Here is a 60,663-nt window from a genome sequence, read left to right on the forward strand (position 1 = left end):
GGGAAGCACTTCTGGCGCCCCATGTCCCTCCCTCCCCGGGCTGCGCGTTGGGGGGCGGACGGAGGTCAGATGGGTGCAGTGTTGGCGGCGCCAGAGCCGGGCCGCCCCGGCCTCCGGCTTGTAGAAGGACCCAGAGGGGCCTGGGGTGCAGTCGGGGCGGTAGGAGGCCTGGCCTGGCCAACCCCACTGCAGAGGGGAACCCAGGCGCGCACCGGGCGGGGCAGAGCCGGGGGACACCAAGTGTCCACCGCGTGCAGGCCGCCCCACCCCCACGGGCAACCCGGCACACGGCACACTCAGCACACTCGCAGCAGCAAGCGCCAGAGCGCGGGGGACGCACCCTCTGTGCAGTGCACCCCCTCCCCAACATAAGGAAGGAAGGGGAGACAGGCGGGGGGGGGGGGGGGCTGTTCCAGGGAGTGAGCGCAGGCACGGGATCCTCACGCACCGCAGGGCACACGGCCCCATCCCGGGCACACGACAGCATCCAGTTGGCCCACGCTGAGCTCCCTGCAGTTTGGTCTCTGCAACAGTGGCGTTGCGCCCCGGGAGAGCCTCTCAGCTGTTACTCGGCCATGTTGGCGGGAAAAGTGGAGGAAACGCTGTGTTTGCTTCTGAGTGAGGCTTGCTAAGCCCTACCACGGAAGGCTGACTCCCAGGGTGGCCTAGGGGTCTAGGGGTGAGGGGGGCCTCTGCGCCGAGGACGGGGTGCTGGATTACGCGGGTGTCTGGCTGTGTGGGGGGTTTGGAGTCCCTGGCTGGTCCCTCCTCAAAGCCCAACAGGAGGCAGCTCCACGTGGCTGAAGATCAAGAGGTCGGGGTGGGAGGAGGATGAAGGGTAAGGAACCTCCAGATCCAGGGAGGCCCAGAGCGCGCTCTCTGGGGGGGAGGGGGAGTGCGGGCTCCTTCCCTCCTTCCCTGGTGCCTTATCTTGTTTTCTAAGCAGTCATGGCTGGAAGCGGGATGGAATCCAGTTCCCCCAACGGTGGTATTCTGGCTTCTCCTTTCTTCTCACCACACCCTGCAAAGGGGTGCGAGTCCCGTTCAAGGTCTTAGGCAACAGGAGTGGTTCAAACGGCAAACCACAGTCCTTACCAGTCCTACCTGGCAGGGGTTGGCAGTGGGGCCGGCAGCCTGGAAGGAGAATCTGCCGGCACCAGCGCTCTGACCAGCTCTCTGCTGTGCCCTTGTCCTCCGTTGTCTTGTCCACCATTTGTGCTTCATTTTCCCTGCTCTTGACCAGGCTGAGAATCTTAATCCCAGGCCTTCACCGCTAGCCCTCAGTTCTCTCATCTATAAAATGGGGATACTAATGGTGTCTGTAGGTTAGATGAATTTATATGGGTTTAATATAAGAGCCTGGCCCATAGCAAATACTAAAACATTTGCTATCGTTATTGAAAGTTAGGGGCACCTGGTGGCTCAGTCTATTAAGCTGCCTTTGGCTCAGATCATGATCCCAGGGTCCTGGGACTGAGCCCCACGTCGGGCTCCCTGCTCAGCCTGGAGTTTGCTTCTCCCTGTCCCTCTGCCTCTCTCTCAAGTAAATAAAATCTTTAAAAAAAAAAAAAAAAAAGGCGACTTGTCTAAGGTCACGCAGTAAGTCACACCAGTAAGTGCTTAAGTTTAATTCCAGCACAGGTCACCTGGTCTCAGAGCCCGGGCTCTTAGGCTGTGCTGGTCAAATTTTGCACTAACAGAAATGGGAAACAGTGCCCATGTACATAGCTCATCAGCAAAGTAGGGGAAAATCATAGGTGTTGTGGGGTAGGAGACATTTTTCTAGGGAAGGGCCCACATTCATAATAGTGGTGTCTGACCTAGTTCCCACTTTGTGGCTCTTACAATTGGTATATGGCTTTTTAAAATTACATATGTTAATCGAGAAATTTATGACAAGCCGATAATTACCTTGATGGTAGAAAACTCCAGGTCCTTCCAGCAGTAATGCGAATCCTAGGATATTTCATTTCATATTGATTGACTTGTTTTTTGCCCAGCCTTGCGGCGGATGCTGTGCGGGCAGAGAGAGCATTCTTAGGAGGCAGAGAACTCACTTCACTGCCTTCTTGTGTGTAATGGTGATATCTTTAAGTGCCAACAGGACTAGTTTAATTAACTAGCTGTTAATATCTGATGAGGACCTGTGGCCGGCGGACCCAGGCGGTCCCATGATCCTTCCTCCCGGTCTTCCTGCCTCTCTAAAACCGCGGGCTGCCTGGGGGTGGGGCTTGTTCTAACCAATAGCATAAGGCAGAGATGAGGGGTGGGCTGTGCTCGTGTGCGTCTGATTACATTATAGGAGATTGCAATGGCTTTGAAGAAGCACGCTGCCGTGCTGTGCACTGCCTATAGAGACGATGGGATACTGAGATACCAGCTGACGCAGGTGAGAAACTGAGGCCTCTGCCGGACAGCCTGCAAGGAAGAAGACCCCCTTAAGCCTTGCCCACGCTTCAGGGAGAAACTGCAAGTTAATACATGTGGCTTGTGTTGAAATGCTACATTTGTCATTGCATTGTTACGCAACAGCAGAGCACTAATGCAGGATCTTTTAGGGGAAAGGTCTTGCATGGGACCGTGAAGGAATGTGGAAAGCGTAAGGGATCCTGCACTTCAGGAGCTCCCAGGCAGCCAAGGTGAAAAGGGAAACGTGACATGGTTCCACTCTTTGACAAAGAGGCCACTTGGCTCCTGAGTCTAAGAATTTGTCACATGGACTCTAGAGTCTATGAACAGCGTGCAGAGTCAGGAGGGCCTGGACCTACCTGCAGTTCAAGATCCCTCCTCATCCTGCCTCCCTTCCTGCCTGGCCTCTTGCCACATCACTGCCCTCTTTCTGGACTGCTCGTCTCCCTTCTCTGCTCACTGACTCCTCCATTTTTCAAGGACCAGCTTGACCTGCGGCCTCTGCTACGAAACTTGAACTCGCTGTTAGAATTAACCACTTCCTTTTGATTTCCCAAATTTTTGTTATCAAAAGGATCATATTATAGTATTCATTTCCGATTTTTTACTAAGCACCTACTAAGGCCTCCCGTTAGGTGCAAGAGATACTGTCCCAAATATAGCACAGAGCTGTCCTTGGGGCCTAAGGCCTGGTGGTGGCGGCACCAGTCACAGGCCCATCCTCTCCTGCACGTAGGCCAGGCGCCCTCTGCGTCCTTGGCGCTCAGCAAACACTGCTGCGGGTCTCCGTGTCGGTTAAGGGAACGACTGAGACTCTGCAGGCTTTCCTCTGGTATCTCATGAGGGGTTCCTGGCCTCGTGACAGGCTCTTTTGAGGGGTGAGTCAACTGTCAGATATGCTCCCAAGTAACTGAATCAGTGGCTATTATGATTTAGTGACGTCCTTGGGAACTCCACACTCAACGGGTCGAAAGCAACTGTCGGCAGAGAGGGACTTAGTTTACCTGTCATTGATATAGGACTTTGGGGGCTGACTGTCGTTAATAGGTTCAGTGGCATTTTAAGGTTGTTCGAGGCCCCAGGGTATGGGGAGATAGGGATCTCGTGTGCCAGTGATAGGAGATGTATGCATCTGATTTATCTAAAAATTGAAGAACGTTAGCAGCACGTTAAAAAGAAAGGGGGCCAAGACATGGCCTTATTAGTCCTTGTTGCATGGTACCCAGCTAGGTGTTTATAAAATGGGATTTTCAATTCCCTTGTAACTAGCGGCAGCCCTGACACGACTTCAAAGGCTGCTGGCCATGCTGTCAGGTGGAGTTTGGAAATGTCTCAGGGCCCTGGAGGCCAGAGACTGTGGCATTTGGCTGTTGCCAGGGGAGCGGCCCACTCCATCCTTTCACTGTGCTCCCTCCCCCAACCTCCTGGCCATCCCAGGCAAATGTTTGGCCCCTTGTTTTCCGTTTCCTGGAGAGTCTCCTTCCCCAAGCATCTTGGCCCTCTGGGAGGGATGGGACCGTACCCCCAGGTTCCCTCATCAGTGGGGTCCTAGCAGCGCATCCTGGGACTGCCCTCCAGATCCCGCATCTTGCTGTGTATCTGATGGATTTCTCCCGCTGTGGTGCAGCTTGCACCTGAGGCCTCCATTACCTCTGCCTAGGATTTCCAAGCCACTCCCCCAATCCTCCAGTGGGAACTCCCAGCCCACTCCCAGACACAGACCAGGGCTTCTAGGGGTCCTTTTTTGGAGTATGATGAGTTTCCTGGAATCTGACCAGAGTTCTGGTTCATTCCCTGGAACTTGTTTACTGTGGACGGCCTCTCCCGGGAAGTGGTGGTGAGCCTTCTCCCCAGTGATGAGGAATCAGCCTCTTGTTTGTTTCCTCACTGCCCCAGTTTGCCCTCCTTCCCTCCTGGGCAGAGCATATGTCCCCTTTGAATTTAAACTGCACGGGTAATGGCCTCAGGAATGGCCTAAGAAGCTGCCCCTCAGGCCCGTAATCTAAAAGACCCTCGGGTGAAAGGTGCCCCTGCTAGCCTGTCTCCTCCCCCAGCCTCCCTAGAGCTGGACCATTTCTAGGGTCCTATCTTCATACCCATTTTTCTGTTTCATTCTTGGAGTTTGGTGACCCGAGTTTTGTCCTGACATCTTGGCTGGGGGCCTGGCATGCTTTGACTCCCCTCTCAGACTGGGCATGAGGTTCTAGAAGGACTGCCTGCTGCTGTACTCTGTGTGTGCCCAGCCCCAAACCCCACTCCCAGGACATCACTCCACTGAGGCCACATAAAGACATCTCTCCAGGCTCTGATCTCTTCCTCAATCGGACAGTTCTGCCCCAGGCAGTTTCCAGCTGATGGTTTGGGATTAATAAACACAGCAGGAAGTCTTTGTTCTTAAAAAAGAAAGTTCTCTTTAAAAAAAAAAATAGTTATGCACATAAAAAATTCAAAAAGCCAAAAAAAAAAAAAAAACTCTCCAATACCCATGTTCTTTAGTTCCCTTCTGTACAGGTAACTGTGTTTCTTGTTTCTTCCAGAGATTTCTAAGCCCTCACTCCCGCCTCACCCCCCCCCCCCCCATGGAACAAAAAGCCCTGGTTTATAGTGTTTGCCAGTTTTCATGGTGTAAATACTCCCACCATGGCTGATTTCAAGCTACCAACGTGATGTCCGTGAACGCGGAGTTAAGAAAGAGGCAGGATCAGCTAGAGATGAGAGCCTGCTCCGGCTCTCCATGGTGAAATTTCACGTACATCATTCACACAGCCAGACACACACAGATGCAATCATAGGACACCTACACTTTCCTTCTTACATTGTAGTGAACCAAGTTTAGCGCACACTGCCGTGGAATGGATGTATCAACCCATCTGTTCCTCCGAGAAGACCCTAGACGGGGAGAGTCTGGCATTGGGAAGCGGGAGGCGGAAAACTATGAAGGGCCATCAGGTAAACCACAGGGTAAGAGATTTTAAGAACCTAATTAGTGAGATGTCATCGTCAAAGAATAAAAACTTCAGTTTGACTAGATCTTGAAGAAACAATATCTGAATTTCTTTCTTTCTTTCTTTCTTTTTTTTAAGATTTTATTTATTTATTTGACAGAGAGACAGCCAGCAAGAGAGGGAACACAAGCAGGGGGAGTGGGAGAGGAAGAAGCAGGCTCACAGCAGAGGAGCCTGATGTGGGGCTCGATCCCAGAACGCCGGGATCACGCCCTGAGCCGAAGGCAGCCGCTTAATGACTGCACTACCCAGGCGCCCCAATATCTGAATTTCTAATCGAGTACTTAGGAGTTAAATGAACCCCTCATTGAGGACAGGATTTAAACTGCTCTGCCAGAAACAAAAATTTCACCTAGCTCCTTTAAAAACTTCAGACGGTTGATCCAATTGCCCAGCGAGAAAGAACTGAGGAATCTAAAAGCCTGGAGAGAGGAGTGGGGTGAGCGGAGTCCCATGCAGGCATGTGACCTTGGGCTTCCTCGGTGCTCTTCAGAAGCCCAGGACAACCCAGCCCTGACATCTGCCAAATGACTCACTTTGGTGGCTGCCCAGGACTCCCTCTGAGCGCCATTAGGAAACATTTGTTTTTTGCAAACAAGCACTTGAGAAGGGATTTCAACTCCCAGGGTTTCTGGGTGACTTCCTCTGTGGCCGGCTTGTCCCTCTGCCTCCTGGCACCTCTGTCAGGCTTTTGAGCTTCCAGCAGTCTTCGCCAGAAAGACGATAATCAGGGCTGGTGTCCACCTGGGCTCCGTGGGTCTGGGTTATTCTCTGGAAAGCTGCTTCTCATAGACAACTGACGTGGAGTTTCGTATACCCGTCAGGTGACTGAGGGTAACCTTTGGGACCCAAAGGGGCCTCATGCCATGCTGGCCTCTGTGAACCCCTCCGCTCCCTAAATCCCAGGAATAAGAAGGGGACGCATGTTGAGCATCAGAACTGCAAACTGTTAATTTATGGGAAGGGAATGGCTTCTAAAGTAGCCACATTTTTTTTTAAGATTTTATTTATTTATTTGACAGAGAGAGAGACAGCCAGCGAGAGAGAGAACACAAGCAGGGGGAGTGGGAGAGGAAGAAGCAGGCTCCTAGTGGAGGAGCCTGATGTGGGGCTCGATCCCATAACGCCGGGATCACACCCTGAGCCGAAGGCAGACGCTTAACGACTGCGCCACCCAGGCGCCCCTAAAGTATCCACATTATTATGCCTAAAACTGAGCAAGGGATTCATTCCAAATGCTAAGACGTACAAGTGTATAAGGATCCCTAGACGCAGCCCCCGGCCATTGTGCAGCAGGAGGTTACGGATGACCCCGCCCCCCCCAGCAGCGCTTGGGGTTCCCTTTGAAGCATGTGGCTGATCCCTTTGGGAAGCAACCCTTCAGGCACCATCTTGTCCAGGGACATATCGCAGGCAAAGCCATTGCTATCAGGAATACGGGGATCTGTAAATGGGTATGTAGAGCTAAGAGGAATAGACCAAGTTCAGGAGACTGTGAGGTTGGAAGCAGATGGCCGAGAACTGACTTCGGCTCACCATCCATCCGTGAGGACAAGGCCATCTCAGTTTGTTTAGGGAGCAGCAGGAGGAGATCTGGATCGTTATGAGGGCCAGACAACTCGGAGATGACTTCCCCATGTTGAGAGAGCTGAAGATGGCTAGCCCACCACTTTCCTTGGATGGGGGGGGTGTAAAAACTTAGAACCCAAGATTTGGTGTCTAAAAGCCACAGGCTGCTAAAGAAAAGAGGCTTTTCCTGGGAAGAAAGGTCACAGCCTTTGGATTTATTCCTCCGTGCTGGCATGCAGGATATAGTTTATTTAGTTAATTGGCATGTTTAGTTCATGAACACCCTTGAGGACAGGAAAAATATATGGCTATTTATTTCTGGAGAGTTCGGGACTGAGGAATTCTCGAGTGGATTTACTCACATTGCCAGGACTAGATTTGCCTCATTCACTTAGGCTGAGGGGCAGTAATGCAGAAGGCTTCGTTCCTCCCAGTAGACAATCCCTGCGCATTCCACGGCCTTCCATGGGGAGAACAGAGAGCTTCAGGACCGCACTGGGGAGAGCTCCTCTAGGGCTGGCCCAAATGAAACTCAGCAAAGAGAGAATCGGGGGACAGCTTGAAGGACCACGCAGAGCACAAGGGCTCCTGCGTGGGTTTGTCATTTGGGGTCAAGATGGAGGAAAGGTCGCTGCTGCCTCACATTCATGAAGATTGGGAACAGAACAGATTGACTGGAAAATAGGTAAGGAAAATAAATCTTAAAAAATAGTAAATCTGAAAATACCAGATGCTGGGGCTATGTGGAAATGGGTATCTTTAAACACTGTCATTGGCAGTATTACCGCATGGCAACCCTGGGGAAGCTGAAGGCATACGTATCCCAGACCCAGCCACGCCGCTGCTCGCTGTATCCCCACCCGAGGTCACTAGCACAGGTGTTCCAGACGACACGCACAGAGATATTTTCTTTTTACAAAGATATTTCTTGAAGCACTGTTTGTAATAGCACAAAAAGTGAAAACAATCTGTCTCTCCACAAAAGCAAGGACAAAATGAACTCTAACTTGCCCATGGGAGGTGCTCCACACTGCAGTGAAAATGCAGGAACTAAGTCTTCATGTATCAACATGCAGAATGTCCAAAACATTGCGTTAGAAAAGCAGGTTGCAAATATGGTACACACAGTGATTCCTTTTACTTAAAGTCTCAAAACACATTTAAAAATGGTACTGTTCTGTTTAAAAATGCATTTGGAGGGCCCCTGGGAGGCGCCGTCAGCTGAGCATCCAACTCTTGGTTTCAGCGCAGGTCAGGATCTCAGAGTGTTGAGATCAAGCCCCGTGTAGGGCTCCGAGCTCAGCGAGGAGTCTGCTAAAGTTTCTCTCTCCCTCTGCCCCCCCATGCTCCCTCGCTCTCTCTCGCTCTCTCAAATGAATAAATCTTTATTAAAATTTTGATTTATTTATTTGTTTATTTATCTGACACAGAGAGAGAGAGTGAGCGCATAAGCAGGGGAAGGGGCATAGGGAGAGGGAGAAGCAGGCTCCCCGCTGAGCAGGGAGCCCGATGCGGGACTCGATCCCAGCACCCTGAGATCATGACCTGAGCCAAAGACAGATGCTTAACCGACTGAGCCACCCAGGCGCCCCTCAAATGAATAAATAAATCTCTAAAAAATTTAAAAATGATAATTCATTTAGGGGTGCTAGACTGGCTCAGTTGGTAGAGCATGGGCCTCTTGATCTCAGAGTTGTAAATTCGAGCCCCACACTGGGTGTGTGTAGGGATTACTTGAAAATAAAATCTTTAACAACAACAACAAAATTCATTTATAATATGTAGCAAATAACAGAAACATACACGGGGCTGATTTTCACCCACCTCAGGGAAGTGGTTACCTCTGAGGAGAGAAGGAAGGAAAAGCCACACGGGGCTTTGGCTATTTTTGTAGAGCTTTATCTCAAAAAACAACAAACAAACAAACAAACAAAACTGAAGAAAATAAGGCAAAATATTAGCATCTGTCTAATCTCAGTGTCCGTCTTCAGATGTCTCTCCATATTACATTTTATACTCGTGGTAGGCTGAATAATGGCCCCCAAGATGTCCCTCTATGTCCTAATCCGCGGAATCCTTGCATACTCTACCTCATGTGGTAAAAGAGACTTTGCAAGTAGGAGTAAGGATCTTGAAATAGGGAGATTATCCTGAATTATCCTGGGCCCAGTGTGATCACCAGGCCCTTGAAAGAGGGAGGCAGGAGGTCCAGTCAGAAAGAAGAGGTGGGACCGTGGAGGTAGAGGTCGGAGGGTTGTGTTTTGAAGATGGAAGAAGGGGCCGCTAGCGGAGAAATGCAAACGGCCCCTAAAGGCCAGAAAAGGCTAGAAAATAGATTCTTCCCTGAACCTCCAGGGGGAAATGAAGCCCTGTCAGCATCGTGGTGTTGGACTCTGACCCCCAGAAGTGTAAGAGAATAAATCTGTGTTGATTTAAGCCACTAAGTTCGTGATAACTTGGCATAGCAGCAATGGAAACGAATACAGGAATTTGGGGGGAATGTTTGTAATTCAAAAGTTTGTTTGCTTTTCTTTTATGATGGCATGTTCGAAGAAGGGTAGTAAAGCGTAAGTCCCTTCTTCCTGTTCCTCCTCCTTCAGGAAAGTTCCCCATCCCAGCCTCTGTATTTAAGAGACTGAGCTGTGTGCCCATCTCAGGCTCTGGAGTTTCTGGAAGCCTTGGCTGTCAGAACATGTCCAGAGCACTGGGGTGAGCCACACCCCAGGAGAACTTCGGGAGCTGGTTCCTCCCTCCCTGGAAGGTAAAGCTTCCAGAAGCCCAAAGACCTTGAGGTGACTACAGAGATGGGCATGAGCACTGCATGAGGAGCCCTTTCACTACCTCCTGAAGCGGCTGTGTGGACTGCTGGGGGGCCAGCCAGTGTCAAGGGGCTTTGCCTGGGAGTGGAGCCTCCAGATGGATGGCCAGGCCTCCCCCCAAAGCCAGAGCACTTCTGCAAGGGGGCGGGCAGCAGCACTGGGCTGACAGGACCCTCCACCCCTGGACTTGGGCCAGTGTCCTCCCTGGGGTGGGGGCTTCGGCTGGGGGATACAGCTGAGATCTGACGGGTGCAGGTATGAAGTCTGGCCAAGGAGACATTTGTCGAAGAAGTTGGCTGGAAGAGAGACTGATAGAAGAGCGGGTTAAAGGCATGTAAGGATTCAGGAAGACTTGTTTTCAGGAAAAGAAACACCTGGGTATATCTGTGTGCGTGTGTGCATGAGGGTAGGGGGGCAGTGGGGGGAGAGAAGCGGGAGTGTGGGGGGTAGGGGGTAGCGGAGGCCAAAGGCTGGGGGGGAGGCTGCCGGGTCACGGGTAGAGGAGCGGTCTTGGGTGGGAGGGAAGATGGTTCTTCGCCGCCCAGATCTGGAAACTAGGTGGGAAATACATGGACAGGAGCCTGGAAGGACATGACACCCCCACCCCCCGACTCAGCCTGGTGTGGGAGTGGGGGACAAGGGAGGATCAAGAGGCTTCGCTCCATCTGGGTCTCTTGAACTGTTTTATATTAAAGGTATATTCCTGCACTACTTGTGAAATTAAAAATAAACTTAAACATATTAGACCCTATGAACATCACAGGCAGTTGTTCAGGGGAGGGGAAGACAGGTGTAGGACTCACTGAAGGGGTGGGCTGGGGTTTCCGGATTTGACCAAGTGTAGGGGGCACCTCAGGGGGAAACGTTGAGGGAGTAAAGGCACGTGAGACAAGCCTTGAAGGCAGCAGGACCCCTGGCCAGAGCAAGCCCCTGCTGGAGAGGAACGGGCAGCTGAGATGCCCGGCTGTTGGTTCAGGGTCTCTGGGAGGCTTTTTAAAAGCACGGACTCCCCACCCAGCCCCACCCCGATGCTGCGTCAGGAAGCCTGCCAGGGGCTCTAGAGTTCCCATTTGGTTCAAGTTCCCCAGAAGAATCTGATGAGTAAGCAGGTGAAAGTCCACCTCTGTAAGGGTTCTGCTGGGGACACAGGGTGGGGGGCTGCCATGTGAGGAGTGCTCCAGGCTTCACACAAAGCAGAGGAAAGGTGTTGGCAGGAGCTCTTATAAACAAAAAGTCCACTAGAATAAACTGGAGGTTCTTTTTTTTTTTCTTTAATATTTTATTTATTTATTTGACACAGAGAGAGCACAAGGAGGGGGAGCAGGGGAAGGCTCGGCTGAGCAGGGAGCCCAACGTGGGGTTCCATCCCAGGACCCCAGGATCAGGATGGAAGGTGAAGGCAGACACTCAACCGACTGAGCCACCCAGGCACCCCTAAAGTGGAGGCTCTAAGTGCAGCGGCTTTTCATTGGCTGCGTTGTGGCAGCCTCTCATTGGCTGGGCTGTTGCTGGGCAAGGAGATAATCCTTCCTCCGGGGGTGGGGGGGGGTGGGGGGGTGTGTGGAGTAAAGCATAGGCTTCTTCCCGTTGGGAATGCAAGGTACTGTCTCTTCCTGTTGGGGTCTGCCATTGAGGACTTGGGGTGTGGTGGGAGAGCTCCTGGTTCTGCCCCATGGACTCCATTGTATTTCTTTATTTTAATTAATTACTTATTTACTTACTTCCTCATTTATTTTAAGTAATTCCTGCATCCAAAGTGGGGCTCCAACTCCCGACCCCCAAGATCAAGACTTGCACGCTCCACTGACTGAGCCAGCCAGGCGTCCCCAACCGATTCTATTTTAGGTGAGGTTTCCTTTATTCAGTTTCTCAGGGAAAATCTGCTCTCATGGCCACAGTGAGCACGCAGCTATCCTGCAGCTATGAGGCTCACTGGAGAATCCTGAGCCACGTTAAGGAGCTCTGTCAACTCACAGAGGATAGTTCAGGTGATTTGACAACTTTTCCATAAAAGGGTATTCTCCAGGTCGATTTTCCTTTCCAAGAGACCTTCACCCTCAAGGCCTGGGACAGCCCGTCACCATGGCAACAGCAGGTGGGTGATGGGGGAGACACGTGGACCCCGATCTGTTGACACCATCTCCTCCTATCAGGGACTTCTCACCTCAGACATATGGCTCAGTATCATGGCTCTGGTTACCTGTAGTCTCACCTAACCTGCAAGCTTCTTCCCAAAAGCTTCCCTCCTGCTTTCCCATCAACTTCTCTCCACACAGCGTCTTTACCCATCTCCACAGCCTCACTCAACCCAAGGTGCCACACACTCAGAATGAAAAACGGAAGGGGAGGACCCTTCCATGGGTCACAGGGCTAGGGAGGGGATGAGTTAACCCTCAGACTCACCCTAGCTCAGAATATTTATTTTCTTTTCTTTCCTTAGATTTTATTTTTAAGTAATCTCTACACCCAGGGTGGGAACTGAACTCACAACCCCCGAGATCAAGAGTTACATGCTCCACCGAGTGAGCCAGCCCGGCACCCCAGAATATTTATTAACTGCATTTTTTATTAAGGTAACAAAATACAAAATAACATTCTGGCATAGCTGCTCAGAACTTAAATAAATATAATATAAACAGGACAGTTGGGGCACCTGGGTGGCTCAGTCGATTAAGCATCCAACCTTTTTTTTTTTAAGATTTTATTTATTTGATAGATGGAGTGCAAGACCGCGAGCATAAGCGGGGGAGCGGCAGGCAGAGGGGGAAGCAGGCCCCCTGATAAGCAAGGAGCCTGACGCGGGGCTCCATCCCAGGACCCTGACGCGGGGCTCCATCCCAGGACCCTGGGATCATGACGTGAACCAAAGGCAGACCCTCAACCGACTGAGCCACCCAGGCGCCCCAAGCATCTAACTCTTGGTTTTGGCTCAGGTCTGATTTCAAAGTCGTGGGTCCAGCCTCGAGTAGCGCTCTGCACTCGGCATGGAATCTGCTTAGGATTCTCTCTCCCTCTGCCTTTTCCCCTCCCTGCGGATAAGGGGGGACTACTGTATAAAAAGTAAGAATAGAAAGGAATTTTGAGGGAGGGAGAGGACTTAAACTCTGGGAGGACAGGCTGAGCGTGGCAAGATCCCTATTCCCTGAAGGTAGCGGTTCCAAATTCACACGGGAATTCCTATCAGAAGTTGGGAGAGAGGGAGGGAAGGAAGGGCAAAGGGGAAAAGAGACGTGGAAGGAAGGCTCTGGATGGCAGGGGAGGGCCAGGCCAGCGCCAGTGTAGAGATCTGAAGATGTCTCTAGGTTGGTCTTGTCTGGTGATGGAACAGGAGGGAAGAAGCCTGCTGTGGCCAGGAAGACCAGATTCTCTCATCCTAAAACCACCACAGTGTCTGAAACATCCAAAGAAGGGGACAGAACCTACACAGGGAGCTGTCCTTGGACCCAAGTGAGGCCACCTCTGCCGTGAGTCAGGCAGTCCAAACACCACACTGCCGAATCAAGGGCAGAGGGTGGAAACCGGGTCAAGGGTGAGTCCTCGGTTTCTCCATCCCTAAGAAGTGAGGGGTGCTGCCCAGACGAGCCTCTTCCTGTTGCTCACTCTACAAAGACTCCAAAGTTGTTTTCCTGTTTACCAAGTTGGAATTTTAAAAATCACCACGAAGTCAGTAAGCCTGCCTTTCTCCTACATCCGAAAGTTGAAAAAGTCCTCAAGCATGGTTTGGCTGTGAATTTTTAAAAATTGTCTTCTGAGTTTTCACATTGTGTTTAGCGTTTTGCATAGCTGAATTTGAAAACAAAGGTCAGAGGCATTCTTTGTAACTTACTATAGGCATTTCAAAAGAACAATCTTTGGTGAATACTAAGAAGTTACAGAAATAGACCGTTTGGTCACTGGCTGCTTAAAATGGAAAAGCCGAAGGTTTTCCGGGAGGAAACAAAAGGACGTGAGGAGTCTAGACTCTGACCACTCAGGCGAGTGTGTGTGTGTGTCCCTGAGTATGACTGGGAGTTTTAAGGGGCTTGCTCGGCACTGTCTACACCCGGGGAGCATTTTGGGGTGTGGGTGAGCAGCTCTTGAGTTGCAGGGCTGTTTCTGAATGAAGGCATTTCCCAGTGGGCGTGCTTGCATGGGAAGAGCGTGTGCATGGGGCAGCCTGCTTCGTGCAGTCTTGCCTGTGTGGAAACAGTGTGAGTGTGTCATCCCCCCAGTGAGGGTGTGTGTCCCTGGGGCCGGCATTCCGTGTTACCGGGCAACCCAGCGTGTCCGGGTGTGTCCCCTTGGCGCTCTCTCTCCTGCTACAGTCTCTGGGCGCACGCAGCCTGCTTGCAGGGTGTCTGGGCTGGGACCATGCCCATGTGATCAGGTCTGTGACAGCCCCTGTGTCTGGCCTCAGTGAATACACGCACAAAAGCACAAGCAGTGCACAGCTGGGGTTCTCCTGAACTGCTGCCTCTGGAGATGGTGGCCAAAACTAGAAGTTTCCATTTGGCCGTGTGTGTGCAGACCTGTGTCTGAGTGTTGGACTATGGGACGCTCAAGTAGGACCCTGCTTACAGCTGAGGGTTTAAAGGAACTGGCCCCTCCAGGAGCGGTTGTCCCTCTCTGCCCCCCCCACCCCGCCCTCGACCTTGGGCATTGGGGGAATTTTGCAACAGTGATGGCACCTGACAGACCCTTTTTCACTGTCCTTGCAGGAATCTTTTTAACTCAATGTTTGGAACCAGCCCAAAGTCTCTCGGTACCATGGGCAGTGATCCCTCTAGACAAAAATGAAATGTCTGCAAAAGTAACAAGGCAGACCTATGAGTGCCTAAAACTGGTTCTGAAAGGAATTTTTCAGAAAGGGAAAAAAAAAAAGGAATTTAAAAATATTTTTGAACAAAGAAAGCGACATCTTTGAAATAATCAAAGAACTTTCTAGGTTGATTTCTTTAGAGTTCTGTTCTATTTTGATTCTCAAGAGATCTATTTTAATATTAAGGAGGTGAAAAAACAGGTTCAGAAAAGGAGATGATTTGCTCGAGGCTCACAGGGAGGTGGAGACGAGAGTTGGGACTAGAACCTGATCCTGAGGGTAGCCCCCCCCCTTGGGTTTTCCCAGCCAGTTTCTGTTTCTGTTTCTGTTTACATCTGTGTGTCTCTGGGCGTGTCCCCCTCTGGCTGGTGCCCAAGCAGGCTCTAGGTGTGTCCCATCTCCGAACAGCTTGAACAGCTCGGCTGGCCAGCGGGGTGTTTCTCCACTGCAGGGAAATTCCGGGGGGCAGAGTCTGCCTCAGCTGCGGTGAGACATTATTTCCTTGGGAGGAAACCAGCTCTAGGCAGCCAGGAAAGAAACAGTTTCCATTCTGAGAGGGAGGAGATGAGGGAGGCAGGAGGTGGGAGGGAGAGGGAAGGGAGAGGGGAGGGAGGAGGGAAAAGGGAGGGAGGGAGGGAGGAGGGAGGGAGGAGGGACAAGGGAGGGAGGGAGGAGGGAGAAGGGGGGGTAGGAGGGACAGAGCCACCCCAGGGCCCACAGGCCCCGGGCTCCCTGAAGCCTCCAGACACGGGTTTAAATTTAGACCTTCTATTCTGGTTCTCGAAGCCCTGCCTCGCCCTGAAGCCCTACAGCTGGCCAGTTTCCCCAGCACAACTGCTCCTGCAGACAAGTAAGCTCTTCTCCTGGAGGGGGGCAGGCCCTGGCCTCACAAGTGTCTTCTGGCTGCAGAAGAGAGATCAAAGCCAGAAACCCACCACCCTGACTCACTTGCGGGACCTGGGGCCCCCTGTTGGCTCACCCCACTAACTCCACGGCCAGACACTATCAGGGAGGGTCAGCCACGTGTGCACCTGCAATGGGAACTGACTCAGTCCCCATTCGCTGGCTAGTGGAAACTCGGGCAAGAGAAGGACTGATTTCGGGACCTGGGAACATGCAGGTGAAACAGCAACAAAACATAATCCTAATTCCTCAGAAACCACGTCATTCTGGTCTGTGCTCAGCTGTCCCTTCTCTGACCATCTACGCCAGCCCCTACCTCTTCGTCTCTGCCTCTCACCTGCTTCGTTTTCTTCTGGTACACACTGTCATCTCATGATGCCACGTACTGCTCTGTCTCCCAGGTTCCTCTCCAGAATGGCAGATCCGGGAGAGCGGGGGCTGGGTTTGCTCACTGCCCTATCCCCGGTGCCTAGAGAAGTTGGCTGTATTGACTGCACACTTTCTATGTGCCAGGCTCCGTAGTAAGCTTTTTAAATGCATTCACTAATCTCATCCTCACTATAATCCTGTGAGGGGTTTTACCCAGGAGGAGAATGAAGCGCAGAGAAGTTGAGAATATTGCCCAAGGACATAGGATTTGACCCTGGCAGTCCGTGCTCCTGTGCACACCGTGGCCCTAGATCACAGGAGCGCCGTGACCCTTTCCCCCAGCCTTGTGCAGCCTCTGCTGGGGAGCCCCCGCTCTCATTCTGCTCTTGCCAAGCTCCCTGTGCCAGCCTCAGGAATGCTGAGCCAAAGCCCTAGCCCCTGCAGCCCACCCAAACAGCCTGGGGGAAAAGAGGGGCATTCATACTGAGGGGATCCAGAAACTCTCTCGCTGTGAGGAGCTGTTTTTCCTGAACGCCCAGATCTAAAAGCAAAACCTCCCAAAAGAATGCCAGCTGTCAAAAGTCCCCTCCCCAGGAGTTGTGCAACCAAGGAAGATGGACTCTTTTCACTGGAGAGAAGCCTGCATTGGTATCAAAAAGTCACATAAAACAAAAACAAAACAAAAACAAACAAAAAAAGAAATCAGATAAACAGATATGGTCACAAGACTACCATACCTGCTATTTTCCTAAGGGCCCATTTATCTTCCCTAAAAGCCACTTGTTTTTCTGTAAATGCCCTTCTCCCCTCCCCCTATTAGGATGGTATAAAAGCCCCCAATTCTAACCACCTCATTGAATCACACTTTTCTGTGAACTCACATGCATGTATGTGAATTTAAAAATCTGTCTTTTCTTTCGCAAATCCATACTTTGCCAGTGTAATTTGCATGTTCCCAAGAACTGGTTTCTTTCAGACAATGCCGAGTTTGATCTGGAAGGAGACACACTGGTGGTGCCATTTTTCAGCTAGAAGGGGATTCGCTTGCCCTGACCGTTTGTTGGCAGTCAGGATGGTTTTATGCTAATTTTTCTTCCACCTGGTCACTGTACATCCGAGGACTCTGTAACCTCTGCAACTGAGTTTCTTTCACACAAAGCTAACAGATACTGGAGCCTGCTCCCTCAGTCTCATCAACACGCTTCCCGCTGAAAGGCCTGCCGGGAAGAGCCACTGCCCCCCAGCTGAGGGTCGGCTGGCCTTAGAGGCAAAGTGGGCACTTACTTGGGGGAATTCTCCATGGTCTGAAAGGCAACCCTTAGTTCTCTGGGCCAGAGAGGATCCCTTGTGGCAAGACTGACTCACAGTAATCAAACTCATCAAGCGCTGATGTAAAAACCAGAATGCTATCTTCCTATTTTGCAGAGACGCCTTCCAGGCCCACAGGATGCTTGCACTGGCAGGTCTGGACAGTCTCTCTCCCGCTGTGTGAGTCTGGCAGGAAACCATACTACACTGAGAAGACTTCTGGGTGGGCCTGGGATCTATGGATGTATCTCAGTGGCCCAAAGCGATGAAAGGGTCAGATGTACATGAGAAGAAGCCCCCTGCCGGACATGTGGTTTGTTAGGAAAAAGCACCTGTTTCTCAGCTTTTTAAAGCTGATTTGGAAAGTGACATGTAAACACCCATAAACTTGGAGCTGCTCTCAGTGCGGGGAGAGGACAGCCCATCTACCCAGCTCACCCCCAGGGAGCTCTGGGGAGCACTGAGGCCTCTGAGCATTTTTCTGAGGTGTCCCTAGCCAGTGGCTGATGGCCTGCCTGACATATCTGGTGAGAGATGCTGGAGAGGAGAGCTGGTTGGTTGCCAGAGATTTCCATATTAGGAGAGAGACATTTATTATAAAGAGCTCCACGGTCGGCTTGGGAAGACAAGGTTAACCTCTGGATAGAGATCTTGGCATCCTAACACCTAGATTTGGGGACACCCCAAAGCGTTCTACCCAAAGAGCACCCCACCTCTGACCCCCGCCCCAAATTTACCATGTAGTCATTTTTGGAGTTAAGGTACAATAGTCCTGTGAGGCCCCTTTTGAAATGCAGATCCCCCTAAAAAGGAATACTGAACTATTTAACCCAGGATCCTTGGACTTTTGTAGGTGGGTAAATGAGTTCTAGAACTACCTTGAAATTTCTGGCTGTGTCTGGGTACTCCTGTTTCTATGGAAAGACATTCTTTTTCAACAAACTGCTGGGAAACGACCTGAGAAATAAAAAGGAAAGAACCAGGAGGAAACTATTTATATGTAGATAGAAGTAATTTCCAAGACAATATTGTTCAATAAAAAAGCCAGGTGCAGACTAGGGGCCTAACATCTTACAATTTAAATAAGAAAAGGCAGGGTTCCAGCGCACGTTCATTTCGGCCTTAGATGTGGTGAGCAGCTCTGGAAGGGAAGAGAGGCCAGGGGACAGGGATGGAGAGAAGCTTCTCACCACCTTCTCAAACTTTTAACTATTGGCCCAGGTGCCCAAAGAGCAATTGATGTTTAAAAATTCATTCGGCCTGATAATAAGCTGCAGATGCTCCTGCCTCTAGCTCCCAGACTCGGTTCTGGGCTGTACTGCTCACCCGCTCCCGGGGCCTCATCGTGGGCCAGGTAGCACCGCACATGCGCAGTGCAGGGACCCAGGGCCTCAAGGACCCCGGCAAAGGAGAAAGTGCCGAGTGGGAGCGGCACAGAGGGTCCTCCGGGAATACTTGGGGCACAGTCTGCATCTTCGCTTATAATGCCCAGAAGGACTAGAAGGACCACAAGCATCTAACCAAAGCCACCGAGACAGGGAAATGAAGGACCCCATAAAAAATGTGCTTTGTGGGGCGCCTGGGTGGCTCAATTGATTAAGCTCAGGTCATGATCCCAGGGTCCTGGGATGAGTCCCGCATCAGGCTCCTTGCTCATTGGGGAGCCTGCTTCTCCCTCTCCCTCTGCCTGCCACTCCCCCTGCTTGGGTGCTCGTGAGCTCGCTCGCGCTCTGTCAAATAAATAAAATCTTTTTCTAAAAATCTGCTTTGTGCTCTTTTAACTGCCTCCATTCTTGATAGGACTTGCATACCCCCCCCCACACACACATGCCCCCTGATGCAAACAGTTTGTGTCCTCCTTACAAAGGGCAAGGAGTTAATGATTTCTCTAGAATAGTAACATCTAAGACAGGACCAGGTGAGAATGACCGGAGGAAGCCATCCTAGGAGGATTCCAGACCATCAGTAAGACATCTTAACGCCAAGACCCCCTGGCTCCAAGGAAGAACACCTAGGCCCTTTGAACACCTGAGAAGACCCATACATGAGAGCACCTCCATGATAAAAATCCCAGACCGTGACCGTAGACGGGACTCTCTCCTTCCCTGAGTCTCCCAGACGCTCTGCACCTGCACCCTCTCTCTCTCCCTGAAGTAACCTTGCCCCATGGCTTCTCGGCTGGTCCTGCCGGACCCCCTCTGGGACCCCAGACTTGGCCTGCCGGCATCACCATTAGGGTGCCACGTGGGCCAACCCCAGCAGGTGGCAGCGTGTAGCCGGCCTGCTGAGGGACGGTGCCAGCCACGCTCCACACACAGGAGTGGGGACCGGATGCCCAGAGAGAGGACTGGCAGGGTGACTCCGAGGGCAGGAGGCACGGTGGGCAAGACGAAGCAGTTCCTTCATCTTTTCTGTTCCATAGACCACTCTGGAGTCTGGTGAGGCCTTTGGACCCTTCTCAGGGTGAGATTTTTGTTTGTTTGTTTTTAAGTAATCTCTATATCCAACATGGGGCTCGAACTCACAACCCTGAGATCACGAGTCACATGCTCCACCCACTGAGCCAGCCAGGTGCCCCCAGAGTAAGATTTTTAAATGCACAAAGTAAAATACCCAGGATCACAAAGGAAGCCAATTATACTGGAATACAATATGGTGGTGGGCCTGACGAGGACTATGAGTTTGAAGTCATCATGAGCATAGATGACACTCAATGTCGGCCACAACCGCGGTGTGATATAAAAAGAGCGGTGACTCCCACTCGGGACAAAGTCCCAGGAACCACCCGTACTACTGCACGGTGATGTCTACACACACAATTGAAGGAAATGCTAGATTTCAGTGAAAGATTAGCGAAAATAGACATGTACGTTTTTCCCGTCCAAGGGCATGGACTCCCAGAACCTTAAACGCAGGCTAAGAAATGGAGCAGTGAAGGTTTGAAGGAGCACCGAGTGGGGAAGAAAAGATGGATTTCTAGCCCATCTCTCCAAACCAGTGTGTACTTCTGCCATTCAAAGTGAGTGTCGGAAACAAACACAAAACCAAAAGTGAGTATCAGAGACCCAAAAGGCATAGCAGGGGCAGGGGAAAGCCAAGGGAGGCTTGGTCTGGCTTCTGCCAGGACACTCTGCCCCAGCTGGAAGCAGGTATGAGTTGACAGGAGTGGAACTCCACCCAACACCTCCAGGCCCTCTGGTGACAAATGAAAATCGGGCCTGGCTGGGAAGACCGGCCAGGGCTCCTCTCCCTCTCATTTCTCCATCAGCCCTGAAATGCCTCCCCAGTTCTCTCCCAGGGAGACCATGCTGAGTACCTGGAAGTCAAGAACCCCCCCCCCCAGGAGCCTCCTCCCTTCAGAAAGTAGTTCACTTTACCTCGATAATGGCCAACAGGGAGGAAATCAGGGGAAGCCCTTCCCTCTGCTAATGCTTCAAGATACTCTGAGTCTTATTTAAAAAAAGAACACAGAGGACCCTGGGTGGCTCAGTCGGTTGGGTGTCCGACTCTGACTCTTGATTTCAGCTCAGGTCATGATCTCAGGGTCATGAAATCAAGCCCCATATCAGGCTCCACACTGAGCATGGAGCCTGCTTAGGATTCTGCCTCTCCCTCTACCCCTCCCCACTGCTTGGGCTCACTCTCTCTCACGTTCTCTTTCTCTCAAATAAAATCTTAAAAAAAAAAAAAAAAAAAAGAGCACCTGTCTTCTGACTGAGCCAGCCAGGCCCCCCCACGACCACTGGGAATTTTCTTTACACACCGATGAGGTAATCTGTCACATGGGCCCTCTGCATCCTCCCCAAAGGAACAGCAGGCAATCCACCTAATAAGACCCCCTGCCCCTCCCCAGAAGGGAAGGTGACCTTGCCTGAAGCAATCCTTTCTTCTCTTTTGCTAATAACTTCCTTGCCCCACCCTCCTTCCTATAAAAACCTTGCATTTTGTACAGCTCTTGGAAGTACCCCTCGACTTGCTGGACAGGATACTGCCCAGTTCATAAGTTGCTGAATAAAGCCAATTAGATCTTCCAGTTTATTCAGTCGGGTTTTTATTCTATAACAGTCTGAACCTTGAAAAACAGGGCAGCCAGATGCTCTGAAGTGCTAGAGGCCAGGACACAAGCACTAGGGTCTAGGTGCTGACCTGCAGCAATCTCCTACCTGGGGTGTCCCTACACGTCGTCGACAGGACACTGCTGAGCACTGGAATGAAAAAGAACAAGAACCGACCATCCTCAGCCCTCCCCCATCACTTTGGCTTTTCATAAAGGGGTCTAGGGTCTACAAGTATTCTGAAGTCCAAGAAAAGATCTGGAAGATTTCCACCCCATCACTCCTTTTCCCCTTTTTTAAGATTTCATTTATTTACTCATTTGTCAGAGAGAGAGCACAAGCAAGGGGAGTGGCAGGCAGAGGGAGAAGCAGGTCCCTGCTGAGCAAGGAGCACAATGTGGGACTGGATCCCAGGAGACAGGGATCATGACCTGAGCTGAAGGCAGACACTTAACCCACTGAGTCACCCAGGAATCCCCACTCCTTTTTTCTTATCCCACTCTGGGTAGGGATTTAACATACTGGGGCACCTGGGTGGCTCAGTCAGTTGGGCATCTGCCTTCAACTCAGGTTGTGATCCTGGGGTCCTAGGATCGAGCCCTGCATCAGGCTCCCTGCTCAGGGGGAGTCTGGTTCTCCCTCTCCCTCTGCTGCTCTCCCTGCTTGTGCTCTCTCTCTCTGTCAGATAACTAAATAAAGTGTTGTTGTTTTTTTTAAGGAATTTAACATAGCTAGGCTTCTCTCCCGGATGTCTCTACTCAACTGGTGAGTCCCCTCCTCTGCATCTTCCTCCACCCGTGAACTCGTATGTATAATAATGAAATCAATGGCCAGCACTCACCGATACATTATGTGCATTCCATCATTCAATCCTCCTAGGAACCCAAGGAGGTATGTGCTATTACCCCATTCTACACAATCTAGAAAACATCAACTAAGTCCACCAAGCTCCACAGTGGAACAGGCAGGACAGGAGGGGTAGGGCAGGAGGAGCTGCACATGGAAGTTGTCCCCACCCCAAGGAGGAAAGGACACATGAGTGGGGTGCGGGGTGTCCTGAGTGCAGACTTGGGAACCAGGCTGCTTGGGTTCACACCCCAGCTTAGCTGATCACTAACTGGGTGACCTCAGACAAGCATCTCCACCTCTCTGTATCTGTTTCCTCTGTAGAATGGGGATAGTAACAGTACTTCACGGGTTGGCTCTGAGGATTAATGAGTTACACATAGAGATTTTTAAAAATTTACTTACTTATTTGAGAGAGAGAGAGAGAGAGAGAGAGCACATGTGCCAAGCACAGGGAGGGGTAGAGGGAGAGAGAAACCCAAGCAGACTATGTGCTGAGCACAGAACCTAACATGGGGCTCGATCCCATGACCTGACTTCATCACCTGAGCTGAAACCAAGAGTTAGATGCTTAACTGACTGTGCCACCCAAACCCACTCACCTTCCAAAGAGCTAGCCAACTTCCACCCAGTATCACTGTCCTAGCCTGTCTGCATTCGTTAGTGGTCATATTCTGTACATGTAATAAATTTTTATACCCTATAAAAAAAAAAGGAAGTGCAAAAGGCTGAGAAAGAGATTAAGGTGGAAAGATTACAGGAAGGGTGTGTGTGTTTGTGTGTGTGCATGTGTGTGTTTGTGGGTGTAGTGTTTTTAAATGCAAAGAAAGAGATCTGCAAGGATACAAAGCGAACTGCTAAGGGTACCTTGGGAGTAGCAGGAGCAGGGGGAGATGAGACACAGCCTTCTGCGTTTTATTTGTAGAGGCAACAGCATTTTTCAAAATAATTTAATGACAAGCACGTACTACCATTGGACTTTTAAAAAAAAATTATCAAGGAAGTCTTTTTCAAATAATTTCTTTTTTTTTTTCAAATGCTAGTTGGCCCATTGAACGTGGGCTGAAAATGGGTTTATAATTAACACAGGAAAAGTTTTCCTTAAACTTTAGCTGCAGGGCTTGAAATTTCCAACAGAGCAACAGAAAGGTGATGTTCTCAGCGGATCTCCAGTTAAGATTCCCCTTGTCATGCCCACAGCCCGCCCCTCCACCAGTGTTTTACCGACAACTGAAATCGGTGTTGCCCTGCTGAGGAACTGCCTGTGAATGGAGGTGATGCTGGAATTCCTGGAGACTCCTTCCCCAGGGTCTTGCCAAAGGAATTTATGCATTTTCTGGTAAGGGCTGGACCAGCGGCTTGCCAACCCAGAATTGCTGAGATTCCAAATTTGGGGTAATCTTCCCTCTAACAGGCTGCACTTTGAGCGCTTCAGAGCAGTAGTTCTGGGGTGGGGCCCAAGACTCTGCATTTCGAACCAGCTCCCTGGGCCACAGCCTCACTTGAATAGGGAGGGTCTAGAGTACTTGACCTAGAGCCCCTTTAGCCTCCTGAACTTACTCCTTTGGATCCACAGCCTGTCGATGTCCATTAAAATTTGGTTGCCGGGGCGCCTGGGCAGCTCAGTCAGTTAAAGTCTGCCTTCGCTCAGGTTATGATCCCGGAGTCCTGGGATCTAGTCCCACATAGGGCTCCCAGCTTAGTGGGGACCCTGCTTCTCCCTCTGCCCACCACTCCTCTGCTTGTGCTCTGACAAATAAATAAATAGAATCTTAAAAAAAATGTGGTTGCCGCACAATGCCTGGTGCCACACGTCTGAGCTTGACCTCCGCATGCCCTACTCTCGATGAACACCGGTGTCACTGTGTTGGGAGACAACTTCATCATGACACTAGTATCAGCTTCCCGGAGTGAGCCTTCGCATCCCACACCAAGCCCCACAGAGTGGCCAGGTGGGGAACGGGGGTGGAGCACAGCCCTCCCTCCCCACGCTTCCCTTCCCTGAAGTGTCCTAGCTGCCTAGGCAAGCACACATTTCTCAACCTGCCCATGAAACCAGTTTCCCCAGATCCTTGCAAAATGGTTCCTACCTATTAGGTGTGCCTCCCCCATCTACTTGTAGAACAAAAACCGTCTGTCAAGAATAGAAAAGTGGGAATAAATGCTGTTGAATGTACATGAGGAATCCTATTCTACTTTTTTGTATGTTGAAAACTCATTATCATTTCTTTAAAATTTAGCATCTGGGTGGCTCAGTGGTTAAGCGTCCAACTCTCGGTTTTGGCTTGGGTCGTGATCTCAGGGTCGTGTGATCAAGCCCTCCATCAGGCTCCAAGAACAGCTGAGTCTGCTTAGGACTCTCTCTCCCTCTCCCTCTGCCCGCACACTCGCACCTCTGCACTCACACACTCTTTCTCTAATTAATTAAATAGAAACAAGGCAGCTTCTTCCCTGGGGTGCCTGGCTGGCTCAGTCAGTAGAGCATGAAACTTCATCTCAGGATCGTAAGATCAAGCCCCATGCCGGGTGTAGCGATTACTTGAAAAAATAAAATACAATCTTAAAAAATAAATAAATAAAGCAGTTTGTTCTCAAAGTAGATGACCTTAGAAGTACACATAGGAAAAAGTCCCTTGGCTCGTTATCACTAAAAACAAATTCGAAAGTCTGCACAACTACAAAATCCTAAATGCCTGTGTGAGGGCAGAATAATTTTCCATCTTCCCTTCTAAGTTCTTTGGCTAGTCTAATAATTAAATTAACATAAGGCAGATAAACAGGAAATAAAAACCAAATTTAATTTCGTACGTATAGGAGCCCCACAAAAATATGAGACCCGAAGGCAGTCAGGCCATTGAGGCTCACATGCCATCCTGAGCTGAGCAAAGAGATGGGGCTGGGGCTTCAAAGGGGAGGAGGGTGATTTGCAGGAAGATAAGAAGAGCAGATGTTTCCCAGGCAGATGTTGGCCCTTGGCGCTGCCATGTGGGTAAGTCTTTCAGATTAAAAAAAAAAAAAAAATTATCTCTGGTAATAACTCTCTTTCTGGGCCAGGCTCCCCATCTAAGTTTCTTTTAGGCAATTAAGGAAGAGGTAAAAGCTTTTCTTGAGTTTGCTGAGACTCGATTGTCTTCAGATCAAAATACTCTACATGCCAAAGTGCACATTTTGGGGCGGCGTCTTCTGTTCCCTTCAATCCCAGCTTTGAAACTTTCCCAAGAAACCTCACAGTTCATAAGTTGAGTTGGTAAATCGTCCTATCTCACTGAACCGGTCTCTTAGTCCAGAGAATAGGCCAGTTCAATTAAACAGTTGTGTCTTGTGTCTCATTTTAGGAGGTGAAAATGCAGGTGGACTCCCAAAGTTAGGTCTATTGTGCAAGCAGTCAGATATTTAATAAGAGGCATTTCTACGGAAACAAAAGAAAAACAATGGTTAATGATTGGAGAAGATTATACTCCCAGTTTCTGAGTTCTGAAGGCATCCAGTTGAGAAGATGTCTAGATATCTGGCTCCAAACTTCTTCAGATGGAGCGAGAAAGGGCAGTGGCAACCTGATAGATTTCTGGTTGGCAGTCTGAATGTCTCTGCTGATCTTTCTGAGTGCCACGAAGGCATAAAGATTGTCTGTACATGAGCTGTGGTGGTGATTTCTTTGAAGTTTATATCAAGTTGTCCAGCTTTAGCTTGCTTGTATGGCTTTGGGGAAAGAACAGTTTCAGTTCTCAATGATTCCAAGTCAGAAGGGTCAAAAAAGTAGAAGACTAGGTAGGGTGCCTGGCTGGCTCAGTTGGTAGAGAGTGAGACTCTTGATCTTGGGGCCAAGGGCTCAAACTCCCTGTCAGGTGCAGAGATTACTTAAAAATAAAATCTTAAAAAAAAAAAAAAGTAGAAAAATGATTCCTCAATTCCTCATGTACATTAACAGTCAGAAAACTGGAAATGTTAGTTTGAATAGCTGTAGCCTAATACTGGGGGAAACTAAAATTCAGGACCCAGGACAGTTTACAGGTAGAAACAAAACCTGAAAGACAATTAGCAGGGCTAGAATCTGATATCCACAAGGGTGTACTATAGTTTCCATTGAAACATAATTTTCTTTCTAGAGGCACACCCATTTCTACCAAAGACAACCACAGTAATTTGTTTGCAAATTAAGTCCAGTTTGAATAACTTGGCCTTATTATTTACTTAAGTACAGTCAAGAATAATGATTGACCATATAGGCTCTCTCTTCTTTGCTGGAACTTTTTTTTCTTTTCTTTTCTTTCCTTTTCTTTTTTTTCTTTCTTTCTTTTTTTTTTTTAAGATTTTATTTATTTATTTGAGATAGAGAATAAGCACGGGGTAAGGGGCAGAGGGAGAGGGAGAAGCAGACTCCTTGCTGAGCAGGGAGCCCAAACTGGGGCTCAATCCCAGGACCCTGGGATCATGACCTGAGCAGAAGGCAGATGCCCAACCAACTGAGCCACCCAGGTGCCCCAGCTGGAACTTTTCATAAGGAATCACATATTGGACTTTTAAAAGCTTCTCAAGGCTAAGAAGCCACCATCAAACTTTGCCTGCAATATATATAGATTTGGGCAAATTCTTCTTTTCCTGAGGTCCCCAAAGTATCCTAAGTTTCCTGAGCCTGCCAGAAAGTGACCTTCTTGGGGCGCCTGGGTGGCTCAGTCGTTAAGCGTCTGCCTTCGGCTCAGGGCGTGATCCCGGAGATCTGGGATCCAGCCCCATGTCGGGCTCTTCTGCTGGGAGCCTGCTTCTTCCTCTCCCACTCCCCTTGCTTGTGTTCCCTCTCTCACTGGCTGTCTCTATCTCTGTCAAATGAATAAATAAAATCTTAAAAAAAAAAAAAAAAAAGAAAGAAAATAAAAAGAAAGTGACCTTCTTTACTTACCTGGTTAAACTGCTGGGAACCCTGTAAGCCAGGTACCAGGCCAATTTTTCCAAGGGCCTTTGTTGGCTCTATAAAGTCAACATTAGCTCCTTAAAGCCGTTTGATCATATCTGAATCAATGCATTTTATTCTCAAATATGACATTCCAGTGAAAGCCTTGGTAACATATCCAATGTTTCCAATTATGCCTGTTACAAGGAGAATAGATTCTTACTGAACTCAAGCAAATAAACATACTGTCATAAAGAATATTCGCTAAGTTTCCCAATTCTGGAAGGATCAGGCAGGGAGAAAAAGTAAATGTTTCAACTTTGTTTACAAAGGTATACTTCACCAAACTGCTGTTAAGTCATAGTTAACTTAAGAAAAAAGAGAAAAAAGTTTCCTTAAATCTGGAAAAACAAAACATTAAAGAACCAACAATATTTCAAATAGAAAGTCATAAAAAATTATAATCATCCTCTTCAGTTCACTCAGTCCCATGCTAATTTTTGTTCTGCTTCAATTCAGTTTTTCCATTAGGTCTAGAAATTCTTACCCAGTTCAGTCTTACGATCTTAAAGTTAATCAGAAACCTATCTTTGTCTAAGTCCTTTCCATGAATTTCCTTGAAGATGAAGCACTTTTGCAAGAATACTTTTGCAAAAGCATCAGCGTAAAACAGTAACTCTCTGTAAATGACAAAGGTGTATAAATGACCACGGTTAAAGATCTAAGGAGAGGGGCGCCTGGGTGGCTCAGTGGTTGGGCATCTGCCTTCCACCCAGGTCATGATCCTGGGGTCCTGGGATCGAGCCCTACATGGGCTCCCTGCTCAGTAGGGAGTCTGCTGCTCCTTCTCCCTCTGCTCCTCCCCACCTCATGCTCACTCTCTTGCTCTCTCCTCTCTCTAATAAATAAATGAAATATATATTTTTAAAGGTAAAGAAAAACCTTTTACAATCTCTTATGACCCAGAGCAGACCAATAAATAGTTCAGGAAAACTTTTTTTTTCAGTAAGTAAAAGAAAACTAAGTTCATTTTACATAAGTACACTATTGACATTAAAGTTTATTTTTAAAACCCTTATAATAATAATAATAATTCAATTTTAGCCAGCTTGATTATCCAAGGTAAAATTCTCTCTCCTCTTCTCTCTCTCTCTTCCCAACTTTCTATACCATTTTGTCCTTTATTCTTCTTTCCCATTCTGAAATAACCAGTTTTACTTTAGGACAAATTTACTTTTTTTTTCCTTTGACAAAATGCATCTTTCTGTCTCATACCTCTTTTTTTTTTTTTTTTTAAGATTTTATTCATTTATTGAACAGACAGAGAGACAGAGAGAGAAGGAACACAAGCAGGGGGAGTGGAAGACGGAGAAGCAGGCTTCCCACTAAGAAGGGAGTCCAATGCGGGGCTCAATCCCAGGACCCTGAGATCATGACCTGAGCCAAAGGTAGACGCTTAACAACTGAGCCACCCAGGCACCCCTCATACCTCTTCTTACCAAAAACACATCTTAATTTCCTTGCATAGAGAGTTATTTCCCTTATTATTTCTCGTAGTTTTGTTTTTTTTTTTAAGATTTTACTTATTTATTTGAGAGAGAGAGAAGGAGAGCATGAGCAGAGGGAGAGGGAGAAGCAGACCCCCCCCCCCCCCGAACAGGGAGCCCGATACAGGGCTCAATCCCAGGATCATGACCTAAGCTGAAGGCAGATGCTTAACCAACTGAGCCACCCAGGCGCCCCCGTAGTTTCTTTTTCTTTTCTTTTCTTTTTTTTTTTTTTTAAGATTTTTAAAATTTTTAAATAATCTCTACACCCAATGCGGGGCTCAAACTCGTGACTCCAAGATCAAGAGTCTCACGCTCCACCAACTGTACCAGTCAGGCACCCCTATTTCTCATAGTTTTAGTGTCATTTATTGGAATTCTTAATGATGAGAAACCTGAATTTCTAGTGAAAACTAAGATGTAAATTGTTATACTAGCATTTAGACTGGCAAATTTATAAATACATTTCATAATTTCTAGAAGCATACACTTTTTTATAGTACAGTTTTCCAATGTAGTACAAACACATCCAAATACCTTTTAGTTTCTCTGTAATAAGAAGCAAAATGTAGATAAACCCATGTTCAGTAATTAATGTTTTAAGATGTTATCTTACTTGGAAATGATCTAGATATTCAATGAATTTCCGTCACTTAACTTAGTAAGACTCTAATGGTGGAAGTTATCAAGTGATTTTGGAAGGTTTGGGTTTTTTTAAGACTTATTTATTTATTTTAGAGAGAGAGCACAAGAAGGAGGGGCAGAGGGTGAGGGAGAGAGAATCTCAGGCAGACTCTGCCTGAGCCCGATGCAGGGCTTGACCTCACGACCTGAGCTAAAACCAAGTGTTGGACGCTCAACCAACTGTGCCACCCAGGTGTCCCTGATTTTGGAAGGTATTTTTAAGTATACACAGCATAGAACCTAATTATGGCTGAAAAGTTCACCTAAAAGTTCTTATTCCAATTACATCTATCTCAGTCACTGGTTCCCAACAATTATGCTTAGACCACTCGCAAGAACTTTGTGAGACGTTAGATAGAGTCAGCCATCCTCCCAAGCTATTTTTCTTGCTGACAAATTTTGTAACAGAAATAGCTTGAATTTTTTGACTAGTAAACCTAGGTAGAATAAAAGTTGTATGTCTGCATTATATTTAATTCTGAAGACGTGTCTATATTTTTTTTAAGATTTATTTATTTATTTGAGAGAGAGAGAGCATGATCAAGGAGAGGGGCAGAAGGAGAGGGAGAGAGAGAATCTCAAGCAGACTCCCTGCTTAGCCCAGAGCTGGATCCCAGGGCCCTGAGATCATGACCTGAGCCAAAATCAAACACTGGCCGCTCAAAGTGCCCCTGAAGACGTGTCTATTTTAATTAAACCAATCGATTTAAACTAGCTTCAGTTACTGAATATTTTCCCAGATCATGTGAACTTGAAAAACATTTGAATTTGTTTCTATTATATTTCTGAGGGTTTAGGAACACTTAGTTCATATAAGTGCTTATTTTAACAAATTGAATAGATCTCTTTTGCAAATTAATATTGGCAATACCATCAGGAAGTAGAAAAATATCACACATCTGCAACATACAAATACAGACACACACAAACACAGACAAATACAGAGACAGTATAGCTTTCATTCTAAAATTTTAGCCATGAGTCAGGTATGATAATTACAAAACTCACTGGTTTATGAAAGAACAGTTAGATCCAAATTTTGTTTTGGCTGTTGAAATAAGTTCACCTGCTCATATGGGTAAAGCTTTTTTCTTTAATTTTTTTCTTTTAAGTAATCTCTTCATCCAACGTGGGGCTCAAACTCACAACCCCAAGATCAAGAATCGCATATTCTACTGCCCGAGCTGGCAGGTGCCATGGCTAAGGCTTTTTACTAATATTTGTGAAGAGGACATTTAAGATATTTCATTAGCCTAATTTACAAATAGTTCCTTTTTTATCCTTTTGATAGGAAACCTCTCCCTAGGAACACCTGGCTGGCTCAGTTGGTAGAGCACGTGATTCTTGATCTTGGGGTCATGAGTTTGAGCTCCGTGCTGAATGTAGAGCTTAAAAAATAAAAATCTTAAAAACAAAACAAAACAAAAAACCTCTAAAGTTTGCATTTCAAAAAACTGGTTATCAGGTCCTAGAGAAGATGGAATAGAAAATCTATACCACATAGGCATAGAGAAAGTATCCAAGTTTTCTCCAAGAAGTTTGGAGTATATTTCCCTCTTACCAAAGGTCTAGAGAAATTATTATTTAAATTTTCCTTCCTTCTTTTTTTAAAGATTTTATTTATTTATTTGAGAGAGAAAGCATGAGAGAGAGAGAGATCAAGAGCAGGGCGAAGGGGTAGAGGAAGAAGCAGACCCCCCACTGAGCAGGGAGCCCCATGCAGGACTCCATCCCAGGACTTCAGGATCATGACCGAGCCAAAGGCAGACGCTTAACTGACTGAGCCATCCAGGTGCCCAGTTTTCCTTCTTTTTCTTAAGTGGAGGACAATTCTGTCTCCAATATCCTAATCTTTTATAATATCTGCAAGCATTTTGAGATGAATAGGAGAGCTCTGGGGGATGGTAATGATAGGTGGACTTTGAATTGTTTCTAGAGCTGCATTTCTGGTTTTACAAAGATTTGTAAGGAAAGGCCAGTTGCTTTTTTTTTTTTTTTTTTTTTAAGATTTTTATTTATTTCAGAGAGAAAGAGAGAGAGAGTCCCCACCAGTGGGGGGAGGGTTAGAGGGAGAAGCAGACTCCCCACTGAGCAGGGAGCCTGATGCAATGCAGAGCTTGATTGCAAGACCCTGAGATTGTGACTTGAGCCAAAGGAAAGACCCTTAACCAACTGAGCCACCAGGCGCCCCAGGACAGTCACTTTGAACTTCTCAGAGAATTGGGTTGAAGCCTAAATGATATTGACGTGCTGATCCACCCAACTACACTATCTTAAATTTGCTTTTTATCCGAGAGATGTCCAACTAAGATGGAAATCGAAAGATTTCTGTGTTCTAGAGCTTCAGGGTTTAACGCACTATGCCTTTGTGAAGTCTGTATAAAGTACTTTAACAAAGGCTTTCTTTCTGTGTGCACAATTCAACCTCGGGCCAGTTCACCTTAGGGGTAAAAACCTTTACTGTTGCTTCTGTCCGTCCCTGAACGTCATTTCTAGAAGCTCCTAGGAGAAATTCTGGTCATTTGTTTACTCCAAGAGGGGGTTTTCCTCAGGGATCCAACTGGCTTGTCTGTTAACTACAGTATAATTACAGGTGGAAAGAACACCCCTTAGCAGCTAATCAAGGTCCCCGTGAGTGGGGTTTTGAATGGCAAGTAATCTTTCTAACTCTTCTTTACATTTAGTAGGATATTCCGGAAGTGGAGGGAGAAGGATTTTATTATCATTTAGAAGTTCTGCTGCTGTCTCTGTTTGCATGCATTCTTTGTGGTCAGGATCCAGGATATTTCCACAAAAGACACTGCATAGGAAGATCTGAGGCTGGCAGAGCCCGACTACAGAGCCCTGGAGAGTAGGAAAAGTTGTAAGAAAGAGCAAAGTGAGCCCTATATCCTGCCCCCCCTCCCCACTCCCCCACTCCCCTTCTTCTGCTAAATTCACTTCCTGGCCCTCAGCATTTCCATAGGTAACCAGTACCCTGGGCCTAGAGATCAAGTCAGAACGCTCTCTGTAAATCTCAAAGGAAAGGGAAGCTAAAACAGGCAGATGGGGCAGGTTTTTTGAGAAGGGGAATTTACGTTGAATGTGGACTTTAATTTTTGTTCTAAGTCTAATTTCTGTTCTTTCATCTCACTAAGGGAGTCCCTGAGGCTGGCTGTTATATTCCTTGGTGTCCTCTTTTTTTTTTTTTTATTCGACAGAGATAGAGACAGCGAGAGAGGGAACACAAGCAGGGGGAGTGGGAGAGGAAGAAGCAGGCTCATAGCAGAGGAGCCTGATGTGGGGCTCAATCCCATAACGCTGGGATCACGCCCTGAGCTGAAGGCAGAAGCTTAACCGCTGTGCCACCCAGGCGCCCCTTGATGTCCTCTTTTTAACTGTTTTTTCCATAAGAAAAAAAAATTGTTTTTTCCATAGGTGCCAATAAGACAATTGTTAGAAGAGATCTCTCTAAAATTTTCTCTTTCAAATACAGCCAATTAAGAGGATCCATTATCTGGCCATTGCCAAATAGGATCTTATATTAATCTCAATAGTGACCAGTTAAATCTTTTTATGGTTTAACCAGGGATGCAAGAGGCATCCTAAAAGAGGGTGCAGAGGATTCGATCCTCACAAGATCCAAGAAAGTTCACTCCCATAATTAGCCTAAGAAAGCAAAGACCTTCAGTGTCACAGGCAGTAAGAACGGTGCAGTAGAAATGGTGGCTCTGGTCTCCCATGAGAATGTGAGACACCTCCAGTCACAGACCTGCCATCTGTGACACCAGTCAGGAGCTACTGGTATGGGACTTCACCATCCCCATCCCCAACAAGGTATGCTTATGGACCGGAACTCCTCAAGACAAGCTCCCCTGAGAGCTGGCTCAGTCAGACAAAGCCAGTGCTGCTTTTCAGCTCTGGAACCTATTCGGCTGTATGCCAAGGCATGCCAGTACATGTATCTTCCAGTGAGAATATTCTCCCTGGTCACAAAGCCAAGCTCTCAAGACATGGAACAGGACGAAAGGAAAAAGCTCATAGGGGCTATGATTTTCCTTCTCATGACAAAGGACACAGAAGACAGAGACCAAAGGAAACAATGACTACCTCTGGGAGAGAAGGGATCCACAGATGCAAGAGTAGTCATGCCACGTCTTCACCAGAGTCGCCATACTCAAGGAACTACTTCACACAAAGACGGTCTCCCGCTAAGCTGAATTTAGGACAAGGAAAGAGGACTCTCACCACGCTCGCTTCCCCTGGATCCTCCAAGTGGAGATCCAGGAGACTGATCTGGTAAGAATTCTTACCTTCTGTGGCTCTCTCAGCGGCAGCAGCCCAGGTGGGAGCAGAGTGTCCAGCCAGTGAAGGTCCCTTTGCAGGTCGCCAAACTGTTGGGTGGGACATTTTTCCTTCTTTCTTTCTAGTTCTTTGGCTGCTCAAATACTTCAATTGACATAAAACAGATTAATAGGAGAAAAATAAATTTTATTTTGTACGTACGGGGGCGGGGGTTGAGGGGCATCAAAATATGAGACCCAAAAGCAGTCAGGCCATTGAGGCTCACATGCCATCCTGAACTGAGCAAGAGATGGGGCTGGGGACTTCAAAGGGGAGGAGGGCAATTTGCAGGAAGATGAGAAGAGCAGATGTTTGCTAAGCAGATGTTGGCCCTGCCATGTGGGTAAGTCTTTCAGATTACAAAAAAAAAAAACTTATCTCTTGTAATAACTCTCTGGGCCAGGCTCCCCATCGAAATTCTTTTAGACAATTAAGGGAGAGGTAATTGAGTCTGCTGAGACTTGATTGCCTTCAGGTCAAAATACTCTACATGCCAAAGTGGCACATTTTGGGGTGGCATATTTGGTTCCCCTTCACCTAAAAAATGGTGTAGAATCTGCTATCTTCATTTCCTCTTATAATCAGACCTGGTTGTAATCCCAAGTTTTATAAGTAGCCATGTAGCCATTTGGAAGATTCTGGAATAAACGGCAATGTGCTAATCAGTGGGGAGTTCTGCATCTGCCAGCCTATTTTTCTTCATAGGAACAACTGGACTTTAATATCAGGAACTTTTCTAAGCCCTTTCAATGTATAAACTCATTTAATTCATCAACCCTATGAGAATTACTACTGTTATCCCCATTTATGAGAGGAAAATGAGGCACAAAGAAAGTGATTTGCCCAGTCACACAGCCAGTGAGGGGAGAGCCCAGGCAGCTGAAATGCCATACAAAGCACAGTGCTTCTCACACTGAGACCGGGCATCAAAGGCACTTGCTCGCATCACAGATATACACACCGTCCTCTCAACAATCTTGTGACTGATAGCCACACAAGGAATATTATTCAGCCATGAAAAGGAATGGGGGTACAAATACATGCTACAACCTTAGTGAACTTAAAAACATTATGCTAAATGAAAGAAGCCAGATACAATGAGCACACATTTTGGATTCAGATTATGAAAAGTCCAGAATAGGCAAATACATAGAGACAGAAAGCAGATTAGTGGGGGGGTGGGGGCTGGCAGAAGGGGCAGATGATGAATGACTGTTAATGAGTCTAGGGTTTCTTTCTGGGGTGATGAAGTGCTCTGGAATTTGTGTGGATGGTTGCTCAACTTTGTGAATATGTTTTAAAACTACTGAATTATATACTTTAAAAATATTTTTTTATTAAGTAAACTCTACACCCAATGTGGGGCTTGAACTCATGACCCTAAGATCAAGAGTTGCAGACTCTACTGACTGAGCCAGGCAGGTGCCCCTGAGTTATATATTTTATTTTTTAAAAAAGATTTTATTTATTCATTTGACAGAGAGAGAGAATGAGGGAGTACGAGCAGGGGAAGCAGCAGGCAGAGGGAGAGAGAGAAGCAGACTCCCCAGTGAGCAGAGAGCCCGACGTGAGGCTTGATCCCAGGACCGTGGGATTATGACCTGAGCCGAAGGCAGATGCTTAACCGACTGAGCCACCTAGGTGCCCCTGAGTTATATATTTTAAAGGGGTAAATTTTACAGTATGTGAGTTATATGTAAAACAAAACAAAACAAAAACATGGTCTAATGAGAATACTTAACAATTCAGTAAACCAAACCTGGAGAAGAGTAGTAGAATATACCACCCTCAAATATGCCACATTGGCATAAAGATTATTTTGAGTGGAAGGCAATTAAGAAACCGATACAAGAAAAACTCTGGCCCTCCTCTTACTTGCCTAAAAGCAAGACATAACTTTGCAGAGGTGTCCCTACTCCCCGCTCTACCGGGAAGGAGAGAAGTTAATCACCAGAGAAAACTCCAGACCATTATCAGCCTGGAGATGGCACCAGAGGAACCCACACGACAAACCTTGTCTACCATTACTCCCCCCGTATACATACCTTCCCACAATTTGCCACGCTAGAAACTCAAAGTCATTTTCCTTTGTCACTTCTCTAAAAATGTATTGTTCTTTTATTAATATGCAATAATACGCCCAAGTTCTAACCACTCCTTTGAGTTACTCATCACTGGCTGCTCCCTTGTGTATGTGTGATGCACTTTTTAATAAACCTGTTTATTTTTCTCTTGGTAATCTGTCTTTGGTAGTCTAATTTACAGGGCTCAGAGAATTTAAGATGGGTAGAGGAAAGATGTTGTTTTTCTTCTCCTATACTCCCACAGAAATCCCCATGGTCTGGCTTTTTTCTGTGTCTCAGTTCCTATCTCTCCCACCCTTTAGCTCCCATGGCCTTTGTGGACTTACTCAGTTGTTCAAGTTTAATGTATCTCTTTTCTCTTCAGAGTCTAAGAGAAGGCTAGGCCCAGGTGAGGCATCACTGCATCCAGGAAGCCTTCCTGTCTTCTGCCTAAGGCAGGGCCACTGCCACCTTGTGTAGCACCCACCATCTTACACTCACCACCATGGTCATTTGCTCAGGGTCTGGCTTCCTCAATAAACTCTCAGCTCCATGAAAGCAGGGATGGGTTGTTTTGTTCACTATTTTTTTTTTTTTAAAGATTTTATTTATTTATTTGACAGAGATAGAGACAGCCAGCCAGAGAGGGAACACAAGCAGGGGGAGTGGGAGAGGAAGAAGCAGGCCCATAGCGGAGGAGCCTGATGTGGGGCTCGATCCCATAACGCCGGGATCACGCCCTGAGCCGAAGGCAGATGCTCAACCGCTATGCTACCCAGGCGCCCCTGTTCACTATTCTATCCCCTGCCACCAGCACCAAAACAGAGGAAGCACTTACACATCCACTGACCAGAGAACACAGGGCCTAGACACAGAGAACACAGTGGGTTTCAGAGAGTCCTGCTGCTTTGAGAGGGCAGGGCTCCTTCCCTTGCAGGGTCCCAACTGACATCAAGACCCATCCTTCTGGACCTTTCAAAGATAGGAGGGGTACCTTACATGGGTCCATGTCACATATGCCCTTTTATTATTTACTCAGATAATACATGTGCCTGATGCATCAAGCAACCACCTAACTTGTTTCTGAAGTGAATTTTCAAACTTCTTGATTTAAAGTTTTGAGCAGTCTTTTTTTTTTTTATCATTTTCTTTTCTTTCTTTTTTCTTTTTCTTTCTTTTTTTTTTTTAAGATTGTACTTATTTGTCAGAGAAAGCACAAGCAGGGGGAGCAGCAGGCAGAGCAGGCAGAGAGAGAAGCAGGCTCCCCGCTGAGCAAGGAGCCTGATGCAGGACTCCATCCCAGGATCCTGGGATCATGACCTGAGCAGACGGCAGCCGCTTAACTGACTGAGCCACCCAGGAGTCCTGTATCATTTTATTTTCATCATGATAAAGGTACTCTTTAATCCCCATCCCCTATTACCCCCCCTCCCCCACCCCCTTCCCTCTGATAACCATCAGGTGTTTTCTATAATCAAGAGTGTTTCTTGGTTTGTCTCTTTTCTTTTGCTTGTTTGTTTTATTTCTGAAATTCCACATGAGTGAAATCATATGGTACTTGTCCTTCTCTGATGGACTTATTTCGCTTAGTATTATACTCTCTAGCTCCATCCATGTCATTGCAAATGGCAAGATTTCATTCTTTTTTTATGGCTGAATAATATTCCATTGTATATAGATATCACATCTTCTTCATCCATTCATCTGTTGATGGACACGTGGGCTACTTCCATAGTTTGGCTATTGAAATAATGCTGCAATAAACATAGGGGTGCATATATCCCTTTGAATTACTGTTTTTGTTTTTTTTGGGGGGGGGTAAATACCACTAGTGCGATCACTGGATTTTAGGGTAGCTCTATTTTTAATTTTTTGAGGAATCTCCATATTGTTCTCCACAGTGGCTGCACCAGTTTGCATTCCCACCAATACCACGAGAGGGTTCCTTTATCTCCACATCCTCATCAACACTTGCTTCTGAGAATTCTTAGGATGTTTAGGGTAGAACTGAGCACAAGTCTATGATCAGCAGGGAACTATATTAATATTTTCTCAAAGACGACCAGCTAATTAATCCTGACACTTCCTTGACACAGAACAGCAATGAAACACAGTCACGATCACTTAATTATTGAGCACCTAATATGATCCTGGCACTTTACAAATATCATCTCCAACCATCCCCCCAAACTCTGCCAGGACATATTCTTATCCACATTGTATATATGAGAACACAGAACCAGGAGATAAGTAACTTGGCAAAGGCACAAGCTAGTGTTAAAGTATTTTCTTTTACACGATGTAAGGAAAGGCAATTATCTAGAAAGCTTTTCAGTCACTGGAACTTTTTGATTTTCTAGGAACATTTTAAAATGCTGATTAGGAATTTGTGATTCAATAGAGAGGGAACAAGAAGACAGGGTATTTCTGTGTGTGAGAGCTGAAATCATATTCTGGTTCCATTTCCTACTTTTTCCACTTCTAAAAGTAAAAGAGCATAGGGCTTCCTCACACTAATGAAGTAATAATGAATAAAAGTAAACGACTTACACTACACAGTAACGAAAACCCAAATTCGTATTGCAATAAAAGAAACTAATCAAAGGACAGTCTGCTTTACACCAGCAAACTAAAAATGGGATAAGGATTTTGAGACACAGGTGAATCCTTAAAGGATTAATAGTAATGAGGGATGTGCACAGCCCTCACCTGTTCAGAACAATCTTTCACCAAGCAAGAGAAGCACCTACCGTTTATCAGCTAGGTGTTGGGATCTCTATATTGTTAAAGTTTTTAAGACATAAAAAGACAATCAGAAACATAATAAATTCCATGGAAGCTGAGGACTTGGGAGACGGAGGGTGCAAGGCCTCAATTTGGATGATGCATCTATTTTGCTATTAATTGATTAACTTGGCCCAGACTTCCAGCCCTAAATCTCAGGAGCTTCCACTGTAAAGGACGAGTTATGCTGGGCCTGCCCTGTCTTAAACTGACCCAACTCTCATCAGTGAAAATACCTCTCATAGGCCTAAATAGGCTTGGGCAATTAAAATAAGGCAATTATTACCGGAGAAACTGCTACAGTAGGAAAAAAGAGAGAAATAAGAAGGCTTTTCCTCCTGACTCCCCAAAATGATCATGAGTCAATTGACTTCTCCAGGATCACTAGAGGCCTACATTCTAGAGTTGGGGTGCTTTTCAGGCATCACCTAGTGAGGTCTCCTGGACCTGGAAGGGTCCTGCTGCCCCAAGGACAGCCGGGAAGCGGCACTCCCAAGGACCCCTCGGAGGCTCTGAACCTCTTCTATTTGCCAAACCACAGCTGTTAATCAAGATGCCATAGGCCGCATGTAACTTGAACCAAACTTATCTTTAAGATTTTGAGACAGAGAGTGAGCATGAAGGATGGGGAGGTGGAGATGGGCAAAGGGGGAAGCAGCAGGCAGGGAGCCCCACGCCGGGCTTGATCCCAGGGCACTAGCTAGGATTATGAACTCAGCAGAAGGCAGCCGCTTAACCAACTGAGCCACCCAGCCACCCCGAAACCAAACTTAAGACAGAGAAAAATACTGGCGGGAACCAGGCCAGTTTATTAAATGGTGGTTGTCTTAGAAGGTGGGTTTACTACTTTTCCTATTTTCCTTTAAGTGCTTTTGTGTATTTAACCTCTCTGTGCTTATTTCTCCATCTGTACCTGGTTAGGAAAATTATAGCACTTAAAACAGGGTCTGGTATGTAACTATTCAGTGAATGCCAGCGATCCTGACTTCTTTCGAAATTTTCTTCTAAGAACATATATTATTTGTAATATGAAAAATACTTCTGTTAAGGTTGTATTATTGTTTTTTAACAAACATCCCTTAAGGGAAAAAAATTTACCTTTTCTGCATCAGTGTTCTCACTCCTTCCCAACCCACATTCCCAATCTGAAGTAGAAAGTTTCAAACTATTGTAATTTGCGGAGGTATCTGTTTTTTCTTCTTTACATCACATTCCAAACTATGAAGAGTTACATAGACCACCAGCTCCCGCGGTAAAGCGCGCAGACGCAGGAAAGAATTTTGCAGAGAGAAGGCCTCGGGCTTTCCCCGCGGCGAGTCTCCCCTCCCCACGGGGAGAGAAGCACCCAGTTCCGCCATTACGGCGCGCGAGGGAAAATGGAGGCGCCCGGACCTCCCCGCGGAGGCCGGGAGCTCGGCGCCTGCGCGCTGCGCGCCCGCTCGGCCCCACCTCGGCTGGCGAGGCCGTAGCGACGGTTGAGGAAGGGCGAGGGGAAGGGAAGGAGCGCCGCACAACGCCCCACCCGGCGCCCGAGCGCGCTGTTCCGGCGAGCCCGGCTCCAGCCCGGGAGTCCGCTCCAGGCCGCTCCGGACCACTAGCCGCTCCGAAAGTGCGGGCCGCGCTCCGTGCTTTCCCTCCAGCCCTTTGTGTCCCGGCGCGCGTCGGAGGGAACGCGGGAACGCGCGCCGTGCCGTGCGCCTGCGTGAGGGGGCGGGACGGCGCGCCCTGTCGGGAGTCGGGAGTGAGCGCTGCTCTTGGTCACCCCGTTCCGCCCCGCCCCCAGCCGCCATTTCGTGCTCAGGCGCGCAGGGTGTCCGCATGATGGACGCCCGGAAGCCGGGACAACAAAGGCCCGAGCGCAAGGGCTGTTCGGCCTGCTCCTTTTTCCGCTGCTCGTGGGGCGAAGATGGCGCCCAGACGCGGAAGCTGTGCCCTAGTATGGGGAGAAATGGTTTCCTCTACCTCTTACGAGTGGGCCCGCGAGCTGGCCCGGAGGGCGGGGGTTGGCATCCGCGGCCTCGTGTGTGCACAGCCCTGGGGTGTGCATCTTACCATGTGTGCGCAATCTCGGGATAGTGCACTTGTCCCAGTATGCCCAAACTTGTGTTTGCACAATCTGACATGCACGAACCGGTGGGTTTCCACGTCGTCCTGTGTGCATCATCTCGAGGATGCTTCCACCCGAGTATGCGCACAATTGTGTTTGCGCCGACTGGCTGCCTACATAGGTCCGTGTGTGTACGGACTCGTGTTTACACGAACCCGAGATGTGCACAGGTGCGTGGATTCATGAATCTGGTGTATGAACCAACCCGTGTTTGCTCTGGGGTGTGTTTACCCACCCGTGCAAGCTCAGCCTCCTGCAGTCTGGAGCACCCGTGAAAACTATCACGTTTCTGGCCTGCTTGGGATTCTTCTCCCCTTAACTGAGTTTACATGCAAAGCATAACCACCTGCCTGCTACTCTATGCTATTCTTAACCTTTCCTCTATTCTTTCCTCCCAGCTCATTGCGCTCCTGCCGTGGCCCCCACTTTGCAATGGGGTCAGGGACAGTGAGGGGCAGCCCGTGAGAGAAACAAAGAAATGGGCAGTAAAGGGCAACACGAAGGGAAGGAGGCCCCTGCCGCGCAAGATTTAAAAAAACTTCCTGGAGGAAGTCATGAACCAAGACCAGGGCCTGGCTACAGAGGGAATCAGGGGAATCAGTTTCTCCTCAGGCCTGGGAACTTTGTTCTAGGGGACATTTAACAGGAGATGCCAGCAAATTCATATTTGAGAGGATGGAGTTGAAGCAGAAGAGGGAGGTGTTAAAGAGGGTGTGTGCAAAAGAGGCCTATTTGTGGGACACAGGGGACAAGAGAATGGGGGAAGAGGCTCAGCAGGGAAGTGGCCTCCCCAGGGAGGGAATGGGGTAGAAAAGCAGGATGGGGGACTGTGGTCTCCCCAACTGTTTACACTTCCTGCTGTTTCTAGCTCTTCTGTGTTGAGCACACCCCTCTCCCCAGGGGAGAGACAAAGACTCAGGCCCCAGCTCTGACCTGGCTGGGTGCCTGGGCAAGCACCTTTGTCAGTGGAGATGGAGGGAGATAACTGCCTTAGGAATACTGCAGGCACAGAGTAAGTATCCAGTAAACATGAGATGTTAGCATTTATGCCGACTGACTTTAGAAGTTTCGTAGTCCTGCCCTCCGTGTCCTGTTATCAAAAAACCACCTCTTGGTGTGCCTTTCATATAGTTATGAATATTTTCTTGTTATGCTCGCTATTCCTAGGTACATTTTAAAGGCATAAAAGTACATCACCTCTGGGGCACTTGGGTGGCTCAGTCAGTTAAGTGTTTCTGCCTTTGGCTCAGGTCATGATCTCAGAGTCCTCAGATAGAGCCCCACATGGGGCTCCCTGCTCAACAGGGAGCCTGCTTCTCTCTCTCCCTCTGCCCCATGACCCTCCCACCCGCTTGTGCTCCTTCTCTCTCTCTCAAATAAATAATAAATCTTAAAAAAAAAAAAAAAAAGGAAAGTACATCACCTCTAACGTATCTCTCCACATTCCCATTGAGAACCCCTCTACAACAACCTCAATATGTTATCGTTGTACTCTTATTTGAATGTGTCTCATGATGGAGAATGGGCCACTTCATAGGACAGCCTTTTTGGTGAAACATGTTATATTTACCTTTATGAGGCCCAGATCTTTGCAATCTGAAATGAAGGCTTTTTATTCTACCACCCAAGAGATACTTTCTGAGCATATGCTGTGTTAGGTTTGTGTTAAGGCTAGGCATATAGCAGTGAAGGGGAGCAAAATATACTACCCCAAAATATGCCTCTTTAGCATACTGATTATTTTAGGCTGGCTATTTTTCGGAAACAGACACAGGTGAAGCTATGAAAACTGAGAAGTTAACCTTTTGTAAGAGACATTTACATTTATAAGGGAAATCTCCATTTGTAGGGGTGTCTCCCTCACTGTACCAGGAAGGGGAGGATGATTCCTAAATCTCTGGAAACTCATCAATGGAAAAGACAACAATTTAAATCTACACAACAAACTTACACTTGTTTACTGTGCTTTGCTGGTAACCTTGCGTAATTGGCTCCCTACCCCCAGCATCTTTTGTCTTTAGCTGAAAACGGTATTTAAGGCAATGGCTTTGGCCATTTTGGAGACTTAAGTTACTCATGTATATTTTTGTTCGTTTTTCTCTTCTTAACCTGTCTTGTATCAATTTAATTATTAGGCTAGCCAAAGAACCTAGAAGGGAGGAAGGAAAAACTTCACGACCCCTGCAACAGCCAGACATAGTTCCTGCCTCTAGGAGGTCACACCCAAATCGCAGGATACCAGGGTTCAAGAGCAAATAGCTTCTTCACACCTGATATAATGCTGAAAGTCTATATAGTGTGGATGACAGCCCACTGGGCTGTCCCTATGCATCCTGAATTAAAACTCTAAGGACGGGATGCCTGGCTGGCTCTGTTAGTAGAGCACAAGACTCTTGATCTCTAGGTTGTAGGTTCGAGCCCCATGTTGGGTGCAGAGATTACTTAAAAATAAAATATTGGGGGGGGGACTCTAGGGAGCTGTGGAAGTATGGACTGGATGGGTGCACAACCACCCGCCCCCACAGGGAGCGACCTTGTCAAACCCAGCCTCCCTCTCCCACATGCTTTCCACAGTTGTCCCAGTCCTGGGCATGGTCCATAGTCCTTGCTACTGGGGGTGGGGAGAACTGAGCGCATGATCAGGAGCACCAAGCACTTCATTTAGAAAGAACCACAAGGGGCCTTCCTCAGAAGGGGGCTGTGGGCTTGGAGGAACCCCCCCCCCCCGGGGTTGCCTTTAGGGGTGGGGGCCATCTTGCTGAGCCCTCTTGGCAGCCACTTCTGGGCAGCCCTGCCTGCCTGGGAGGTGGGGCCTTGGGGATAAATGGTCGTTGTACCAGTGTCACTCAGGCAAGGTTGACACACCATCACTTTAATCCACCAGCAGGGCCGCAGGCTGGAACCTTCTAGGAAACCAAGCCTGAGATGTGATCTCATTCAAATCTGTGTAACCTGGAAGTAGGTGAGGTGGTCCCACGCCCTCTCCTCTGAACAGGCAGGTTGTACTGGATCACTGCTCTGCGTTTCACACTTTTCCCAAAACCAAGCATCTGGATATCGTTCTCCCCAAACGGCCCTTTCTTGTAGTATGCTCCAGATTCCAGCTCCCTGGCCTCCCAGCCCCTGAGCAGAGGGCCAGAACAGCCCCCTCTGAATGCTGTGCTGGGTGTGGAGTCAGTGCCCAGGAAACACCTGGTGGGGAATTTCTCTAGCTCCCAAGAGTAAACCACAGAAACCTAGAAGGCACCACCCTTGGGCAGCTTCTTACCTCCAAGGGTCACATTTAAGAGAGGAGGGGTCCCTGGAGAAATGAGACCGTTTGCAGGAGAATAAATGCGACCTTCTGCCTGCCGACTTCCTGCAGAGGTCTGTGGGCTTGTTCAGGGACTGTGTAAATAATTTAATGGAAAACTCCAGAAGGGAGGCTGTCCACGTGAGCCTGACCTTGCCCGCCAGCAAGCCAGTTATAAAATGTTTCCCCTCTAAGGAGTGACTGGGCGTCAGGATGCCTCGGTCACCGTGCAGAGAAATAAGACATTGCTCTGTACTCCCGGAGAGGGACAGCTGGCCTGAGTGTGCCAACTTCGAAAGGGCGGGAGGGATTTCTTCAGGGACACCAGCCCTCCAGGCCACCCCCGCGGCTCAGGTCTCAGACTCCAGGGTCTGAGATGGCAAAGCCAGGGTCCCGGTGGCCCCCCAGACGTGTCAGCCCCCCCCCCCCCCCAGGGTAGCCCGGGTCCCTGTCGTCGGCCGGCGCTGGGGCGGAAGAAGGCTTCCGGCCCACCCAGCCAGGCAGGGCGACCCCCTCGGGCCGCAAGGCCGGCCGCGCTCACCCCCGGACCCCCCTACCTCCCCCACCCCGCGCGCTCCGGCCCCCGCCAGCCCCCTCGCCGCCCTCCCGCTCCGCCTCCCCTGCCCGCGGGCGGCTCCTCCCGCCGGCGCCCGCCCTTGCCCTGCCCGTCCGGGAGACGGCGAGCGGGGAGGCAGGGAGGGAGGCGGGAGCGAGCGGCCCGCTGCCCAGAGGCCGCGCCGCCCAGGCGCAAACATTTCCTTATGTGGTGGCTCCACGGGGCCGGGGCGGCGCCCACGCTGCTGGGGACGGCGGACACGCCCGGGGCCTCGCGGCCACCCTGGCTCTCGGGCCGCTGCCGCGCGCGGGGACCTCGGCCTCATCTGGTGGACGAGACCAAGAGGGAAGGCCCTCTGCCCTGTTTGTCCCCCGGAGCCTGTCCCTCGTTCCCCTAGAAGGAAGTGGTCACTGCTTGTGGGCCAGACCCTCTCTCCCCGAGTTCCCCTGCGTTTGTGGGAAGGTGGCCCTGGGCCGTGACGTTCAGGCCGAGACCTCTCAGGACTGAAGGGGCCAGGGGTGGGCTGCCTGGAGGGCTGCCGGGTCCCCTCGCCGGGCCCCTCCCTGGCCCCTCCGCACAATGCAGCACCCTCATTTGCCTTGGGAGCTATATTTGGCCATGGAGGGATAACAGGGTGACTCATGGGAGGCATGGCCCAGGGGTGGGAAGTGGAGGAGCTGCTTCACTGGAAATGTCGCGGCTTTCTGTTCCAAGCGGGCTCCAGGCTCTAGCCCTCCAAGAGAGCTTGACATCGAAACTTGGGGCCCACGGGCTGCCTTCCTGCTTTAAGGGCAGGTCTCCAGAGCCTGATTAGTGCACCCCGGGCTCTGATACGCCCCCACTCGAGCTTCCGAGGTGTCTGCTCTGACCCCCTGAACTGTCCTGAATTCTCAGGCCAGTATCCCTGCCAATTACAACCTTTGAGCAGACTTTAACATCGACTAGGGCAGGTTCCCTATGGGATATTTTTTAAGTGGGGCTTTTAGCAAGAAGTTTGCCAACCTAGTGAATCTCTAATTGGTCTAATTTCAGAGAGTATAATTTGAGGCTGCATCTGAGAGGTAATCCTGGTCTGGGAGGCCTTTGCATGCAGCACCCCCTCCACCAGGCTGAAGGAGAAGAAACTCTGCTTGGCTCCCAGCCCTCCCCACCAGCTTCCCCGTGACTCCCATTCCTCCTCCTGCAGCCCCTAGATTCCTGGCTCCCTGGGGTCTGTCCTTGAGTCACGGGGAACTCATGCCCAAGCTGCCTTCCCGTGCCCTGCCCTTACTACCCAACACCAGAAAATCATTTCCAGCCTCAGAGCCCCCTCAGCCCCAGCCCACTCACCCATCCTTGTTCAGTGGGACAGAAGGATTCCAGCCCCCCCCGCCCCCGTTAGAAAACCACTCTTCTAAAGATATAAGATTCCAGAAACTGAAGTAAAGAATCCTGTCAAGGACGCCTGGCTGGCTTGGTTGGTAGAGCGTGCAACTCTTGATATCCGAGTTGTAAGTTTGAGTCCCACATTGGGTGTAGAGATTACTTAAAAATAAAATCTTGAGAAAAAAAAAAAGATAGAAAAGAAAGAATGAATCCTGTGAGGAAGAGCACAATGATCATCCTTGCCCAGTGCGCTGAAACAGTACATCAGTGGACAGACTGTTCGGTTTTAAGATTCTCTTTTCACACTGGGGAGAGGCCCCCAAGGATCTGGAGGAGGGAGATGGGGAAATGGACGCTCAAAAGCAGGAGACACTGTAATCCATACACTAATAAAGTGGGCAAATCTTCGAGTAAGAAGAGATCATAGTGGTCCTCTCTCTCACTGCAACAACCTTAAACTACCTATTTATTTGCCAGAGAGAGAGAGAAAGCGCGCGCGCGCGCACACAAGCAGGGAAAGCAGCAGGCAGAGGGAGAAGCAGGCTCCCCGCTGAGCAAGGGAGCCTGATGCGGGACTTGATCCCAGGACCCCGGGATCATGACCTGAGCCGAAGGCAGACACTTAACCGACTGAGCCACCCAGGTGTCCCGGTGCGTTCTGTCTTATATAGAATTGAAATCTGCTTTTTTAAATGTCCATCTCCATGGTCCTTGTGTATCTGTCCACGCGTTCTGTGAAGGCAGGGTCCCAGGCTCCCAGGAGCGTAGCCGTGTTCAGTGAATATGTCCTCGGAATGAACGATGAAATAATGAATGTTCACCCAAGTGTCGTCCTCTCTGGGATAAGCCACACCAGCTTCTCCCACCATTCCACATATGACACTGTTTCTAGAACACTCCTCTTTCTTCCCACTCGGCTCCACATCCAGATTCTAAGCAGTAGCATGTTCTGTGCTACCTGACCCTGCGAGACCTTGTTCGTGCCCCCTGAGGCTGCATCTCTCTCAAAGGCTGGTCCTTTGTGTGGCACAGCTGGAACTTTATTGTATTTTTATTTTTATTTTTTTAAAGATTTTATTTATTTATTCGACAGAGATAGAGACAGCCAGCGAGAGAGGGAACACAAGCAGGGGAGTGGGAGAGGAAGAAGCAGGCTCACAGCAGAGGAGCCTGATGTGGGGCTCGATCCCATAACGCCAGGATCACACCCTGAGCCGAAGGCAGACGCTTAACCGCTGTGCCACCCAGGCGCCCCACTTTATTGTATTTTTTAAAAATATTTATTTATTTTATTTTATAGAGTGAGGGCGTGAGTTCGTGAGCATGAGCTGGAGGGGGAGAAGGAGAGGGAAAGAGAATCTCAAGCCGACTCCACGCTGAGCACAGAGCCCAACCGATGTGGGGCTCGATCCCATGACCCCGAGATCATGACCTGAGCCAAAACCAAGAGTCTGGCCAAAACCAACTGAGCCACCCAGGCACCCCCACAGCTGGAACTTTAACTTTCACAATTTTAGCAAAGAGGAGGGCTCCTTGTTGCATATGACAATAGTGTCATGCCCTGGGATGGGCCCTTGATGCCAACTGGCATCTCAGGAGGCTGGGCTGGGTGATGGGTAGAGACCCTGATTGTGGGCAAAGAAGATGCAGAACATGCCCTTTGCTCAGCAAAGGGCTTTGGGGGCTCTCACCAAGACCCCCAACTAAGACCAGTCATCGGGAGGTCCCTGACCATGGTTGTTGGAGCCCCATAAGGCCCCAGGGCTCCCAGATTCTGTGGCTCGGCTTTGCCCTCCCACAAAGCTGCCTAGGTGCAGGGTAGCAGTGACCACATGGCTGTGGGTTAATCCGTGTTTGTTGGCTGACTCCTGGATGGCCTGCAGCCAGGGAGCCATCCTAGGCAGTGTCCACACTTTGGACACCTGTGCCTCCCCATCCCCTTTGCAGTTTGGGGCCAGGGCAAACTCACACCTCTTGCATCAGTTTGTGGATCTGATGAGGGGTGGTGAGAGGAGGCTGTGGCCCTGAGGCTGCCTCCCATGGACTGGAAGTCTAGCTGGGATCAGGCGTGGCCTCAAGTTGCGGACCAAAGGCCAGTAGAAGGTGAAGTCCACCAAGTACCCCCAGGAAGGACCGGGGGCCTCTGCCCAGAGAAGTGTTCCTCCCCTGGAGGGACTTTATGCTACAAAGAGTGTCCACTCTCCGAAATGACCCGCAGGCATCATTCCAAGTGGTCATGTGCTCCATGGGGTGGTGCAGTGGTGGGAGCTCTGGCAGGGCCAGGCCAGTGGGGGGAGGGGCATGAGGTGGGGGAGGGTCCTTGCTCCTGCTGTATCCCATGGCAGGATCATTGTGACAGAGAGGAAACCCCAGAAACCAACAAGGTGGGGGGGGGGAGGAAGATAGCATCCCCCCAAGTCTGAGAAGGAAAGGAAAGCGCAGGAGAGCCCGTGGGATGGTGCCCCTCCTGGTCCTTGGGTGCTACGGGCTCTCAGCTCTGTCCTGGCAGAGGGCCATAGGGCACTGGCTTGGCTGGCCTAGCTCCAGGAGGACGCCAGCTTGGCCCCCCTACTGCAGAGCTCACTGGGTGACCCAGGTGTGCCAAGGAGAGCAGGACCCACACCCGGACCCCACGCTCACAGTCCCTGCCCTCCACCCGGCTCCAGCACACACCTTCACTCTGTCCCCACGGTCCCCACTGTGCTGGCTCAGAGTGGGGGCAAGTGCCTCCCTCCCTGCTCCAGGCCTTAGAGAGCCTGAGAGGGCCTCCTGAACGCCCTTGTGGTCTGTCTAAGGGTCTGAGGCAGGCTTCATGTGTAGGGAAAGAGGCCTGGGTGGGTTCTCAGGGGCAGGGGTGAACTCCCGCTCTCACCCGAGCTGGCTGCATGACCTTGGGCCGCTCACTGTGCTCCTTGGCCCTCAGTCCTCAAATCCCAGCTTTGCTGGCCAACGTGTAATTGTTCTGATTCTCAGAAAATAGACCATATGAGCCTTTCCTAAGTGGGAAGGAGCAGGGAGGAGAAGGTCAAGGCCAGGGCCTGGGTGTAAAATGCAAATGAGAACTCAAATATGTAAATCAGTCAACATTTGTTCCTTCTCTTCAGGCCCATGAGACCCGGATGCTCCCCAGAGTGCCTGTGGCCTGACCTTTGGGTGTCCTCACAGAGAGGAGCAGGCTGGGCACCTGTGAGGGCACTGTGGCATTCACGTGCTGGGGACAGGGCCCTGGCTGGAAGCCAGGCTTCCTCTGCCTGAGCCCAGGGCCCTTGGTCCTCTGTCCCATGGAAGGCACAGCTTTCTGCCCCTCTGCGGCCACTGGTCCCACAGACTATTGGTGGCATCTACCTTTCCCCAGGGCTCGGGGAGGAATGTCTTTCAGTCTGGGGCTGAGTTGGCCCTGTGGGTCTGGGGTCTGATATGGGGAAGACCTCTGAGGAGCCGACTGGCCACCCACTATAACTGGGACAGCTGTGGCTCTGGCCAGGGGTCTCTGTAGGTCAGGCCCCTGAGGCTCTTTCTTGTATGAAATACCTTGGGATAAGAGGGTACCGAATTTGGGACCCTGCCGCAAAGGATGGCACTCAAATGATGCTGATGAGGGTGACACCAGCACTGGGGGGAGGGGAGGCTGTTCTCTGACGCTGCTGGCCAGCAGGCAGCTGGGCCACTGGGGCCCTGGGGAGACCCAGATGTTGTCTCTTTTCAGCTCACTGCTTCCCAAGGTGGGAGGGGAGACACTGGGGAGGCCACAAGGAGGAGCCAAGGGGCCCTCAGGGTTTACTAAGGAGCAGTCAGGGAGGGCGGCCATCTGTTCCCCAGGTTGCAGGCTTCAGGGAGCAGAATGGGCCACCAGGAGGGGCTTCCCAGCAACGGCCTACAGGGCCACCCTCCAGGCATCACTCCTCCAGAAGCGGGTTCCAGGGGGTCCTGATGAGGGTGCTGAGTAGATAGAGGAAGAGATAGGACTTTGGTGGGGAGGGGGATAGGAGACCTGGAAAAGAGGGTCAGTTCCCAAGGGAAGATGGGAGGGTCTACCCCCCCCCCCCCGGGGCCCCATTCATCTCTCTGCCTGCCTGCCAGAGCGCACCAAAAAGGCCTCAGACCTAGACCACCTGGCAATTTCAAAGCCCTTTCAGGCCCTGGACAAGGACAGAGGGTCCCCATTTTACTGAAACTCTTGTTTTTTACCAAAATCTATGAATCTCAGTTTTTGAGGGTCCTTGGAGTTCCCCTGAAGAGCTGGATGAGAGCCTCAGGAAGGAGACATAGGAGAGGGGTTACAGCCCTGGGAGACTGTCTTTGGGCACTGTTCCCCCAGGGCTCTCACATCTGATCCCCACCACCCCAGCCCTGAGCCAGCTGGAAAGCCCCACTCCCTCCTGGTCCCCCTCCCTCCTCTGGGCTCCCTCTCCCTACCATCCCAGTCCCAAAGCAAAGAGAGCCCCTCCTGCAGGACATCCTACTTCCTGCCTCTGTCACCTGCAAACAGCTCAAAATTCCCCTCCCCAATGAGGAAGCCGAGGTGGCTCCAAGCCACTCTGCACTGGTTCTGGGCACCTGACTCCACATTTATTTGCCGTTGGATCCTTCCCATCCACACTGAAGCTACCAATCCCTCCATGGTAACCTGAGTGCCCTGAGCCCACTGCCCCCTCGGCTCCCTTTCCTCACAGCCACCCTCTTGAAAGAGATGTCCACGCCCAGCTCCACTTCCTCCTCCCTTCCTCAATCCTCAGCCCATGGCCACCCTGAAACCACAAAGGGTGTCTCCGCACTGCCATGTCCAGCTCACCGTCCTCCTTTCTCTGCTCCCACCAGAGTTCACCTCTCTCCCCGTCCAGTCCTGCTGGCAGGTACCTCTGTCTGCCTGGGTCTCAGAGCTGGAATTCTCCCTCCAGAACTAGCAGAGGGCGGGGAGGACGGGGTGCAGAGGAGGGCACTGGTTCAAATAGGCCTCCCTGCCGAACAGCTGGGTGGCCTTGGGCAAGTTCCCTCACCCTCTGTGCCTCAGCTTCCTCAGCCGGCAAGTGGGGAGGGCAACGTGGCAGTGACCTCCCGGGTCTTGTGAGGATCTGGAAGCACATGCCCTCCCTTAGGGCGGGCTGTCCAGGGCCAGATAACCAAGAAGTTTCACAGAGGGCTTCTCAGGGCTTCAGGCAGTTTGGCTGACTTCGGAATCCCAGCACTTCGAGAGGCCAAACACACGTACACACCTGAACATCACTCTTCCTGAGCATAGGGTGGGAACATTCTGAGGGGCTCAGTCATTTGCCCAATTCCCTGTTCTGACCACTGCTGCCACTGCTCCCAGCACACCGAGCTCCGGGCATCTCTACTCAGAACCCAGAGGCCCCTGGGGCAGAAGGGCTGGAGACTGGCAACGGATGGGTTAACTCCTGGCCCGGCTCCTGGATGAGATGCTTCTCAGAGCATGGGACACCCCCCCCCCACTCTCCCAGGCTGTCCCCAGTCCCCAAAGCAGCCGGCACCCCTCCCCTTTCCACACACCCCCCTCCACTCCCTCTTTTCCCAGAGTGACAGAGGGCTCCCCCAGGTGGCCACACGTGCCAAGGCTAGAAGCTGGGGAGCCTGTCTGCAAGGACTCGCTTCAGACATTGTACCCCTTTAGCCCCATCAGTACATCTGCCTGGCCAGACCAGGTGTCCCAATCTGAGGGTGGGAAAATGAGGTCACCCGCCAGCGTGCTCCTGTACGCATGAAACAAGCAGCGTGAGCGGTCTAGGGATGTCAGGTATCCTTAGCCAGCCTATGGCAGTTGCTAGCAGCCATTGTGAACACCCTTGGAGAACTCTCTGCAGGGCCCGGGCCAACCCTCTGTCCCTCACAGGACAGAGAGACATGGGGACAGGAAGCAGAATACAGAGGCCCCGCTAGAAGCCAAAAACATAGCAGCACCAGTAATCACCGCCGTTTATCACCTGCCTTCTGCGCGCCGGTCATCATGCCCTGGCTTTCCATCCACTTCATTTACTTCTCACAACAACCTGGGAAATAGGCACGATGACCACCACTGAGCAGATGAGGAATCTGGGGCCCAGGGAAGGTAGATCCCTCGTCTAAAATGCCCCAGCAGGGTCATACCTGAACCTGAACTCAGACATGTCTGACTCCAATTTCTCGCTCGTAGGCAAGCCTGCTTGGGCATGGGAAGATGATCGGGCGAAACAGCTAGGAGAGACACAGGTACACCCGGGAGATGCTCACGAGTGCGGATGCGCACGTCGGGAGCACACACAGCTGGTGCTCTGGCAGAAGCAAGTGGAACTATGACATTGGAGTCTCACGGGCACAGGGAATGTGGCATGTGAGAGAGGGAGGAGCAAACCGGTCCCCTCCAAGGTGCACACACAGGCCCAGAGTGGCCCGATACCTGGCGATGTGTTCAAGAAGACTCAGACTTTGGGAACTGGTCTTTCAAGAACACGGACACCTGGACACCATGGTGTTCACTAAAATCCAGAAAGTTCCAGTGACAGGTGGCAGCCCCCCTTCAGCTCCCAGGCAGGCTGAGGCTCAGTGTTCTCAGTCCACACAAAGTCCGGAGCTAGCCACACACAAGCAAGGGACACATACATGAATGTGGGCTTGGTCACCCCCCCCCCCACAGACATACATCTGAAAACAGAAACTGCTGTTGCCATGTGTAGACACAGTTGAACTCTCAGCCTCAGGGGCGATAGTCCAGCTCACGCTGACAAATACACAGAACTCTCGGAGAGAAGAGGAAGAAATGTCGAGCTGGCCAGGGGGCTGGAAGTCCCTGCAGCCCCATTGACACATGGGGCCTGAGCCCTGGGATTATCGTGGGTTACAGAGTCTGTCCTCAGGCAGCCTCCTCTTACCTTCCCAGGCCTTGAAATGCTCTTCCGCCCTCCCATTTTAAAGGCTGGGCCAAGGCCTCGAATGCCCAGGATGGCCACAAGGGGGCGCAGGAGCACTGAATAATCCCTTCAACCCAGCCTCCTCCCAGAACCCTCATTCACTGATTCCTAAATATGTAGTAAGCACCCGTTCTCTGCCAGGTGAGAGAACCTGGAGAGTGGAGGGGGAGGGGAAAGATGGTTAGGGCAAGAGAAGAGGCACTTAGCTACGCCTCAGTGGGACTGGAGGTTAGAGGGCGAAGATTTGGTTGGAGAGGCAGGGTCAAAAATAACAGCTAGAATGTACTGAGCACCAACTGTGCTCCAAACTCTTCTAGATTTTGATATGCATTAGCTCCTGTAATCCATAACTGTGTGAACTCGGTTCTCCCATTATTCCACTTTCATTGTGGGTATTGTGGGTGCAGTACGGCAGGAACGATAGTCACTCCATAGAGTTGCTGTAAGGATTAAATGGATCAGTACAAATACGTGCAAAGCACTTGGAACACTGCCCACTTGTTATGCCCAGTTGTGGGAACACATCCCCATTTTACAGATGAGGAAACCAAGGCACAGTTAACAAGGAATGGCCTTGGGGGTGCCTGGGTAGTTCAGTCACTTCAGCGTCCACTCTTGATCTCAGCTCAGGTCTTGATCTCAGGGTTGTGAATTCAAGTCCCGCATTGGGCGTGGAGCCTACTTAATTCAAAACAAAACAAAACAAAAAACAAAACAAAACAAAACAAAATAAGGAATGGCCTCAGGATTCAATCATGAGCAGGCTGGTTCCAGAGTGTGGGCTTACCCACTTATTAGACCCCCTGGTAGGTCCTATCAGGGAGTCCTGGGGGTAGTGGGGAGCCACTAGAGAATTTTGGTAGGTAAGGAATAAGACTTAGTTTGCTTTTCATGCTGGCTGTAGGGGGGGCAGCCTGACGGCAAGGTGACACTGGTCATGTGGAGGCTATCACCATGGTCCCACCACGGTCCCAGGATGGCAGTGGGGGGGGGGGTAGAAAGAAGACAGATAAGACACATTTGAGGGACATTAAGGAAGTAGCCTGAAGGGTCTTGGTGACCAATTTCGTGTCAGAGCTGCGGGGGGAGCAGAGAATGGGGAAGCAGAGTTGGGAGAGGGTAGGACCATGTGGGGCATCTGAAGGGAGAAATCTGTAGGCCCCTGGCCTGCCCTCTGGTCTTGACCTGGGAGAAGGCTCCACACCCTCAGACCTGTACATAAAAAAGAGCCACCCCCAGATTCCTCTGCCCCATCTTTCCTGGAGAGCCTGGGGATGTGTGAGGCCAGGAACCCCGAACTCTGGCTCCCTTCTGTTCAGGGACTAGGGGGCTCTGGACTCCATGGGGATGGCACTTTGCTATCCAGGATGCTGTTCTCTGCCATCCAACTTGGCATCCTGGCCCTTGTCCACGGAGCAGGACCAGGGAGCCTCACCCACCCTCTCTGGCTGCCTATTGCCCATCATGGGACAGGATGAAAACATCGCCTCCTCTCCCACACACACTTTGAGGCTTCAGGCTCACAAAGCTCTGTCTTCTACAGGATCTCATTTAATCCTCACAGCAACCTGGGAGCAGATCCTTATTACCCTGGCTGCACAACTGCAGGAGCCACCTCAGAGGTAAGGGGCTTGCCCTGGGTCACATAGCTTGTGCCTGGGCCACCCCTCTGCCAGGACTTTGGCTGCAAATTGTCAGCTCCTGCGGGGTCCACTTCCAGCCCCACTGGCTCTTGGTGGCCATCTTGGAGAGATGGAGGTCCCTTCACCCCCCAACTTAGGTTTCCGTGCAGAGCCCAGAATGGGGCTGAGAGAGGGGCATGGTTTGGAGTCACCAGGGCTCCCCTGGGAGAACACAGTCCAGCGTCAGTCCCAGCTAGGGAAACCAGGAAAGGAGGGGAACTAGGTGGGTGGGGGAGAGCTTCCCAAAGGGTGGGGGTGGAGTGGGACGTGTCTAGGCAGGCAAGTGGGGACAAAGAAGCTGCCAGGTGTGCAGCCAGCCCCAGCCGCCAGCCCAGATTCAAACGGGGCTGAGGCTGTGATTGGTGGCCCGGGTCCCTCGCCCCACCCCTTCTCTCTCACCTCCCAGGCAGCTGAGAAAGAGGGATGGGGTTGAGAAGGCCCCTCATCATGTAAGTCCTTAAGCAGGAAACCTGGCCTGGCTGGCAGTGAACTCAATTAACTACTTCTCCTACTCCAAGCCCTGCCAGGACCCTGTCTGGAATTCTGGGGCCACCATCAGACTGTGACTCTCCGAGCTGCCAGGTTTGGGTAGACCGGGCTTCAGGTCATCCACCAACCCCTCTTCTGGGGCGTCCTCCAGCCCGCGCCCTCCTCCAGTCCTGAGTGTCTCCTGTTTCCTGACTCCCTCTCCCAGTCCAGCCACGAGGCCCCGGCCAGGCTCCCGCGAGGAGCGGCTTCCTGTGCCCTACCCCATTTCCACGTGGGCAACCTGGCCCTCCCGTGCCCGGGAACCTTGCCCTCCGGGCCTCCCCGCCGGGCGCCGGCGAGGGCCCCGTGTTCGGGCCCTCGGGAACCCGCGCGCAGCTGGGCTGGGGCGGGGCTGGGGGCAGCGAGGTGCACAGGTTGTCTGGCTCCGCGGAGTGCCAGTCGAGGGGGGCTGGGCGGGAATCCGACTCCGGCCTGCGCCCCGCCCCTGGCGCAGATGGCGGGGGCGCAGGCGGGTCCCCGGCGGCCGAACAGGGGTCCAGTTTCGGGCGCGAGGGGCGTGGCGGGCGCGAGGGGCCCGCTGAGGCCGCGGCCAATGACCGCCCGGCCGGGACTTTCCCAGCCACCAATCACGGTCCGGCCTGGCCGCCCCCGCCCCGCCGCGTCCTTTGTTCCCGCTCTCCCGGTGCCCCCCCCCCCCCCCCCCCCCCCCGGCGCGGCCCCCGCAGCGGTGCTCCAGGCCTCCAGCCCTGCGACTTCCGGCCCGCGCGGACCGGGTCGTGTGCCTGCGCCTGTGTACTTGGTGTGTGCGCGCGCGTGTGTGCAGGGCCCACCCCCGCCCGCCCCCGGGACACTCCGTGCCGCCGCGGGGCACAGGCCTGCGGGTGGCCTTGCACGCGCGTGTGCCCGCAGCTGCCCCCAGGGAAGCTCTTTTGAGAGGCTGAACTTTGGCCACGGGCAGGGGATACGCGTGAGCGCCGGGGCCCGGGCAGTGGTCCAGCTCAGGCTGCAACTTTCCTTACACGGCCCTGGTTTTCCTCACACTCTCACGCTTCCGTGCTTGCTGCCTCAGATACGTCCACCTGATGAACTCGAAGTCTTCTTTCCAGGCTTATCTTGGGGGTTGCTTTCTCTTCGACACCCTTGGGAGTCGCAGGTGCCTCTGGTGTCCCCCACTCACGCAGCACGTGGTCCCCTCTGGTCTGGGGTTCTGGCATCTGCAGCAGCCAGGCTCCGAGGGACTCAGACTCAGTAACCCCAAAGCCTGGCAGAGCCCGGTGCTCCATGCATGTCCACTCCAGGGACAGCAACAAGTTGTCATCCCAAATACTTCCACAGTCACACAACACCTTCAGGCCTAATCTTGGTTCCATTTGAGGCTGAGGCTTGTCATTTCAGGCCTGTTATAAGGATTAAAATAGCTAAAATCTTTGAAGAACAGAGTGACTGCCTATAAGGAGCCACCACACCCACTCAGGCAGGCCACTGCCCCTGCCATACCATGGACTTGCCCTCCCCGAGCCCTTGCCACTGACAAGTTTCCAAATCCGGTGGATACTTCTCCCCCACCTCCTCCCCTTCCCCCCACCTCCCTGCCACAGTGCCCTCCCTTGACCTCTGAGCCTTCTGTTCAGGACTCCATCCTCAATTCCCTTCTCCCCTTTTTCCATCTTCGGTGAGCTCATCCACCCCCACAGCTCTACCTGCCCTGGGGCAACCAGTCTCCCGGCTCCCCAGAAACCCCCACCTGGGTATCCCTCAAGCCTCTCAAACCCAATTTGTCTCAAACTCAAGGTCCTAATCCTAACACACCTGCTCCTATATTTGTATCACCGTTGCCAAGGCCAGAGACTTGGGCGTCATCCTTACCCCTCTTGCCCACCATCTACTGTGACCAAGTCTGTGCTTCCAGATCTGGCTGCCCTGCTGCCCTCGGGCCAGCACCTTGGCCCACGCCCTTCTACTTTTTGCCTATTCTCCTCATCAGCCTCCTTGCTCTCTGCCTCCACAGTCTACAGGGCTTGCTGCTTGCAAAGTTCTTTCTCCCACTGTCCTCAGTATCTAGTCCCAACTTCTGGTTATAACTGAGAGGGCCCTGCCATCTGGCCCTGTCTGCCTTCCCATCTCAGCCCTAGGCACCAGGCACACAGAATTACTTCAGTTGAAGCCCTTGACACAGGTTAGAACGTTGGGAGTCGGTCTGCATTCCCAGGGTCCCCTAATGGAAATGGTGCCAGGCAGTAGGACCATCAGAGGAACAGCTAAGTCTGGGAGGTGAACTGGCTCAGCAAACAGGCTCTGCAAACAGGCACACCTGGGTTTGGGTCTTGGCTCTGCACTTGCCCACTCTGTGACTTTGCTCTGTTTCTCATCCTCTCTGGCTCTTGTGTCATGTTCCAGATGAGCTTAATATTGCGTCTTTGAAGGGCTAGAGGAGAATTTAGGACCCAGGGCCAAGAGTGGCCAGGGGCTGCCTCCCCTCTCAGGTACTCCCCAGAGCCTCAGCATCTAAATCACCTGGAAGGAAAGGCAGGGCCTGAGATGGAAAAGCCATTTGGGAGGCATTGGTGAGGAGGGAAGGGGCAGGGGGGAGGGGAGGCCGACAAAAGAGACCAGCTGCTGTTTGCACACAAACCCCAAGTTGATAATGAGTGGAGGGGAGGGGGGCGGGGCGGGGAAATGTCTTGGCAGAAGCCTCTGCCAGCTGAAGTGTCTGCCCAGAACCATTGTGCCCCTCCCTCCACCCCCCCCCCACACTCTGGGCCTGCGCCACTCACACCCAGCGGTACATCTGCTCCTACGACTGCAGCAGGGGAGGGCAGGAAGGACCCAGTCCTGGTGATCTGGCCCCTTCAGCCCAAGGCTCAAATCCTCCCCCTCAGGCCACACACATCCTGAGAGCTGCCCCAGGGAAGCCCACAGGAAAGGCCGGAGCCTAATGGAGCCCAAGGGCGTCTGAGGACTTGGAGCAGGCCCAGACTCCCAGTCTCTGAGTGCCCGGTCAAAATGAAGGCCCTCGGAGAAGCTCTGAGGAACTGGAACTTTGGAGAAGAGTCCTCTACCCCTGGGGCCTACCCCACAGGAATAAGGGTGGGGGTGGGGGGAGGCCCGGGGGCTCACATCAGCCTCTTGGCCCCCAGAAAAGCCAGGAAGATCCCTGGGTGGCCCATAAGACAGGATGCAGATAAACAAGGAAGACCAGCCAGGACCCTGGGTGTCAGGAGTGGGAATTCCCACCACCCCTTGGTCACCCACGCCTGGACAGTGGTGGAAGAGCTTCCTCTCCTGTGGCCCCAGGGCCCTGTTCTATCTATGCCCATCCCTCCCGGCCCCCAGGGTCGGGCTGGCCTATTGGCGTCTTCCCTGGGCAAAGAGTCGCCCGTGCCCGCGGCCGCTCCTGCCGTGTGGGCTGTGGGTGCAGCTGACAGGAGGGTATGCTCCCGCTGCCTCGTGTGCTAGCCTAGCAACCGCTCCCAGGGGCAGGGAGAGGCAGCGCCAGGAGGGGATGGCAGCTCCAGTGCACTCCCCTCCGCCTGCTGCCTCCTCTTTTCCCTCGATGCTCGAGCTCCTGGCCAACACCTGCTCCAGAAGAGGGTCAGCCTTCCCCCAATTCTAAGGACAGAGGCCAGACCGTGGCAAACTGCACATCTCGGGCCTGGGGCTTCTGTGCTTTGCACAAGCAGCAGGGAGGAAACCTTCACCAAGTGGCCACAAGCCCTGGGCCAGAGGATAGTGGTGCGGACTGCCCTTCACTTTCCTTCTCAGCAGCTCACCTCTCCCTCTTTCCAGGCCAGAGTGGGATTGGGTGCAGTGGGAGGGAAGAGAGGGCAGGCCAAGGAGGCAGGAGAGCTGGTCAAAGGCTTGGAGACCAGGATGATAGGGGCCCAGGAGCAGAGTTTCACAGTGAGGAGGAACCATGGGGCTGGGTGACAGAGGGGCCTTGAACGCCAAGGTGACAGGGGTTTATCTGGAATCTGTTGGAGCCACAGAAGATGCTGAGCAAGGAACAAGATGGATAGGGCAGTGGAGAGGTCACGGCCACACACCAGTGAATGGTGGCCAGGTGTGTCTGGATGTGGGGCAGCTGTGGCCCTCAGTAGGGATAACACCAGGGGCCCTGGGGTCAGACAGGTCCGTGTTCCAGTCCAAACCTGGAGCCTCTCTGGGACTCAGCTCTCTCAGCTGTAATTTGGGGGCAACATGAGACCTCCCTGTGGGTCTGTTGGGAGGGTTGGATGATGGGATGCATGTAGGAACTCTCCGGAAAGTGTACTATTGTCACTAGTGGGGAAAAAGAGTGGTTGGAATGGAGGCTCTGGTTCCTGAGACAGAGGGCGGCCTCCACGTGGTCAGAGGGGCACACTGGTGACACTTCCCTTCCTGGTGCGTGTGGGCGCAGCAGCGGTGTATACAGCAAGAATGGCGGTGGGTTCCAGAGGGGTGATGGCTATGTAGCTGGAGTCTAGAATACGGGATGTGCCCTAAGCCCGAGCTCAGCCTGAGCGGGCATGTGGGTAGGCAAGAACAAGGGCTGTTGGAGCGGTGGCCTGCAGGGACACACCACTTGGAGGGTCTCCAGGGCTCCCATGTAAGGGCTGGATATAGGCAGGGTGGGGCCAAGAAGCCAGCACCCCCACAGGGCTATAGACAGTGCAGGGGGCTTGCCATGAAAAGGCCACTGGAGTTTATTTATTTTTTATTTTTTATTTTTTTAAAATATTTTATTTCTTTATTTGACAGAGACAGCCAGCGAGAGAGGGAACACAAGCAGGGGAAGTGGGAGAGGAAGAAGCAGGCTTCCAGCGGAAGAGCCTGACGTGGGGCTCGATCCCAGAACTCTGGGATCACACCCTGAGCCAAAGGCAGACGCTTAACGACTGCGCCACCCAGGCGCCCCAGGTCACTGGAGTTTAGAAAAAGTAAAGCGGTACTTCTCCCATCGGCAGTTGTGTGTGCCCACGGTGTCGAGCCCAAACGAGTGTGTGTTCAGGGAAGTGTTCCCTCAGCTTGATTTCACGAGTAGAGGACCGGCCTCGGCAGGGGGCTTCAGGAGCACCAGGCCCTCAGGCTGGAGAATGCCCACTTAAGACCCTGAGGCCAGGGCTGAGGAGGCCGGCCTGGTGCCACCCTGAGAGGGGACCAGGCTGGCTGGGGCCCAAGGCCTTACCCAGCCTACCCTCCCGGGCCCGGGCCACAGAGGAGGCATTGATGGCAAAAGAGGCGCCCCGAGGCTGCTGCAGCTGGCGCGGCGTGGGCCTCGCTGGGCCTCGCAGAGGGAGCAGTATGTTTCCTGCGGCACCCAGGCCTCCACCGGGCCCCAGGGCACAGCGTCTGAGCAGCTGCGGTCAGTGTGGGTGCCCTGTACATCCTTGTCCCCAGGAACTTCTGTGTAGCAACAACTCTGATCAGGGCCCACACACCCCCAGGAGGAAAAACCACGGGCCTTCCTTCCCAGGTAGGAGGCAGAGAGCTCCCCATCCACCCTCAAGCCCCACAGTGTCTCTGCCCTGGCCAGACTTCTTCAGGGACACTGTCCCCCCGACATACACAGCAGGCAGAATCGGGGCACCTGGGCCTGCCCCCGCCCCCGGGCTTTTCCCCACTGGACTCCCAGTGAACCTTTTCTTTGGCGTGCCCTCACTTCCCTCTCTGATTCTCTGCTCTCTGTGCCCCGAGGCCTCTGCTCGGGCTTGCCTCCTCCATGGAGCATTCTGGGATTGCTCCAGGCCGAGTTACACCCTCACAGGCCTAAATCTCTGATATGGGTGTCATCTTATTCATCAGGCTAGAGCGTAACTGTTCACACACAAAGCTCCTCAGGGATGGAACTCAGCTCGAGATCCTCCTCTCTTTCTCCTCATAGGCACAGAATAAACATCAGAGTGGCCAGTGGCCAGCTCTGC

At 50.9% G+C, this 60,663-nt stretch overlaps 2 long non-coding RNA genes across 4 annotated transcripts; one reads left to right on the top strand and one right to left on the bottom strand.

Moving 5' to 3' along the window:
- Positions 1-14,786: 14,786 nt before the first annotated feature.
- Positions 14,787-18,941, top strand: LOC130542346 (uncharacterized). Of its 2 annotated transcripts, none has more exons than XR_008956834.1 (2): positions 14,787-15,086; positions 17,298-18,941. It is a non-coding gene; the product is annotated as an uncharacterized LOC130542346 (long non-coding RNA). The 2 variants fall into 2 exon arrangements; XR_008956835.1 differs by lacking the exon at positions 14,787-15,086 and adding an exon at positions 15,317-15,450.
- Positions 18,942-24,864: 5,923 nt separating this feature from the next.
- LOC125281348 (uncharacterized) lies at positions 24,865-44,159 on the bottom strand. 2 transcript variants are annotated; one of them, XR_007188513.2, is made up of 3 exons: positions 43,746-44,159; positions 33,493-33,628; positions 24,865-25,490 (listed from the first exon to the last, which is right to left on the bottom strand). It is a non-coding gene; the product is annotated as an uncharacterized LOC125281348 (long non-coding RNA). The 2 variants fall into 2 exon arrangements; XR_008956836.1 differs by lacking the exon at positions 43,746-44,159 and adding an exon at positions 39,469-40,017.
- Positions 44,160-60,663: the final 16,504 nt, after the last annotated feature.

The sequence above is a fragment of the Ursus arctos genome, unplaced genomic scaffold (genome assembly GCF_023065955.2).
Source record: "Ursus arctos isolate Adak ecotype North America unplaced genomic scaffold, UrsArc2.0 scaffold_1, whole genome shotgun sequence".
NCBI lineage: Eukaryota > Metazoa > Chordata > Mammalia > Carnivora > Ursidae > Ursus > Ursus arctos.